Below are 55,530 nucleotides of genomic sequence, written 5' to 3'. Positions count from 1 at the left end.
TAACTGTTTATTAGCTGAGTCCCCAAATCTTTGCATGGTGCAACTTTCTTTTTCCTCTTCCTCTTTCTTTTTAACAAAAAAGAAAATAAATAAGCATTACTAAACTGTGCATATAATTCATTACAAATGTAATAAATTGGTTTGCTCTAAAGGGTTTGTTCACATATTTTCATCTAGAAAACTTACAAAATGTATTACTTGACCAAAGGTGCCAAACATTTATAATGCATATATGCATTTATTTAAAAATTGTTATCTGAGATTTTATCTGAGACTACAGACAGGGTGTTTCTGAAATGGTCATGGAGTAGCCTTTCTTTTATGATGTTCACATGTAATGCCTGTTTACATATTTTTTTGTAGTTTTATTGTCCTATGATTTAAAATTACAATGTAAATATTGTTTTCCCTGTTTTGCCTTAAATTCATTTATCTAATTTGAGATAAGCTTGTTTAACCCAAAATTAATCATGCAATATTCATGTAAATTGGATTCTGTACAGTTTTTTTAAAGAAATTGCAACAGTTGGAGGAGCATGGTTGTATCTGTTGAGTGTAATTATGAACATAAAAACACTTTTCTTCATTTTTCTTGATATGCACCAACACTATATCTCTGCTACTCTCTCATGAGCCAGCAACGTTACTTAATTATTTACAGACAAATACCCCACCCCTCAGACTATAGGCTCTCCAACGCAAAGGATTTGCAGTTAATAATTTTCAGCCTCATCACTGTGTTTACATAATGATTATGATGGAAAAGATAGTTCAGAGTTCATACTTCATAATTCGTCATATCTGTGTTACATACATTTTAAATGAAATAAAACTGTAAAAACTATATCAAGTGTTATCATGTGCAACAAAGAAACTTGGTGTCACATTTCCCCAAATGTTTTCTTGCTGACTCAACTTAAACCTTATAGTTGTTTGAGTCTGATTAAAGGCTTTTTAATCAAGCTACTTTTATATTTTATAATTCATATTTTTTACAAGCACTGAAAGATGATGAATATTTTGATGACATGGAATATTCTACAGTGTCTTGCAAAAGTATTTATACCCCATTAAACTTTTTCACATTTTGGCACCTTACAACCACAAACTTAAATGTATTTTATAGAGATTTTAAGTGATGAACCAACATAAAGTAGCACATAATTATAAAGTGAAATGAAAAATTATTATAATATTATATATATATATATATATATATATATATATATATATATATATATATATATATATAATTATATATATATTTTTTATTTGTATAAAATAAAAATCTGAAAACTGTGATGTGCAAAAGTATTTAGCACCCTTTACTCTGAACCCCCTAAATAAAATCCAATATCCCAATGTTCGCATTTTGCCATTAGGTGGCACACTCTGACAAGAATTAGCTAGAGTTAGGGCACAACTCTCAGGTCTTTTGCACAGTTATAACAATAGACAAATGCCCAACAATAGACAAATGTTTGGGTCTGGAAGTAGACCAAAAACTGTCACACTCATCTGAGAGGGAATTCGTTTGGATGCTCAGGAAGAAGCCAAGAACCTCCAGGACGCAGGGCTGACATAAAAGCTGCCAGCAGCTTGTAGATGGTTACTAAAATCATCTGGTCAGGATGCAATGTGCTGAGGGACATTAAACCAGATATAAAGTACAAGTGCTACAAGTATATTTTGTACCTGTATATGTAATTTAGTTCCACCATGAGTGCATGTAAACTTCCATCCACAATTGTTAGTCTACAAACTAAATGAAATCAGGAGACATTCTATACTATGGAGTGAACAAAAGTTCAGACCTTATAAAATATAAGAATATACATAGAAATGGGTTTAGAAACTGCAGCATCTCATAAAATATCACTGAGTATAAATAGTTTTGTAAGGAGGAATTTAAAGGAGATTCCCACTACCTGCTGTGCAGGATTGATCTTCTGTTACTGGAAATGTTTTTCCTACTCAGGGGGTATAAAGTAACTACTTTTTTGCCTTTAAAGTCAACTTTATGTGAAATTATATAATCTAGCTCAAGGTCAAAATTTTCCAGTGGCACTGTTTACAGAACATGAATCAATAAATAAAGTTAAGTGATGTTAATTAAACTTACGATTGAAACTTTCATTAGAGAAGCATGCCTTCATAAGGGTTTGATCTCAATTAAATAATTCATTAGTGTGGTGGAACTCAAATATTTACACACGCAAGTGTCTGAGAGAGTGTGTGTGATTACAATATATGTGTATGTAGGAATAAAAACACTTTAATACCTCATCTTGCAAGAGTATCAGAATTTGTTTTAATGTTTTTTAAAGTCACTGTCTGTTGGAAATGAATGTTCTCAGATTGCAGCTTTTTCATGTCCATAACTTTAGTTACTCACAAAGAGGAGTTTGTTTCACCTCCTTATCTACCAAGCATTAAGCACTGCCTAAGCTGATGCATATGGTTTGCGTTTCCAAAAAGTGCAGATACACATCTTTTGCAATGGCACTTTTGGGTGAATAAAAGGTGAACAATATAAGAGTGATGCATATAGATGGTTAATAACATATTAAGTTTATAGCTTCCCTTATCAGTAGCTCTAAGGTCTATTAAATATCAACCAGAGAGTACTTTGTAGCTTTTTAAGAAAAAAAGGAGCAAGCGAGTACGTTACACAAGGTGTCTACTGTATAGCCCACTCTGAAAGTTATATAAACACACACAGGCACAGCACACAGTCCCACCAGCAGGATCTTCACAAACTCCAACCATGCTCTTGCAAAACTTACTGGAATACTTTGATTTGACCTCCTGGTTGATATGCATTTTTCTTTTTCTTCTGTTTACTGATATTATCAGGAATATAAATCCACCAAATTTCCCACCAGGTCCCTGGCGTCCACCTTTCGTGGGAAACGTCTTCACTGGAGTTGACTACAAAACCATAGACAAGGTGGGAGGAATACAACTATTTATATATTAAAATCTGGTTTAAATTTAATAAATGACATTCTACTGTAATCACCACAGTTCACATGCTGTTTAGATATGAAAAAAAATATATATATATTAAACACTATCACTGTTGTGTTTCAGCTTTACAAGCAGTATGGGGATGTGTTCAGTGTGAGATGGGGCAGTAGCAAAACTGTGTACATCTGTGGATACAAAATGTTGAAGGAGGCTCTCGTCACTCAGTTGGACAGCTTTATTGAGCGCCCAGTTATTCCTCTGTTTGACAAAATCTATAAGGGGCGTGGTAAGTGCAAATGACATCCAGTCTAGTACCAGTACTAGTTTTGAATTACAAAAATATAAATGAATGACAACACCAACCATTTTGACGTTTTGTACTGGAGAAACTGACATGCCGAGCTGGCTTTCTGAAAAGTCTAAAGTAGTTTCTACTTCAGTAATACATTCTTCAAAAAAGGTGCTACAAAAGTTTTTTGTGCAGTGATAGAGAAAAAGAACTTTCAAATTGTTAAAGAAACTTAACATCAAGTGAAGTTTATTTTTAAATATTTAAAACATGTTATGTCATGCGTTAATTTTACAAACTTAAAGTGGTCCTGCTAAAATCCACATTTTCTTGTTCTTTGTGAAATACAATAGGTTTCTTTGAGTTGTATTTGATACTGCATATGAAACTTCCTCAACCTCTATTGACTGCAGTAGCTAGTAAAAGAAAATCCTCAGAAAAAACAAGTAGATCAGGAAAAGCATCCGTGTCTATTACAACTCGTGAATTAGTATTCATTAGTGACAAGCTTCCTAACCGTAGCAACGAGCTAACTAAAATTCAAATGTTACCGGGGAGAGAACTAAAGCTAGCGACAAGCTAGCTAACCTTAGTGACGCGCTAGCTAAAATACTAAAGTTACCTGGGAGAGAACTAAGCTAGTGAAAATCTAGCTAACCTTAGCAACAAGGCTAAATCACACACTAATGTTACCAGGAAGTAAACTGAAGCTATGAAAGAGCTAGCTAAACTTAGCGATGAGCTAGCTAACCTTAGTGACAAGCTAGCTAAAATACAAATGTTACCGGTGAGTAAACTACCATTAGTGAGGAGCTAGCTAATCTTAGCGATGAGCTAGCAAACACGCTAATGCTACCGGGGAAAGAGAACAACCATTAGTGACAAGCTAGTTAACCTTAGTGATGAGGTTTGAGGGCGAATTGTGATTGTTTTTTACATTTTAGAATAAATATGAATTTGAATTTGTATTTTTAAATCTTAATCTGGTTTTGGTCTTGGACTTGTTCTCAGTTTTTCCCGGTCTACAAATAACACATCAGTTAACAGTTACACTAGTTAAAAGTAAAATTTCTACCCCTTTTTTCCCAACTGCCTGGGCAGCTCTGCTGCGGCTCAGCCAACAAAACCCTGGGTGGATTTTTACATTCTGGACCTGATCTATCCACCTCAGTGTGTTTACAATTTTTTTTATTTAATAGCTCACAGGGCATTTATTCATTCTAGGTACCACAACTAGTCCTTTTAAAATGAATGGAAAAAAAAAAAACGCAGAAATGAGACTTTTAATAGTGGTTCTTCTATGTCATCTTTCAAAGATGCACCTTAGTTTTGTAAAGAGTGTGAAGTCAGCATTGCACAAAAGACTTTCCGATTATACTATCCCTTAGATATTTTTTGGGAACTGAACCTGAAATATGCCTCTATTAACAATGGAATGAAAAACTGCATTTGTTCTATGCCACATAAATTAACTATACACTCTAAACAAAAAGTATGTTGTACTATATGCTTACAGCACTGAGAGTTTCTAAATTAATAATGTTATTGCATTTTCTCTGCTGAACTGAAAAGGTGTGTCTCTCAGTAATGGGTACATGTGGAAGATGCAGAGAAAGTTTATCATCACTCACCTGCGATACTTTGGTGAGGCAAAGAAGACCCTTGAGCTGAGCATCCAACAGGAGAGCGTCTGCCTGTGTGAAGCCTTTAAAGAGGAAAAGCGTGAGTGGTCAGTTTAAGATGTACACACTAAAACATCACATCTCTAACCTGGTTGAGAAAGGTTCTGACACGTTGTTTCCTATATAGGTCCCTTTGATCCCCAGTTTTACCTCAACACTGCTGTTTCAAACATCATCTCAGTTCTAATATTTGGGCATCGCTTTGACTACCATGACGAAAGCTATCTTAAAATTCAGCGTACACTTGTTGAAGCTGTCTCACTGGCAGGCTCTTCTCATGCTAATGTAAGTAACAATGCAACTGGTCTATGGTAATGGTCTATAAAGGCTCATAAGAGTCAGTTTAGAATAAAAATAAGACTTTTTGAATGTTTGTGTCTATTTCAAGATGTATGTATCCTTTATGAATTGTGAACAACAGTGGTTCCCATTTGTCTGTTCTCAATTATTTATCCAGCAACCATTATATTCACTACTTTCTTTGTGCTCTTTTTGGCAGCTCTACAATATCTTCCCTTTCCTTTTTAATTACATTCGTGGGCCACATCAGAAAGTGTTTGCAAACTATTTTGCGATACTTGATTTTGTGAAAGAAGAGGTCAGAAAGCACAAGGAGAATTGGGATCCATCAGACCCACGGGATTACATTGATGCTTATCTGGCGGAGATGGAGAAGGTCAGTTAAAGATATAAAACTGGTGATTTCAGTTCAAATTAGTTTTTATAAGGACTCAAGAAACCCTTAAGTCTTCTGTGTTTAAATTCTTTCAGAGAAAGAGTGACCCTGAAGCTGGTTTTGACCTGGATACATTAGCTTGTGCCACAATGGACATGTTTGAGGCTGGAACAGAAACCTTGGCCACTACCAGGGCCGCTGCTAAGGTTTTGGAGGCCCTAAGCATAACTGGTCAGGGAGGCCAGCCCCCCACCCCCCCCCCCCCCCCCAAAAAAAAAAAAAAAAAAAAAACACACACACACAAACACAAAAGGTTTACGCAAAATTTTACTATTTATTAAAATTACACATGTAACTGTGAATATTTACAACGTTATAAGTAAGGCCAATAACAGTGAAGAACAGCACAAGAGTACTATTTATAATGTATAAATAATAAATGAAACGATGCATGTCTATTTTAAGCAGTGGACACGTCATTTACACAAGCCAGCCTTAAAGGTTATGAAATTATCGTTTATATTCGTGGTGTATTTATATCAGCCTGTCAAAATCTATAGAGCTGTCTGATCCTGCTGTCATACAGACCATTTGGATAGTGCACTGACGGCATTAGTCAATAGGTAGGCTACTCTGTTTATTAATTTTTTATTAAAGTCACTAAAAATCTTCAAACTACACTACTACTATTTGCAAACGTGCCACGTGCCTTGCAATACCCAGATTAGTTTCTAGTTAAGCGTTTAAAGCTACCAAATCAGCAAAGCCAACGTAACTAGCTCAGGCAACACCACTGAACATCAAAACTATTTAAACATTTATCATCGAAGTTACTCACCAGAAAGGGATGCATGGGCCTCATCTTTCTGCTTCTTTTTCTTCTTCTCAGCTCCAGACTCAAACCATCGCTTCATAGTTGAATTACCATTTAGTAGCAACTTCGCGCGGTGAACTTATCTCCTGCCAAACTCAAGTAGCCTTGCTACTTTAGTTAGGACTAAGGTTGCCAGATAAGTTACGATTTTTCATCCTATTTGTTTATTTTATTTTAAGTTTTTAACTTACACAAATATTGCACTGGACAAGTTTTTGTATAGAATGGCCACATACACTTTAAAAATGGTTAAACATGCGCAAGATTTAGCGCCTCCATGCATTTTTTGATTATTTATTTGACTGGAAAATGTCACATCTGGCAACAACCAACAGAGCAAACCGAGCCGTGCCATTTCAGGCAATAGGGGTGGGGGCATTATATTATGCACAAAAATAATAACGTGCCGCTTTTAAGTAGTAGAGTAGGTGCCCCATGCAATGTTTAAAGACAAAAAAGATGAGCGTATCATAAATAATTCACATTGGGTTTTAAATTTAATAATGTCATAATTTCAACACATTTCATTCTCAGTCAATTTGGCTCCCTGCAACTGCAAAATGGTTGAGGCCTAACGCTGGCTGCGTTGTCTGCGTATGCAGAGCGGCGGCCCTGAGAGTAGGTGCCCCATGCAATGTTTAAAGACAAAAAAGATGAGCGTATCATAAATAATTCACATTGGGTTTTAAATTTAATAATGTCATAATTTCAACACATTTCATTCTCAGTCAATTTGGCTCCCTGCAACTGCAAAATGGTTGAGGCCTAACGCTGGCTGCGTTGTCTGCGTATGCAGAGCGGCGGCCCTGGCCACTACAATGCGCTGGGCTCTGCTTTTCCTGATGAAATTTCCTGAGATACAGAGTAAGTATCAAGAACAATAAATAATGCTAAATTATGTTTCCTAATTATGATCAGATGATGAAAACCCATGGATAATTATTAGGAGATGTGGTGTTACATTTACATTAATAGCATGGGTTGACATTTTACTCAGAGCAACTTATATTATATTGTGTTACATAGAAAGGTGGTTGTAAAGTTTCTAATGTAATTGGTATAGTGTGGTGGGCCGACCAGCTGGGAAATTAAACCTGTCTGATGTTTTCCACAAGATAAAATGAGGGTTGTTTCTGTTCAGAAAAGGTGCAGGCAGAGATTGACAGTGTGATTGGACAGTCACGCCAACCCACCTTGGCAGACAGGCCCAACATGCCATACACTGAAGCTGTCATCCACGAGACGCAGAGGATGGGCAACATTCTTCCCTTGGGTTTTCCCAAAAGAGCCTGTAAGGACATAACACTGGGGGGATACTTCATACCAAAGGTTTGACATTAACAAATTATGTTCTTTCAAAGTTTTATTTTAGGTACATTCTTTGGCAAAAACACACACACCAAAAAGGAGTCATTTGACTTTAATTAAATGGTATATGTGTGAGTTACAGTATATATTTAAGTGATTATCATACTACAGTGCAGTGAATATAGTGGGTACCTTCTGCAACCACCCACCCATTCCCCCCACCCTGCCGCCGGCCGGCCAACACATAGATAAATATTACAACTACATATTCTCTGTCTTGACTTAGTTATATTAACTTAATTCACATCAACAGCCCACAAATACAGCTACAAACTACAAAAGTATACAATAGACCCAACAATAAATGCTTAATTTGCCTACAAGTACAACCGGTCAAAAAGATCACTCAATTGTATATCTACAGTTCGCCAGAGCAGCCAAAACATTAAGTACACTCAAAAACTCACTCAGGCCGCCTATTATTGTGAATTAGTTTCACATTGAAGGGCAGCCTTTAAAAAGGCCTTTTAATATAATATTACACAATATCTGTCTCATTTGCAGTCGCAATTCCATGATCGTTCGCTAACTATTGAACTAATCCAGCATGAGCTCCATTTATGACTAAGCAACACGTAACACCTTCACCACAGCGCTGAGAAGGTGTTAGACAGTCATGGCCCCACCCCTGTAGTGAAAATCATGAATCTGATTGGTTAGACTGTCCTGCGACAGATATATTACTACACCCTTCAAAAAATCAGGAGAAGGGTCTACGCAGACACGTGGGGCAGAAGCCATTTAAAAAAAAAAATATTGGTTAAAATCGCTGTCAGTCAGATAAGAGTCCTGTAGCAACTGAAAAACACAGACTAATGCTTTAAATTAGTTGCTGTTTTTTATTTGAGTTAATTTATCAAATAAATTCTTACACTTACAATAGCTATGATATATATATTTCCTGATTAAAAATTATGTAATTATTTACATGCATTCATTGTCACCCCTTCTCTGAAGGGTTAGAAGGGCCTCACTGCACACCACTGCCATATTAGAAAAAAAGGACTTTATTGGGGGAAAATTTAAAGTAAGGGCTACTGCCCTGATGGACAACATCTAGTGTAGATACAGTTATTGTTGGGCATGTAGGCATACAGGTTTCCACTGATGTGCAGCTAGTCCTATAGATTCTTCACACTCATAGCTTGCTGATGCTGGCATTCCAGTTTGTCTCATTATTAATTATTATTATTATTATGTTGAGAAGGCAGCCAAGGGAGTGTTGCAATCTGATAGAGACCTTTCTCGGAAGGTAACAGGGGATGGCCCATGCAAGCCAAGATGTTAAAGTTACAATCTGATTGTTGCAGTTGAACGATGAAACCCTTCTTAAAGTTTGTAAACTGGGCAAAATGTCTGTGTGTACATTGAATAACCAGGTCTAGCAGCCAATGTTGTCTCACCAAGTGGTACACTAACAAACAATTGCCTCTGAAAGCTTGTATAGGGCAGCAGATTGTCATAAAAGACCCAGCTGACCAGGTTTTAGGATCCAAGTGCAGGTTTTAATGATACAAACAGCAAAGAACAAATCGAGGGTAATCCAAAGGCAAAAAACCAAAAACAGTCCAAAAGTTCAGAAACCAAAAATACCAGGGCAATATAAACAAAATCCAGGCTCAGACTTTTGCAAAGGCCTTGCAAAGAGTAACACACAAGCTTGCCCTTATAAAGGCTCAAGGACAAAGACAAAATGGCCGCCTAAAACAGAACCAAACATTCAAAATTCTGGTGAGAGTGACCACTGGTGGCAGGGAGGATATAGCCCTTCTATGGCTTCTTGTGGCAAGATCTAGATTACTAATTTAATGATCTAAAGGCCAGCTATTCAACTGCACAATGTGCAGCTTGATTCATGGCGTGTCAGTGTGTCTGTGTTATTGCAACAAGCAGAAAAGCTCAAAACGTGCAAAATTTATGTACTAATCCTCTAATCCTTAATTATTAATGGGTGTGTTTTGGGCATAAGGTGAAATAAACCAATCAGCGTGTCACTTGCCATTCCCTTTAAGAGAAAATATAGGTCTTTCCTATTTAAACGAGGCAGGAACATCATAACCAAATTGAGCAGAGTGTAAGATAGGGCCCTCAGTGTGTAATCAATGTGGATGGGATTTTAAAGGGAAAGTAAAACATTGACTGTTTGTAATGTACTATATTCCTATATCTGTTATCAGCAAAACACATTATTTTTGTCAATAAGTGAGAAGTGAGAATTTTGTACAAATCCAGCACATTTTATAAAACTGTCTCTCTCATATTTAGGGCACAGCTATGACTACAAACCTGTCATCTGTGCTTACTGACAAAAATGAGTGGGAAACACCAGACATCTTCAACCCTGGACACTTCCTTGATGAGCAAGGTCAATTCCGCAAGAGAGACGCCTTCATGCCTTTTTCAGCAGGTGAAACAAACAGATTCAATCTCACACTTTAAAGAGAAAAAACACCCTGGAGTGTTCAGAAAAAACATGTACTAGTTAAGTGCCATTTTTGTTAAGACATCAAACATCTGTCTCTCTACAACAGAGAGCATAGTTCAAATTATCCACATCACAAAGGGTCTCTATAATCTTCTGGATGACCCTTGGCATTGGATATGGTGTTTCTGGACACATAGTTTATGTTTAGCTATGTTTTTTTTTCATAAAGATATAGTCTCATTTATGTTGTCCTGATGCACTGCTCTCACTGTTCCACAGGTAAGAGAGTGTGTCTAGGTGAGCCTCTGGCACGCATGGAGCTCTTCTTATTTATCACCTCTCTGCTGCAACGCTTCACTTTCTCTCCAGGCTCAGGAGAGGAGCTGAACCTGGAGGGTCAGCTGGGCTTCACGTACACCCCCAGGCCTTACCGCATGTGTGTGATTCCACGCTAAGGAACAGAGAAATAAGATAATACTCTAATACATGAGAATGTGGTACAGAACATTAACAATAAATATGTTTAAACATAGTTGAGCTGCTTAAAATCTAGCATTATGATATTTAATTCAAATGTAAAAAATATTTAAACTCATAATGCAAGACGTCACTGTCCAATGAAAAACACGTATCCATTTTTGTCAATTTTTAGTTTACTGCATAATTTGAAGACACAGATTATGTTACACTGTGTATAACACTGTGTTACAACAGTAGAAATTTGCTAAAGAACCTGAAATCAACTATTTTTACAATGACTTCCATTAAAGGTTAAAAAGGTGTTATTTCTCTCCTGTAAAGTTGCTGATGATACATGTTTTTCATTGGGAGCGACAAAGGAGGTTCTAATCAAGGAATACATGCACAGTGAAGCACTTGTGAGCATTATAAACGATTTGGGTTTTCAGAATGTACTTTTTTTTTATGAATGCATGTTCATGCAAATTTTTAAGTATTAATTTTTAATGACTAGGCAAGCAACATGAGAATAAAGGCTGCAGTATGTTCATATAGTTTACTCTGCATACAAATATGAGTGTGTTTTTTGTGCCATTCATTATTTTATGATCATTATTTTTCTTGTTTTCTCTTCCTGTTACTGATTGCTCTTGTCTTTGACTTCTCCTTTTGCCTGTTACCAACCTTTTTTGTTTATATTACAACACCTTAGCCTGCTCTCTGATTTTTTATATTCTGTGTATGACCCTGGACTGCCTGGCCATTCTCTGGTATGTTGTTTATTTAATTAGGGTGGATTATTTCACAGCATCTACTTTATTTCAAGGGTCTTCTGAGTATAGTAGTCCGAAATTTGCAATCTTGTTCTGTTGCTGGATTTAACAGACAGGGAACTGAGAAACTTTATTTTTTTATTTCCCTCGCCCTTGAACTGAAATGAAAAGGGTCAGAGGTTTTTGGCAGGAGTTCGGTGCTGCTTCACTGAAAAAGCGTGAAGCTGAAGCCCTTCCACAAGAAGAAATACAGAAAAGAGAAAAGGGAGAAGGAAAGAAGTAGGAAGATGGGGAGGAGGTGGGTGCAAAGTTTGTTCGACATGCAGGTAGAGAGGAAGTGAGGGTTTATAGAGGGTGAAGAGTGGGATTACTAAAAGTGTGGATCAGTCTCCCAAAATTAGGTCATATTCATAACTCCACTTAAATATCATACATTATTAGCTAAGCCTGAAGATCTGCTGGTCGGTTTTGGCCGTTTGGATACTGGAACATTATTGTGAGAAACTGCTGACAGATCAGATCATCCCAGCAATATCCCTCCCACCATTTTCTAGCACAACCTTGCACCACCACCAAGGTGTTTGTACTTGATGTGGCCCCCTTTATTTAATTTTTAATCATTTGGATGTCTTTTGGTCCATCAAAGAGGAATAAAAAAGCCTATTTGAGGTGCTACCTCAAATGTATTCATTTTAAGTGAAGCCTGACTGATCAGTAATTTTTCAGCCTCAAGCATTTCAGCACTGGTCCATGACCCTTTTGCCTGGTGCCCCAGGCAAGATTTTGGTTGGTGCCCCTTACATCATTCATCATTCATTGTGTTTCTATATGTTAAGGTCTTCTTCATTTTAGTTTTCAATGCTTGACCTGGCAAGTGGCTCTAACCAGGTGGAGTGTCTGAAAGGACAAAGCGAAAACTGCCTTTTGTACTCCTTTTGGCCTTTTTGAATTTAATCGCTTGCCGTTCGGATTATTTAATACTCCTGCAACTTTTCAGCGTTTGATGGAACGCATGTTTGGTGACCAGCGACATCAGTCTGTTTTGTTGTACTTGGATGATGTAATTATTTTCTCTTCTACCACTGAACAACATTTAGAAAGGCTAGAAGAGGTGTCTTCTCAGTTGCAGCAGCAGGACCTAAAGTTTAAACTTTGTAAGTGTCGGTGAAGTATTTGGGACATGTGGTTTTGTAGGTGTGGCTGCTGATTCAGAAAAGGTAGAAGTGGTACAGGAGACAGATACAATCTAAATGTGTTGCAGTGAAGTATATTAAATAATCATTAGCATTATAATATAAATAAACAAATACCCGTATGTTGGACAGATCAAAAGTTTATCAGTAGCTCTAAGGTCAATTAAATCTCAACCAGTGAATACCCCTGCTCTCTGTTCCAGTCCACTTTTGAATACTTGTTTTACAGATTTTGTTTTTGCTGGACCCCTCAGTGGTCTAGCAAGAACAGTGTATGTCCAGCAAGAACAGTGTACCAAGAACAGTGTAGGTCCTTATCTCTCCCTGTTGCTCTAATGCAAAAAGGAAATTTCATTGTGAACCAGAATGCTTTTTGATGACCTGCAGTATAATTACTGCCATTTGTTTGCTAGGGCTGCAACTGTCACAAAGAACAAAGCAGGCTAGTATTTTAACACTGAATAGAACATTAGACTTGTTGCTATCAAAATGAACACTGTTCTCCACTAATATTTCATACATGAATTAGTTTTTGTGGTTGTTGTAAGGTTTCTACTAAAAAACACAATCTACACTAATCAAAAACATAAAATAATCCTAACATTCTTAAGATAAATACCTCAAAAATGTATTCCTGAAGTTATTAAATGACAATAATAGGTTTTGAAAAAATAATGCAAATTAGATCACAGGACTTAAAAACAGCATTGACAAAGATAGCAAAGGTCTTACAAAGGTCAACACAGATACATATCTTAAAGTTTTCTAGCTGAGCAAGATTATTTTTTTGTATTAGGCCTGTTCCTTTTTCCTTTGTACATGCTCATTTTACATTATTAAATATCATAATTAAAATGTTTTTCCAAAGTTTTCCTTCAATTAAGAAGTACAACATAGTGACATATTGCAGAAAATATCCCAATCTGCACATTTTGCTGTTAGGTGGCACACTCTGGCAAGTAGTAGGAGTTAGGCACAACTCTTGGGTGTTTTGCAGTTATAACAAGAAGACAGATGCCCCTGTCAAGTTCATTCCAGTTTATGTGCTTGGATTTGAAAGAAAGTAGAACAAAATTCAGCACTATGAACAGAACAAGTCAGAGTCCATACCTTATGAAGTATAAGAATAGAAATAGAAATAGTGATAGAAAGACAGAAAGTGCAGCGGCTCCTTAAGTAATACTGAGTCAAAACGGTTGTGTAAGGAGGAATGGGCCAAGATTTCCTCTACCTGCTGTGCAGGATTGATCTTCTATTACTGGAAATGTTTGGTTGAAGTTTTTGCTACTCAGGGAATCAAACTAATTACTGAAATACAAAAATCTACAAAGATATTTAAAGTTAAAACATTTTGCTCAATAACTAAATGAAGTAAGTGCTTTTTTGCCTTTAAAGTCAACTATATGCAAAATTATAAAATCTAGTGCGAGGTCAAAATTTTCCAGTGGCACTGTTTACAGAACATGAATCAATAAATAAAGTTAAGTGATGTTAATTAAACATATGATTGAAACTTTCATGAAGGAAGAAAGTGCATTTAAAAGGGTTTGACCTCAATTGACACTATTCATTAGTGTGGTGGAACTCTGTCAAAGATTTACACAAGCAAGTGTCTGAGATTGTGTGTGTGTGTGTGAGTACAGTAGATCAGAGTATCAGAGTTTGTTTTAATGTTTGTTTAAAGTCACTGTCTGTTGAAAATGAATGTTCTTAGATTGCACCATTTCCAAATCACAAAGAGGAGTTTTTCTAATCTCCTTATCTACCAAGCATTAGGCACTTACACAGCCTAAGCTGATGCATATATGCTTGCATTTCCTAAGATGCACAGATGTTGTAATGGCACTTTTGGGTGAATAAGAATGATGCATGTGTAAGAGTGATGCATATAGATGGTTAATAACATATTAAGTTTATAGCTTCCCTTATCAGTAGCTCTAAGGTTAATTAAATATCAACCAGAGAGTACAGTGTAACATTTTAAGAAAAAAGGAGCAAGCGAGTACGTTACACAAAAACTCCCATTTATAGCCCACTCAGAGTGTTATATAATCACACAAAGACGCAGCACACTCTGACTACCAGGATCTTCACAAACTCCAACCATGCTCTTGCAAAACTTACTGGAATACTTTGATTTGACTTTCTGGCTGATATGCCTTTTTCTTTTTCTTCTGTTTACTGATATTATAAGGAATATGAATCCACCAAATTTCCCACCAGGTCCCTGGCGTCCACCTTTCGTGGGAAACGTCTTTACTGGAGGTGACTACAAAACCATAGACAAGGTGGGAGGAATACAACTATTTATATATTAAAATCTGGTTTAAATTTAATAAATGACATTCTACTGTAATCACCACAGTTCACATGCTGTTTAGATATGAAAAAATATATATATATATTAAACACTATCACTGTTGTGTTTCAGCTTTACAAGCAGTATGGGGATGTGTTCAGTGTGAGATGGGGCAGTAGCAAAACTGTGTACATCTGTGGATACAAAATGTTGAAGGAGGCTCTCGTCACTCAGTTGGACAGCTTTATTGAGCGCCCAGTTATTCCTCTGTTTGACAAAATCTATAACGGGCGTAGTAAGTGCAAATAACATGTACCACTTTTAAATTACAAAAATAGTTAGCGGGGTATAAATGAATGACAACACCAAGCATTTTGATGTTTTATACTGGAGAAACTGACATACTGAACTGGGTTTCTCAAAAGTATCTTCTCAAAAACAAATTGGTACCAAAGGATCTTTGTGCAGTGATAGAGAAAAAGAACTTTGTGAAGACCTTGTAAATTGGTAAAGAAGGTTTTTAGTTATATAAAATGTTATGTTAACAGTCAATCATTTATTTTGCAAACTTAAAAGTGGTTCTTCTATGTCATCTTTCAAAGGACCCTTGTCAGCATTGCACTAAAGAATTTCAGATTATATTATCACTTAAATATTTTTTGGAGACTGGATCCAAAATATGGTTCTATTAACAGTAGAAAGAAATACTGCATTAGTTCTAGTGTCACATTAATTAAATATACTCTCTAAACATGTATGTTGTACTATGTAGTACTTACAGCACTGAGAGTTTCTAAATTAATAATTTTATTGCATTTTCTCTGCTGAACTGAAAAGGTGTGTCTCTCAGTAATGGGTACATGTGGAAGATGCAGAGAAAGTTTATCATCACTCACCTGCGATACGTTGGTGAGGCAAAGAAGACCCTTGAGCTGAGCATCCAGCAGGAGAGCGTCTGCCTGTGTGAGGTCTTTAAAGAGGAAAAGCGTGAGTGGTCAGTTTAAGATGTACACACTAAGAAACATAAGTACAGATTTGTACTTACTAAGCTCGTCACTAGGGTCTGTACGTTATAGTGATCCAAATGTGTCTGGCTTTCAAGTGAAAAATGTATGATTTAAATATATATTGTTTATTAGTACTGTGATACAAAATACTGAATGTACCTTGTGGTTGGTTAAATGGTACAAATCTGTACTTCCTGCTGTTAGGAAAGACTTTGTACTTCAGAGGGAACACATCTGACCCTGTAAAGACCAATATTATACCTTTGAGGGTACAATTATGAAAAGTGTACCTTTAAGTACAAGCAAGTACTTATCTCATACCTCTGTTTTTTAGTGTGTTCATTAAAACATGACATCATCTCTAACCTGGTTCTGACACGTTGTTTCCTATATAGGTCCCTTTGATCCCCAGTTTTACCTCATCACTGCTGTTTCAAACATAATCTCAGCTCTAATGTTTGGGCATCGCTTTGACTACCATGACGAAAGCTATCTTAAAATTCAGCGTACACTTGTTGAAGCTGTCTCACTGGCAGGCTCTTCTCATGCTAATGTAAGTAACAGAATAAAACTGGAGTACAAGGCTCAGTTCAAAATAAACTAAAATAAAACCTTTTGAATATATGTTGGTTTTATAATGTATGTATCCTTTATGAATTGTGAACAACAGTGTTACCCATGTTTTCTGCTCTAGTCATTAATCACAATTATTTATCCAGCAACCATTATATTCACTACATTCTTTGTGCTCTTTTTGGCAGCTCTACAATATCTTCCCTTTCCTTTTTAATTACATTCGTGGGCCACATCAGAAAGTGTTTGCAAACTATTTTGCGATACTTGATTTTGTGAAAGAAGAGGTCAGAAAGCACAAGGAGAATTGGGATCCATCAGACCCACGGGATTACATTGATGCTTATCTGGCGGAGATGGAGAAGGTCAGTTAAAGATATAAAACTGGTGATTTCAGTTCAAATTAGTTTTTATAAGGACTCAAGAAACCCTTAAGTCTTCTGTGTTTAAATTCTTTCAGAAAAAGAGTGACCCTGAAGCTGGTTTTGACCTGGATACATTAGCTTGTGCCACAATGGACATGTTTGAGGCTGGAACAGAAACCTTGGCCACTACAATGCGCTGGGCTCTGCTTTTCCTGATGAAATTTCCTGAGATACAGAGTAAGTATCAAGAACAATAAATAATGCTAATTTATGTTTCCTAATTATGATCAGATGATGAAAACCCATGGATAATTATTAGGAGATGTGGTGTTACATTTACATTTTTTTACATTTACTCAGAGCAACTTTTAATATTTGCATTGTGTTACATAGAAAGGTGGTTGCAAAGTTTCTAATGTAATTGGTATATTGTCTTGGGCTGACTGGCTGAAGAATTAAACCCTTATTCTACCTAATGTTTCTACTTTTGGGTATATGGTTCTAAGATACTTTCTTTTAAACAAAACCTTTAAATTGTTCAATTAATTACTGTTTATGCACGTAACATTCACATTTTAGACAACTATACATTCAATGTTTTTTTTTAAAGGAATAAAATTGTTAAAACTTTGACATCACTTGACAGAAACCTGTCTGATGTTTTCCACAAGATAAAATGAGGGTTGTTTCTGTTCAGAAAAGGTGCAGGCAGAGATTGACAGTGTGATTGGACAGTCACGCCAACCCACCATGGCAGACAGGCCCAACATGCCGTACACTGAAGCTGTCATCCACGAGACGCAGAGGATGGGCAACATTCTTCCCTTGGGTTTTCCTAGAAGAGCCTGTAAGGACATAACACTGGGGGGATACTTCATACCAAAGGTTTGACATTAACAAATTATGTTGTTTCCAATTTTTATTTTAGATACACTCTTTGACAGAAACAAAACACACAAACAGAGGTCCTTTGACTTGAATTTATTGTATACAGTACAGGCCAAAAGTTTGGACACACCTTCTCATTCAATGCGTTTTCTTTATTTTCATGGCTATTTACATTGTAGATTCTCACTGAAGGCATCAAAACTATATACTTAAAAAAATGTAAAATGTAAATAGTAATGAAAATAAAGAAAACACATTGAATGAGAAGGTGTGTCCAAACTTTTGGCCTGTACTAATTCAGTCAGGTAATTTATTACCACCACTAGATTAGCTTCCTTGTGTTTAAATTTTTTTCAAAAATGATTGTTCGCATTCATATCAGTGGTCTGTGTGCAGCTGGGATAACAGAGTAGAGGGTACCTGAAATAGCTAGATATATTAACTAGGTTAGGTAAAGTGAACTGGGCTCTGCTCGCTCAATCAGTCACAATGGAGAAGAAGCTGTCACATCTAATTAATACCTCGGCAGTGATAAGTACTCCAAAATATACGCCAGTAATCGATAGCTAAGCTCTATAGTGACCCAGTTTATCTATGAATGTGATTAATATATTGAGTGATTTGTTACGTCCAAATTGATTAAGGTAAACGTAAACGTTACTCATGGCCATTCATAGTAACTATCTAGCTATTTAGCTGTTAATTCATCTGTCTGTTGTGTAACATATAATATAATCAATATAATGCTAGATATGGGTTTTAGAAGAGTTCAGTATTTCTGTACTTCTCCTCCACTTTCCTCCACTTTACGTTCTCTATAAAATGACTCATGGTTGCTTAACATGGTAGAAGTTACTAAACTTGTCTTGTACTGGATTGTGTGAATTTAGCTTCCTTAACTTGGCAACCCAAGTAAGCTACGCGTCTGGGGAGGGGTGGACAGGGCAGACAACTTTTTTTTTCACTCGCCCTTATTTCCTAAAGAATGTACCTTTAAAGTTACTATTTGCAGCAAAATGTCTGTGTGTACATTGAATAACCAGGTCTAGCAGCCAATGTTACACAACCAAAAAATTTGCCGCTGAAAGCCTGTGGCAAGATCTTAGGTACTAATTTAATGAACTACAGGCCAGCCATCAACTGCACCCCGCACAGCTTGATTTAGGGCATATCAGTGTGTCTGTTATGGGATGGGAAAAGCTCGAAATTTACAAAAGTCATGTAGTAATCCTCTTAATTAATAATGGGTGTGTTTTGGGTGTAACGTGAAGTAAACCAATCAGCGTGTCACTTCCTGTTCCTTTTATGAGAAAATATAGGTGCAGTCTGACTTTGGCTGATAGATGTTGTAACAACGCAGCACTTCTGCGCTTGTCAGCAGAGGAAACTGTCCCACTCATTCACACTGTGAAGGTTAGACATGCATTAGACGACTGCCAACATAGCAATGAACATCTGATGGTTGACTGTTATCAGGGTTTAAGTGGCGAACCTGTGTTTACGTTGCCAAGATAGCAATAGAGTAGAAAATGACCTGAACACACCTCACTTCCAGACCACCATGCCGATCGGAATAAATATTTCCAAGCGATTTTCCTATTTAAATGAGGCAGGAGCATCACGACCACCTTCCGCAGTGTGTAATCAATCATCAAATCAAAACATCAAATCAAAACATTGTCTGTTCGTAATGTCTTATATTTCTACATATGTTATCTACAAAACTTTCAACAAAAAACTTGATTACAAAAAAAAGTGTAATAATTTACATATCTGTCTGAGACAAAACTGCATGACGAGCTTTGCAGTAAAAAAAAATGTTGTCAATAAGTGTAAATTACATGAGAATCAGAATTTTTTTCCTCTAAATTGCATTTTGTACAAATCCAGCACATTTTATAAAACTGTCTCTCTCATATTTAGGGCACACCTATGAATACAAACCTGTCATCTGTGCTTACTGACAAAAATGAGTGGGAAACACCAGACATCTTCAACCCTGGACACTTCCTTGATGAGCAAGGTCAATTCCGCAAGAGAGACGCCTTCATGCCTTTTTCAGCAGGTGAAACAAACAGATTCAATCTCACACTTTAAAGAGAAAAAACACCCTGGAGTGTTGACAAAAAACATGTACTAGTTAAGAGCCATTTTTGTTAAGACACCAAATATCTCTCCTTCTCTCTTTCTGTCATCTTTAAAGTGGAAAAACATGCTGACAACCCAACTTTTCTTTTAAAACTAAGGGCCCTATTTAAGTGATCTATGGCACACTGGTCTGTTGCGCTTTGCATAGATTGATTTAGGGACGTGTCCTGTTTCTTTGGTACAGCAAGGGCAAAAAAAATACGCCTTGCTCAGCTCGGAACACGCAGAAGGCATGTACTAATTCTAATTTTGGGCGTAACGTTAAATAAACCAATCAATGTGCCAGTAGTCATTCCCTTTAAGAGGCAGAAGTGCTCTAACTTTGGCGCGTTTGTATCTTAAGAGGGCTGCACTTTGTGCGTCTCAGCAGAGGAAACTGACCTGCATGTTTATGCAATGAAGGTACTCCAGCAGCTCATTTAAGGAAACAGTAATGTTATTTTTTTTATTTATTTATTTATTTTATTTCTGATTTTTCCCCATTTTCTCCCAATTTGGATATCCAATTGTCCCACCTCTTTGTGCGTCCTCATCACCGGTGACGCCCGTGACCCTTGGAGGATGCGGATGAGCACACGCCTCCTCCGACACGTGTGAAGTCAATCACCCCTTTTTTCGAGCTGCTGCGGATGAATCATTGCCTGAGTAGCCAGCGTGCTCTGAGGAAAACACAGCGGCTAGGTTCCGATTCATCCGCTCACAGATGCCTCGTGCCGCCCAGCGCCACCTTAAGTGTGATGAAGAAAGAGCGCCATCTACCCACCCCAGAGGGAGCAGAGCCAATTTTGCTCCCTCTAAGCACCGGCAGCTGATGGCAAAGCTGCATGAGCTGGTGTTTGAACCTGCGACCTCCCGCTCATAGTGGCAATGCATTAGACCGCTGGACCACTCGGCGCCTAGTAATGTTAATTTATACTTTATTTTGCTTTATTGTTCATGTAAAAGCTGGGATTGCGACACTGACTACCTGACACTTTCAAATCATCGAAAAACCAAAACCTTAACCTATCTTTTATATTTGACAAAATTTTATTAACTTTACAGCTCCTTACTCATCTTAATTTTATTTTACTGAATGGAGTTTTTACTGTAGCCTTCCTCTAAACTCAGTTCCACGCTCTGCAGATATTAATTTAAATAAATATGACCTGGTGATAAGAAATGAACAGTAAAATATAGCTTTATAGATCTGTATATTTCACATTTTGTGAAGTTTTGTATAATTGATGGACAGCGTGAGATATTGGTACTTGGCATTGGATATGTTGTTTGTTTTCTGGACACATAGTTTATGTTTAGCTATGTTTTTTTTTCATAAAGATATAGTCTCATTTATGTTGTCCTGATGCACTGCTCTCACTGTTCCACAGGTAAGAGAGTGTGTCTAGGTGAGCCTCTGGCACGCATGGAGCTCTTCTTATTTATCACCTCTCTGCTGCAACGCTTCACTTTCTCTCCAGGCTCAGGAGAGGAGCTGAACCTGGAGGGTCAGCTGGGCTTCACGTACACCCCCAGGCCTTACCGCATGTGTGTGATTCCACGCTAAGGAACAGAGAAATAAGATAATACTCTAATACATGAGAATGTGGTACAGAATATTAACAATAAATATGTTTAAACATATAGTTGAGCTGCTTAAAATCTAGCATTATGATATTTAATTCAAATGTAAAAAATATTTAAACTCATAATGCAAGACATCACTGTCCAATGAAAAACACGTATCCATTTTTGTCAATTTTTAGTTTACTGCATAATTTGAAGACACAGATTATGTTACACTGTGTATGACACTGTCTTGCAACAGTAGAAATTCGCTAAAGGACCTGAAATCAACTATTTTTACAATGACTTCCATTAAAGGTTAAAAAGGTGTTGTTTCTCTCCTGTAAAGTTGCTAAAGATACATGTTTTTCATTGGGAGCGACAAAGGAGGTTCTAATCAAGGAACACATGCGCAGTGAAGCACTTGTGAGCATTATAAACATTGCAACATGACGATTTGGGTTTTCAGAATGTACTTTTTTTTAATAAATGCACTTTCATGCAAATTTTTAAGTATTTTTTAAGTAATGACTAGGCAAGCAACATGAGAATAAAGGCTGCAGTATGTTCATATAGTTTACTCTGTATACAAATATGAGTGTGTTTTTTGTGCCATTGTGTTCATTATTTTCTAAATATAATATTCAGAAATTTTTCAAAATCGAAATTTTGTGTTCTGTCACTGGATTTAACAGACAGGAAACTGAGAAACTTTATTTTGCTAGTTTTCCGACACCCTTGAACTGGAATGAAAAGGGTCAGAGGTTTTTGGCAGGAGTTCGGTGCTGCTTCACTGAAAAAGCGTGAAGCTGAAGCCCTTCCACAAGAAGAAATACAGAAAAGAGAAAAGGGAGAAGGAAAGAAGTAGGAAGATGGGGAGGAGGTGGGTGCAAAGTTTGTTCGACATGCAGGTAGAGAGGAAGTGAGGGTTTATAGAGGGTGAAGAGTGGGATTACTAAAAGTGTGGATCAGTCTCCCAAAATTAGGTCATATTCATAACCTCACTTAAATATCATACATTATTAGCTAAGCCTGAAGATCTGCTGGTCGGTTTTGGCCTTTTTGATACTGGAAGATTATTGTGGGAAACTGCTGACAGATCAGATCATCCCAGCAATGTCCCTCCCAACATTTTCTAGCACAACCTTGCACCACCACCAAGGTGTTTGTACTTGATGTGGCCCCCTTTATTTAATTTTTAATCATTTGGATGTCTTTTGGTCCATCAAAGAGGAATTAAAAAAAGCTATGTGGTTTTACCTTTTCTACAGGTGCTACCTCAAATGTATTAATTTAAATGAAGCCTGACTTTAAGAACTATATTAAAGAAACAAGTGAAATAAAATGAATACAACACTGTGAACAATAATACAGTGGTATGAAAAGGTTTGGCGTCCCTAATCATTTTCATAATTTTCCTTTATATATCATTGGTTCTTTGAATCAGCTATTTCAGTTAAATATATTAAATAGCAGACAACAACAGTGATATTTTATAAGTGAAATTAAGTTTATAAGATTTTTATAATAATTGTATAATACATTTATAATAAGTTTATAATAATTCTTTAAAACAAAATTAAGCAGGTGCATAAACTTCAACACCCAAACAGAAAAATTACAACATTATTAAGTAGATGCTCCTTTTGCAGAAATAACAGCCTGTAAACTCTTCCTATAGCTTCCAATAAGAGTCTGGCTTCTTATTGAATGTATTTTGGATCATTCTTCTTTACAAAACATCTCCAGTTCAGTCAGGTTTGATAGTTTCTGAGCATGAACAGTCCACTTGAAATCACTTCACAGGTTTATAATAATATTCAGGTCTGGGGACTGAGATGATCCTTCTAGAACGTTGTACTTGTTCCTCTGCATGAATTCCTTAGTGGATTTTGAGTTTAGGGTCATTCTCTTGTTGAAGTCTTTGAAGAAGTGTTAAAAACAAAAGAAATCAATGTATAAGGAAAAAAATAGCAGTATTACAGAATTGAAGCATGTTTGGAAGGAGTGTTTAGACAAAATCCCTCCTATCCACAGTGCAGCATTGATCTCCAGTTATTACTGGAAGCTTTTAGCTTAAAGGACCAATATGTAACTAGTTCTCAGTGGTAAATGATAAAATGATCAGGATGTATCATCAGATATTAAGGAAACATGTTGAGTGAAAGCACTGGCAGCTCTTGTTAGCAGGGATTCAGCAGTACGTTCCTATTTTAAGTGTTCCGTCCCGGGTTTGTGTTTGTTTTGTCCTCTGACTCCTCCTGCTGCTCGTTCCCCAACACTAACTGCACCCAGCGAGGTTGCCAGCCATAACACTACACTACAGCAATCTGTGCTGCAGCAAAGGAGCTTAGCTAGCAGAGCTGGTTCAGTTAAACCTCAGCTGCTATACAGCTTAAAAATCCTCAGCATGTCTCAAAAAAGCTCATTGACCAAAGAAGGAATATAACAAGAGTGAAAACTGGCAGTGAGTTCGAACGGTGGAGACTTAGAGCTCAAATAAACTACAAGATTGACCCAGAGCTGCTACTTTTCTCCTGAACAGGTAAGCTAACTGGCTAGCTAATTCAGTCAGGTACTTTATCACCACCACTAGATGTGGTTACTAGGGAATAGAGCTGTTTCTCATGCAGGGCCTAGCCCCGCCGACTCAGCTGACCGCGGCGCTCCCTGGTGCCTTCTAGCACTGTATACAAAACATCAATTAATAAAGAAAAAAAAAAACGTAAGTGATGTTTATCCACCCTGGTCATTTTTCATTAACTTGCAATACCTTACATGACTCAGTTAAGTGGGGCTAGAAAGTGTATATGAGTCTGAATTGCCATAATTCGGATCAAAGTTCAATTAAATATCAATGAGCAATTAACTGTAAAATATTTATCTGCAGGTGAAGAAACAAATCTCACAATTCTGCACATTCTGCTCTAACACACTGATAAGAGGGAATAGGGAGAATGCGTTTGCAGTGTCCTGCATTTGGTTGAATATTATGGCGAATGGCTTCGTACAACAAACAACTAGTAATTCTACTCTATACAACATTTACCTGGTGCTGAACCAAACCATTTACACCACAAGCAGTTTACAGTACAAGCAGGTTGTTATATTTCAAGGTGTATTGTATTTTTTGTGACACAAATTCAAAATTAATTTTTAAATGCAAATGCTACTTTATTGTTTTTTAGTTCAAACCACGTGAAAACAATGTAATAGTGTTTTTTTTTTGTGTTAGACTTGGACAGCCAGACCAGGTTTTGCTAGTTTGGAACATGACATCAGCATGCCATCAGCATCGGGTTCAAAGTCCACCTCAGCATTAAAGCTGCCTTTTGATAAGGCTATAAATTACTTACTGGTCACAGTGGACCAACGGGGGACTCGTTCTCTGTTGGACACAGTTTGTCTTGCCATTTAGATTAGAACTAAACCTTCTGAGACAGTTAATTAATGAAAACTAAATTAAAGATGAATTGAAACTAAAGTATTAAAGAAAAAACAAATTATATTTGTCTCAAATAGCCTCCTACTGTAGTAAAGCTTACTAGAAGCTGCAGAAAAGGTCTAATTTTTTACAGTTTGAGGAAGATCATCCTCCTTCTCAGGGCAGAGCTAAAGATTTATGCTTCTTGGAAAAAACTCATACAGTGAAGGAAATAATTATTTGATCCCTTGCTGATTTTGTAAGTTTGCCAATTGACATGAATTATACATCTATTATTTTAAGGGAAGATTAATTTTAACAGTGAGAGACAGAATATCAAAAAATCCAGAAAATTACATTGTATAAATTGTATACATTTATTTTGATTTTGCAGCAAGAAAGAAATATTTGATCCATAATTGATTAAATGAATCAGTCAGACTCTAACCTTTACAGCATGGGAAAGACCAGAGCTTTCTAAGGGGTGAGATGGGGACAACTTTTGGTACAATAAGAAAATGGAAGAAATACAAAATGACTGTCAATCGACATTGAACTGGGGCTCCATGGAAAATCTCACCTCATGGTGTATCCTTGATCATGAGGAAGGGGAGACATCAGCCTAAAACTACACGTGGGGACCTTGTTAATGATCACAAGGCAGCTGGGACCACAGTGACAAAGAAAGACCCGTCTGAAGTTTCCCAATGAACACCTGGAATATTCTAAGAGTAATTGGGAGAAGGTTCTGTGGTCAGATGAGACAAAAATTAAGCTCTTTGGCATTAACTCAACTCGTCGTGTTTGGTAGAAGATAACTGACCCGACTATGACCCAAAAAACACAGTCCCCACTGTCAAGAATAGTGTTGGAAACATTATGTTTTGAGAGTGTTTCTCTGCTAGAGGCCAGAGGGATCAAATACTTATTTATCTTTGCAAAAAAACAAATAAATTGTATAATCTATACAATGTGATAGATTATTACATTTTATCATAAGATATTTATATTGCTGCTGTCCAATAAAAAAACATGTATTTCCATTTTTGTCCTTAAATTTTTTTTTTTTTTATTTCCTTAAGAAGTTCTAGTTAAGAAATAAAAATACATTCTGAGCAATGGGTACTGTGTAATTCCAAACAAGAAAACAGATAAAGGGGCACACATGCAAAGAACTGACTAAGAGCACATGGAGATGTAAAGGAGAATCAAAAGCTAAAAATGGCTAATCAACATCAGTATTTCTGAAAGTCATTATTGGGTTCTATATTATAATGCTGATAAACAGATCAGCAAATATGTAAAATATTGTTTATAAAGTTTCTGGTGTTGTGAAGGAAACTGTACAATAAATTAAATACATATACAGATATTTAAAGAAATTCAACACAAATTAAAATGGATATTATAAATATATATTAGATATTATAAAACTGTATGTTTATTGTAATTCTGTAAATGTTCATATGAGTACACATACAAAAATCTTATTTGGTTACAAAGAAAAAGAATATTGAATATAAGGCATACAGCATGTTGTCTTTTTATGTTCCTACAATAAATGTATTTAATCAGCATTTTACTATGACTGATTAAACTCTTCCATTTCAGCCTTTTTTTTAATAGGCAACTGCCTATATACTGCCTAAACCACATACAACTCAGCGCGGAGTCACACACATCATGTAGGGGGTGGGTGCATAGGTGAAGCCCAACTGGCCCTCTAGGCTCATCTTCTCTCCTGGTCCAGGTGATAATCTGAAGCGCTGTAACAGGGTGGCAAAAAACAAGAAGAGCTCCATACGCGCCAGCTGCTCCCCAAGACATGACCTCCTACCTGTGGAACAGTGATTTCAATACATTATTATATTTGTGAAACTAGAAAGTAATACAGGATTACAGATTTGTGCAGATACATTTCAGCTCAGAAATTTGGAATACTGCATGATTACTATAAATGCTATTTCAAAAATAAGATCAGTTTCATTTAAGACTAAGTTAAGTTTCATTTCAGTTTCATTTAAGACTACATTACAGATGTTGAGATAAAGACGTTTGTACTATATTCATACTGATTCGTACTGTCTCTAACATACATTAGCAAACACACTGACACACCCAGATATGAACAACAATTAAGCAACATGATCAAAGATTATAGGCAAATCAAAGTTTATTCTGTACATACAGTTGTATAACCTGTTTATGACTGAATGGCCTCAGTAGCACCAATAATTCTTTATAATGGGGTCATTAGGGGTCATAAGAAGTGACTGATCAACATTGAGAAAACACAAAAATACCCCACAACACATCCTGGGAAGTAAATAACATGATTTATTTTTGAAAAGGCGGCTTACTGTTTCTATGATTTTAATAGTTTTTTGTGTTTATAAACTGGTCAGTTAATTAACCCAGCAATTTTCCTTTTTGCCTGTACTGAGTTGCTTGCTGTTTGTACATGGTGTTTCAAAATATAGGAATGCAAAAAGCTAAGTAAGCATTGCACCCTCTTGCACACTCACAGCACATTATTATCACTGTCAAATAAGTGTTGGACAATAATTTTACAGATATTGGGTGGTTATTGAATTCATAAAACAAAGTACTGTGCCATATATCATGCTTATGGACTCATCCATGAAGGTTATTTATGTGCTGTGCCCACTTATAGGCTTGATATGCAATTGGTAGGAGCTGCAAGTTTTTATGTCTTTCAAGTTTTTTATACAGGTAATGAAAATACTTAAGTTTTATTAGTTATTATACCACAGTTAGTTCTGACCCTGCAATGTGATTGGCTGAGAGGTGTTCTATGAGTGCCATTATCAGCCGGTAATGCACTGTAATCGAAAATCTCCCTGTATTACTCCTTCACATAAAGGTAACCTAGCAACGATGCAGCACTTACAAACCAAACAGCGCAGCTACAAACAGAGCAGCAATGGAACTATTCTAACTTGCAGAGTTTTTATAACCAAACAGATCATATTTTTTCATCCTCTTTTACTCTAAATCTTTCATAAACCGTGATAATGGAACTGTGGTATAATCACAATAATACATTCAAGGTTTGCGCTATAATGTAAAATATTGACATTGCAGCCTCATGCCTACAACCGCAGCACAGCAGTGCCAATATTACACGTTATAACACGAACCTCAAGTGTATTATTGCTTAATTATAATAATTATTCGCTTTACCTGCTGAGAAGGGCAGAAAGGCGTCTCTCTTGCGGAACTGTCCTTGTTTGTCGAGAAAGTGTTCTGGGTTGAAGGTGTTGGGTGTTTCCCACTCATTCTTATCATAAAGCACAGATGACAGGTTTGTGTTCACAGCAGTGCCCTAATGATTACAGAGAAATTTCATTAAGTATGTTTAGTGTGTACAAGCATTTAACATACAAACTTTGCATATAGAAAAGGGTCCTGTAAAAATAACAATGTACAGCTTCACTGGAAAGCGTGAAGCTGAAGCCCCGTCTTCGCAAAGAGAAACATGAGGAGAAAGAAGAAATTAAAGAAGGAGGAAGATGGGGAGGAGGTGGGTGCGAGGTTGTTCAACAAGCAGGTAGACAGGAAATGACGGTTTATATAGGGAAGAAAGTGGGAGGAATAAGGGCGTGGATCAAACTCTTAAACTAAGTTATATACAGTACATAACTCCACTTGCCCTGACAACATTACTATTTTTAAAATAAAACTATTGTCTGAATAATAAAAAAAATTTGGAGTGGATGCGCCGGCGCACAGATGATAGTGCTTGGAATAACGAGGCAATGGCATCTTCATGCAAAGCAAAATGTGCCCCAGCAGACAGAGCTGTCAGCTTTCAAAACTTCCACATCAAACCTGCGAGAGCTTGTGGTAATTTGTTATATGTATATTCTAAATTCACTGGTTAGCTGTGGATTTACTTTACAAAGACCAGTAAAGGACTCCGTTCATATGCAGCTACATTGAGGCGAATATAACCTAAATCCCTTAACTAATGATTATATATTACATAGATCCCTTTTAGACATTAAACAACGCTGAACTAAAGTGGAAACATATCAAACTGCCTAGGTAGCTAATCTTGCTAACAGAGCTGCGCTATGTTACGTGCTTAACCTGCGTCCAAATTATGTGGAATAATAGTAAATTATATTACCGATAATTTATGATTTGTTTTACTTTTTTACATCAAATAATTAAAAGTAACTATATAACTTTTACTTAAAATACCTTTTGAAAATGAGTACTTTTTTACTTTTACTCGAGTAGATTTTTAGATAGGTACTTTTACTTTTACTTGAGTAGAATTTTAGCAAAGTAAAGATACTTTTACTTAATTAGAATTTTTCAGTACTTTTTCCACCTCTATTTAATTGTTTAAGAAACACATCCCAGATTTGTGATGCAATCAGCAACACAACACATAACTGTGTGCTTTTCCCCAAACAAATAATTAACATCCCACCTTTGGTATGAAGTATCCTCCCAGAGTCGTATCTTTACAGGCTGTTTTGGTGGCACCGAGAGGTACAACATTACCCATCCTCTGAATCTCGTGGATGACAGCATCAGTGTAGGGCATGCTGGGTCTGTCATCCATGTTGAGTTGACGTGACTGTCCAATCACCCTGTCGATCTCTGCCTGCACCTTTTCTAAACAAGTAAAAGAAAAACAGGGCTTTAAAAAACACTTCTACATAAAGGAAAACTGAACTTCTCCATGATTCCTGCCACTAACCCTGTATCTCTGGATATTTCATCATGTAGAGAAGACCCCACCATATTGTTGTGGCTGAGGTTTCACTTCCTGCCTCAAACATGTCCAGTGTGGCGGATACTAATGTGTCAATGTTAAATCCGGCCGCAGGGTCACTGGTTTTCTATAACATTCAAGCAGAGAATTGTTATATTTATCATATGAATGCAATTGTCTGTTTTCACACACTTGTGCCCTACAACATTTGCGTTAATCACTACAACATTGAATATACTGTTATTTTTGACCTTAAACTGACCTTTTCTATTTCTAGTAGGAAAGCGTCTATGTAGTCTTTTGGGTCTGTTGGATCCAAGTTTTCCTTGTGCTTTTTGATTTCATCTCTTATAAACTGTAGAATCATCTTGTAGTTTGCGAACATTTTCTGGTGAGGGCCAGGAAGATACTCAAAGAGTCTGGGGTAGGCATTGTATAGCTACAAAGAAAAAACAGAGAACCAAGAAAAGTAGTGAATAAAATGTTTATAATATTACTGATACACCAAATTAAAGATCTATTTCAAAAGACTCTTCAATTTTTTCTGAAACATTGTGCCTACTGACCTGAGTCTGAGTAAGGCCTGATAAAGCAATGGCTTCACTGTCCAAGCGGAGAAGGTTCTGGAAGCGTTCATCATGGTAATCAAAGCGATGCCCAAAAACCAGTGAAGATATGATGTTGGAGACAGCATTGTTCAGTATGAAATGAGGGTCAAACGGTCCTGTAAGATGATAAAAGAGCCAGTGTTAGTTAAATAAAATAAATGGAAAAACACATGGAAATTTAATCTTTATATAAACAAAATGAAGATGAAGGTATTATAATAATTACATACCACTGAAAAAAATGTCTGTAAAATAATTTGTTGAATGTAATGAATAGAAATAAGGCTTTCTAACTAAGTTAGGAAACATTTATTACACATTTATTAATGCTAAAAATCAGTAAAATCAGAGGCGAGAAGGTTATAGACGCGGATAAGTCTGAGAATAGATTTAAGAAAATCTCAGAAATCACCTTTTCTATTGTCTACAAAGTAATTTATAAGTAAAAACAGCCTGAGAAATACGTGAGGCAGTTAGTCATAACTGAAGCTAAAGTGGAGGTGGACCAAAACCCTCTGACTCAAGAAATGTCTTAAAAGAAAGAAATGGAGATTACAGGAATGGACAAAGCCAAACGTCAGATCTTAATTTTGTTGCATTGCTTTGGAACATTTGAAATGAACAAAAATGACTGAAAACATTTCTGAAAGATGATGTTCAAGACTTGTAAATACTTAATGGGGAATTACCAGCTATTAGGGCAAATAGTTAAATTTCTGCAGTAGTATTCATTTATGTATATAACATCATACACATCTCTTATTATTGATCAAATAAAGATATTTATTTAAAATGTATATTCTTTTATTTATATTGTATATTGTATATTCACCCTTTTCAGCTTGAAAGGCTTCACACAGAAAGACACACTCCTGTTGGATACTCAGCTCGAGGCTCCTCTTCCCCTCAGTGAAGCCACGCAGGTGTGTGTTGGCAAATCTTCTCTGCATCTTCCACAGGTACCCATTACTCACAATTAAACCTGCGTTGAGTTTAAAACAACTATTTATTTAAAGCTTTATTTACATGTGATGTATGTGGTCATAAACAAATTCTGTATCGGTAAAGTGCCCTAAAGTGCCCTTCTTTTGGGTAAAAAGTGATTAAATGACAGCTAGGGTGCTCCTTCTTACAGTAAATGATGATGTACCTCTACATCAATAAATGTTAATAATGTATTCCAATGAGTGCCTATCTATCCTTGTCCTTCTGCCCTTTAAGGAGTAAACAGTGACAGTGTCCCAAATGGTTCCTCTTTTCAGTAGAGAAAAAGGAGCATATGTTCATAATTACACGCTCTTATTAGAATAATGTTTATTTTAGCCTGGGTGTTTCATACCAAGTCCACTGAGGATTTTGTCAAACAGGGGAACAGCAGGACGATCAGCAAAACTGTCCAACTGAGTGACGAGGGCTTCCTTCACCATTTTGTATCCGGAGACAAACACTACTTTCTCACTGCCCCATCTCAGACTGAAAACCTCCCCGTACTCCTCAGCAAGCTGAAATAAATTTTTTTACAGATCATAATATATAAATGTTGTTCATAACACTATTACAATGCTTCAATGTCTAGTACAATTAGGTATTTTATATCTCTAAGCAAACTGAGCATTGGTAATTTATTAAACAAGACATAGCATAGGAAACACAAATAAAAAAACATGTACAGTTTTTATCACATTTAAATACATTTTAATGTGCTTTGTTCCAAATGTACAGTTGTATATCATTCTACAAAGGGCCTCAAGAAGCATTTTTTAGGACTTGGGGATTCAGGGAATCAGAGTGAGAGCCATCATATTATTCCAAAGTCTGTGATGGTGGTCAGTTTTCCTAGAAATGAAATTTCCTTTGCATGCTGTGATGACTAATGATTCCAAAAGGAAGGACCAGTAACTTTATGTTCACAAGTCCTAATGTGACATATTCATAGTTATAGTAGTTTTGCAAAAAAAAAAAAAAACAAGCTAAAATTCCTCTATAGCAATGTGAAAGAGTAATAACTGGCTGCAGGAAACATTTGGTTGCAGTTATTGCTCCTAATAAGACACAATAAATAAATGAATAAAAAAAGATAAAAAAAATATATTTATATTTTCCAAACTTGAATTTAGGCTTTTTAAATTATAAATAAATAAAATATAGAATAAAATAGAAGATAATGTTATAATATTTTATTGGATTTTATATATTATATTGAATATTTCCTGAATTTACACAGATAAAAAGATTTTACATTTAATTTTAAACATGCCTACCACATATGAAAAGCCCATATTTAATTGTAAGCGGAAAAAAATAGAATTAGAAACTAGAACTATCTTGACATATGATAATATTAATAAAATTTATAACATTAAGAACACATAATGTTTCATAATGTGCTTCTCCCCAGAACATTCTAGCTTGGATATTGGTTTTCTTGAATTCAGGTTGTCTTAACTTAGTTTCGTAGGAGAATCTATAAAACCATTTAGAGAATGAATGTGCAAAAATATTATACTGTACTGTATATTAGAAGAGCTAACATGAAAAAAAAATTGAAGCACTAACTATAATATTTTATGAAATATATTTTTATTAAAGCATAAAAAAGCATGCATACAAAAGCATGATCAGACTGGCTGTCAACTTGAGCAAGACTGTGTTTTATGTTTAAGCATGGTACAAAATAATTAAAGTTTTCACCTTGTTTATGGTTCTGAAGTCAAGCCCAGTGAAGAGATTTCCCACGAAGGGCAGAGGCCAGGGTCCTGGTGGAAACCGGTCCGGATTTCTATTCCTAATGTTATCAATGAACAACAGGAAAAGGAAAATAACTAGTAGAAAACAAAATAAATTGATGTAGTTAGATAGAAAATGGAGGATCATGGCTGGTCTGGACTCTGGACACTGATTGTTTAAAACTCTGTGCCTGGACTGGAGCAGAGGCGATTATGTAAGCACTCCAGAATAGAAGGAAAAGGGAAGGGCCTCACACACATTCTTTGGACATGTTAATCTCTAGGGACATGTAGTAGTTAAAGTGCTTTTGGTTGAAATTCAATCTCATATCTCTTATTTCGTCCTTTATTTTTTATTTTTTGTCCTTTAAATAAAACTGTAAACCACTTGGTATTGCTATGTAGTTCCATACATCTAGTGTGAGTTAGAAAGTGCCCGAACAAACAGTGTTTATTAAACAGTATTAAATTAAATACTTGGAGCGAACATTTGCACACTGGAATAGTTGTGAAATAACTCTGATCTTCCCAGTCCACAGTACAAATTAGTTTTTTTCTTATGTTGATAAATGATTAATCTCAGATTACAGGGGAGGGGATATGGGGTGCATTAAGGAATTGCATAATCTCATTCTTCCTTTAACTTCAGCCCAGCTGCACATAACAGGCAGACACTTGTGATATACACTCACAGGCAGAAGTTTTCCTTACAAGTCCAGACATGATTTTTCAGTATTTATTGGAACTTAGCTTTTCTAGCTGGTTGATAGGAATTTTTCTGGTTCTGCTGCTTATTGACTTAATCAAAAATAAAAATCCTCCCAGCTTTCCGCCAGGACCGCGACCTCTGCCCTTTGTTGGAAATATCTTCAGTGGCCTTGACTTCCCAACTATAGACAAGGTAAGCAAAAAAAATGCACTCTGTGACCCAACGTGTATTTCCAAAGTGAATTAGGCTTGTTTGATGTTTAACGCTAAAGGTTGTGGTGAGGATGCAGTAAAGTTTCACTTCTATTGAGTTTCCCAAAAAGATCATATTTGTGCACGTATCACTGCACAGTAGAACAGTGCACTCTATAGTCTAAATACAGCATAGCAATCCTACACACAGGTTTGTCTGGCCTTTTTAACTGCGGACTGCTGATTTTTAACTGCTGATTTGTAATTGCATTTCAAACTGAGACCTAAAACTAAAAAAAGCTAGTTTTAATATTAGCATTACCTGTTAAGTTCCTTCTTAAATTTGTGTGAAGTCTTTACAAAGTTCTTAGTTACTACAGAGAGTAACTACTAACCTTTACGTTGTATCTTAAGTCAGTACCGATTGTCGCTTTTACATAAAGAACAAATGTATAACATCAATCAACATCAAACACAGTTGTCCACCAGCACAGATAATTATGAGTATAAATATAAACAGCCTTAACAGCATGTATTATTGGATAATATGTAGGATAATTTATAATGTATAGTATATGAGTGATATATTATTTGCGTGATATATTATTTCATATATATTGCATTATTTTTACCAAAAGTAGCCTGTATCCCAACACCCGGCAGCAAATTTTTTTGTTTAATTACATTACATTACATTACATTTGGCAGACACTTTTGTCCAAAACGACTTACAATAGTGAAGTACAAAAGTAATAGAAGTTAAAAACATCTTTAGATAGGGCCTAAAGGAGGTCAAGGGGAAATAGTGGGATAGATGACTGAAGGAGGGGAAGAAGGAAATGAGGTTAGAAGTAGTTAGTGTGTTAGAGGTGTTAGGAGAGTAAGTTCTCTTTGAAGAGCTCAGTCTTCAGGAGTTTATTAAAGATAGCGAGAGAGTCTCCTGATCTGGTAGTGGAAGGTAGTTTGTTCCACCATTGGGGAACTCTGTATGAGAACAGTCTGGATTTGTGCTTTGTGTGAATGTTTGTTTGGTAAAGCGAGGCGACGTTCATTGGAGGAGCGCAGCGGCGGGAGGTAGCGTAAGCCTTCAGGAGTGAGTGCAGGTAGGAAGGAGCCTTAATACTGCTCAAAGCTCCAAAAAGCCATGTATTGCTTTGTATTGGTTTAGTTACAGCTTGCACTTGCTCAGGGGTAGGTGTAAATATTTAGTAGCTACTTGCTCCCACGTATATATTTGTTTGTATGGTGCAACCCAAAGTTTTGATTTAATAATGCGTAAATCTGAAGTTACGTACAAACTTACGCACTGGTTTAACTGGTTTAACCGGCCCCTGTTCATCGTGTACCCAGTATTCACAGGAATTCTGAACAAGATGGCCAAACCATTGCATGTCACTGTTCATAAAATCAAGAAAAGTATGAAAGCAATAGAAGACAAATTTGTTTTTTAGTGACTATAAAGAACAGTTGCCATTCATATGTAAGAAAATTGAATTTAAACAATTAAACAATTGTTTTTCTGCACGTACTCCTCTTAAACATTTTGCCACATAGGATTGTGTTTATTAATTGTGTGCTACTTTTTGACCTAGCTTGCTGACAAGTATGGAGAGGTTTTCAGTCTGAGATTGGGCTTTGGAAAAACAGTGTTTGTCTCTGGATACAAAAATGTGAAGGAGGCCCTCGTCATGGACACCTTTGTTGATCGTCCTGATGTCCCCTTGTTTTACAAAATCTTCAAGGGACTTAGTAAGTAAAGGCATGACCCACGAGAGCAGTAGACAGTCAGATATATACAGGTATATTTACTGATACTGATCATTTGGAGTGTTTTAAAGGTGTAGGTGTGAGTAATGGGTACCTGTGGAAGATGCAGAGGAAGTTTGCCGTCACTCACCTGCGACATTTTGGTGAGGCGAAGAAGGACCTTGAGCTAAGCATGCAACAGGAGACCACGTTTCTGTGTGATGCTTTCAGAGATGAAAAGGGTAATTGCTCTGTGCAATAATGTATTATTAAGTATTATTAAGGAAACTTGAGAAGTCTGGTGCTTTTGATCGGCCTTTCCGTCTAAAGTTTCACTCCATTGTCAAAAGGTCTGCTAGATGTAGTCCAACATATATCACAGTTTTGGAGGCAAGAAGTTCTGGAGAGCATAGGTTGAACTGCTCTTGTCAATAAGCCTGATGCTAAAAAAAAAGGCATAAGGGTGAGGTGGTGTAAGCAGCAGCTGAATAAGGAAAGTGTCTAGCTACACATTTCTGAGAAAGTGAATGAATAAATGAATAAATAAATAAGGCTTTGCACTCCAGCAGTTGTACATTTATGTGTTATACTAACTTAATTATTGCCAAAATAGTCAAAATAAAGAAGTATCTAAATGATGGTGGTATGTAGTTTGTAATAATTCATAATTCTAAACTTTTGAACAGTTGTTTATGGCATACATTGTACACAGGTCTATCAAATAAGTAGTAATTTTAAGAATGTCTGTAATGTGTTTATGTGACGTTTCCCTCAAACAGGCCCTTTTGACCCTCAGATCTACTTGAACAGCGCAGTATCAAACATCATCTCTGCACTAGTATTCGGACATCGCTTTGAATACCACGATGAGCATTTTTATAATATCTTGCGTTTGGACACTGAAGCCATCTCACTGGCTTTCTCTGCTGGGGCTCAGGTGAGTTTGTAGAATTTTAATAAAATAAAATATGTCTTATTATTAGAGATTAGACTGGATTCAATTATTTAATTGGATCAAATTTAACTTTAAATCAGACATTTGTAATCAAATTGTCTGTATAGTTTTAATGTACTTTGCTGTTTTGCATATATATATATATATATATATATATATATTCTATTTAGTCCAATGCTTCTGTTTTGCTGCATAATGGGCCTAAAGAAACCTCTCATTCCAGTGACAACAAAGAATAGCAATATAACCAACTGACAAAATGCACATATGATATGCACAAATGACTATTTGTGTTGTACCTATTTGCTTTAAAATTGAAAGGAAAAATAATTTTATTTGTAGATTTTGTTACTAAGAGAATGACGATGAGGGTAACACTTTGATTATAGTAGTTCACTATTAACTCCACAATAATTACTGAGACTTACATATCTCCCAGAGAACTACTTAGCTAAGCAAGTGACACCATTTGTAGTAGTGGTAAACTTAATTACCTTATTATCATCAGTTTCTTCCAAATATTAGCAACATATAGTAAAATACTACAGTGTGTATTACTCTGCTTAACCATCATTAAAATATATATATATATATATATATATTAGTTCAGTACTATCTACTGAGTAATTATTCAGTACTCCCTGGTAGTTAATAGAAAATATTTAGGTGTTAATGCAGCACTATTAATTAGTTTCTCATTAGTTCCTACTTAGTTACTTATTAACTATGGAACAGTATTATAAAGTCTTACCAATGCTTTGGCATGTACGCATATACCCTTATATATGCATCTGATCTAAAAATCAAACAATTAGGCTCACTTTTCTATCTAATGTCTCTGCTTTTTTTGTAGCTGTACAATTTCTTCCCAAGCCTCTTTGAGCATCTTCCTGGCACTCACCAGAAAGTGTTCTCCAACTATAATAAGATTACAAGCTTTATAAGTGATGAAGTCAAAAAGCACAAGGAAAAGTTTGATCCTTCAAACCCACGGGACTACATTGATGCTTTCCTACTAGAAATTGAGAAGGTCTGTTTGGGATGAGTCATTCTAGGTCTCTGTGTTTCTTAGTGGATGTTAGAAGTTCCAAATATACATGTAACACTGTTCTATTCTCTGTTTATAAGAACAATGACCCAGATGCCGGCTTTAACATTGAGACATTAATAGTGTCCTCTTTGGAGATGTTTGAGGCGGGGTCAGAAACTACAGCCACTACATTACGATGGGGTTTTCTTTACATGATGAAATACCCTGAGATACAGAGTAAGTACATACAGGGTGCAAATACACAATCATTTACATTACATTGGTTTAATTATGTGTTTCTGACTTTTTCTGTTTGTTTTAATGTAATAAAAAAACTATATAAAAATATAAAGATTTTGGGCTACGCGTGGTCCAGGGGACTAAGGCGCTACCACTATGATCGAGAGGACGTCAGTTTGAATCCCGGTCATGCAGCTTGCCATCAGCTGCCACAGCCCCAAGTGAGCACAATTGGCCCTGCTCTCTCTCTGTGGGTTGATGGTGCTCTCTTCCCTCATCACTCCAAGGCATCTGTGAGCTGATGTATCAGCTGCGCTTTCCTCCGAGTGCGATGTGATGCTACTCGGCAATGCTGCATCAGCAGCAGTTCCTTGGCTGACTTCACATGTATTGGAGGAGGCATGTGCTAGTCTTCACCCTCCTGGTGTTGGGCCATCACTAGTGATAGAGGGATATAGCGCTGAATGGGTGGGACAATCGGCCAGATGAATTTGAAGAGAAACAGGAAAAAAATATAAATAGAAAAATAAAATATAAATATTCCAATAAACAATAAAGAATTCCTGTCCTTAAAATATGTACATAGGCTTTTTATAAAATTCTAATCATAACAAAATATAATTTAGAATAATGTGGAAATAAATAACATTTTAGTGATAATGTCCTCACTTGTTTATATATAATTATTTAGCTAATAATTATAAAATAATTAAACAATATCCCTGTTTAAAGATCAATCCAAACAAGGCATTCCTATTATATTCCTATAGCTCCAAATAACCCAATTGTGGATCCCCAGCTATTCATATTACAAGTGTGATAATAAATCTTTGTAGTAAGTCCTGGTCCTGCTTCTCAATATGTGGGGAATGATAGCTTCCTAAAGCCTTTTCTTTTTTACTCCTCAAAGTGTGATGGAGGGTACGCCCTGGTACCCTACAGAGAAACTGTGGGGCCCTAATTAAGATATTAGGGATCAATATATGTTATAATACCCATATATATAGTATATTATTATGGCTTAAAGCAACATGGTACCTTAAATATAGTGATCATTTTAAAGTAATATAAACACCTGCATTTAAATGCTCCATTACAACAGATTTAGGAGGTAGGTTTATTAATTTGATTACAAATGCTCTCTTCAATAAACTGTACATTACTTTAATTGTAGTTCTCAATGTGCATGATTTGCATGGACAAAATGACCTTTTATAGTTTGCTTCCCACATGAACTTTGGAAGAACAACGAAGACAAAAATCTAGTGAACACATTTGAGTGATTTGAGTAAGCAAATGCAGTTTAAATAACTATACATAGGCTCATGGAATGACTTAAAAACAAACAGTGTTAATAATTGAATTAAAGTGACAGTCTGTGAGATCTGTAAACATGCTAAAAAGTAAAACATGCACTGTGATGCAGTCTTTTCTTAGAATGAATGAATCTGGTGGTTTTAGTGATTACAAGATGATCACTCTTGCTCTCTTTAATCTCGTTAGCTCTTCTTAGTTCTAATTCTGTGTTTCTTTGGTTTCATGACGTGTGATTAAGCAGATAAAGACCGAGTTTGCTGTTCTGGTATCTCCATGTTGGCAGTTGTTCTTGAATCACCAGCATTAGCAACTACATTTTTGCTCAGGTAGCCAGGAAAAACTATTACAGCCAGACTACCAGACACCCTGTTTTAAGCAGAAGCATATTGATTCCATTTATTTTAATATTTTGTCCTCTCCCCAGTCAGAAACACTACTGCTTTCAGTTTAAGGACTGCTACTTTAAGTGCTTCATGAAATCTTACAATAAGTATTTGTATAATGGTTAAAATGTGCAATTAATTCTGAGTATATTGTTATTGCTTATATATTGTTTGTTTCTTCAGTCATATTTGAATCACTTGAAATTTTGTTTGCTTACTACACAAATATAAGGTATAATATGAACTGTTTTTAAACAGAAAAAGTACAGGAGGAGATAGACAGAGTGATCGGACAGTCACGTCAACCCTGCATGGCCGACAAACCCAACATGCCCTACACTGAAGCTGTCGTTCATGAAATACAAAGAGCAGGCAATGTTATTCCTCTGGGTTTCCCCAAAAAAGCCATTAAAGACACAACACTGGGAGGATACTTCATACCAAAGGTCTGATGCAAATTAGTAAAGAAAATGATATCGGTTGTTCCTCAAGTGCATCTTAGCTGATGAATCTTTCTCTCATCATTAGGGCACGTCTATGGTTGCTAACCTGACCTCTGCCCTTAAGGACAAAAACGAGTGGAAAACACCCGACACCTTCGACCCAGAAAACTTTCTGGATGATCAGGGACAATTCCGCAAGAGAGGCGCCTTTTTACCCTTTTCAGCAGGTAAACAAATATGCAACTCTAAGTTGCTAAGTGGAAACAAAAATATTAACATTTTAGCACTTCCTTTTTCTGCTACAACTTCTGAATGCTTTTCTGATACACTGAAACCACTGCCTTTTTAGATTAGTTTAGATTTTTTCTGGTTCTGCAGAAAAAGGAAAATAAATAAATAAATAAGTAAAAAGGAAACTATTAAAAATATGGCTTGAATTTAAACAGGCTAATGCTGTAGCTTATTCTGACCTTTACTTTTTTTACTAGATAATATACAATTTTATGTTATACAATGCAGTGACAATTAAAAAACAGCAACATTGGACATTTCACTAATTTCATGTATAAAAGATCATTCCACTTTGCATACATGATTACCCCCTTGTATATAATTATTTTTATTTCTAACTACATATTGTTAAATTATTGATTATCCACAAAATTTTCCCCCTGATAGATAAACAACTATTTGTTATATTTGTTAAATATACTCGTACTCACGCTTTTTTATAATTGCTGTCTTTATTTCGAAGAAACTCTGAATAAAGTTTGGGATATATGCTCAAAATTGATGTCAGCTATATCACAGAATTATAAAGCATGTAGATTAATAAATCATTTGTTGCCTGGTTTATAACAGTTCATAATAATAAATCTTATAGCTTTTTTCTGTAGTGTGGTAATCAGACCCATATCTTCACACAACATGTCATTAAATAATTATTCAATGATTTTAGTCATTTTTTTAATTACATTACTCAATTTACCTGTTCCACAGGTAAGAGAGTGTGTGTAGGGGAATCTCTGGCCCGCATGCAGCTCTTCTTGTTCTTCACCGCCCTGCTGCAGCGCTTTACGTTGTCCCCAGACCCTGGAGTGAAGCTGAGTCTAGAGGGCCTGATGGGAATTACGTACGCTCCCCATCCCTACCGCATGTGTGTGACTCAACGTTAAATAATGTGGTATAATAAAACGTTTTTTTTTTTTAAGAATGCTTTAATATACACTATATGTACAAATGTTTGTGGACGCTACGTCTAATGCATGTTCTTAGTTACTTTGAGAGTTCCTGACACATATGAGTAAATGTACTGTGGCTTTTCTGGGCACTGAAATAAAAGTGTTGGCAATTTGTACCAAGCCAAGTTCAGGCCACATGGATGTAAACACCCAGGACTGAGCTATGGAGCTAAAGTACTGGTGTAATGGTGGTCCAATGTATGTGCATAAATTCTCAGATATGATCTAATATTAGCACTAAACATTCTCTTTATGTTCACTAAACTTTCTAAACTTTTGCTTGGTGTGTATATTTAATTTATCCTAGCTATTTGGGATAAGTAAGCCAAAACAAGTAAAAAAAACAAAACAAACAAAAAAAAACAATGTACTCATGGAGACAGTAGTTTATTTGAACTTTTAAAATGATCCTTGCATATTTGGGATCAGAAGGACCTAATTGGTCTAAAAACAAAAGTGTAGCTTTCTACACTAAGTACAGTGTGAATCTTAAAATTGGATGATCATTTCTGTCTGGACTGGCTGTAGAAATTTTGAATGGGATTCCGTTTCCCGCAATCTTGTTTTCAATCAGTTGAGTGTAATGTTGTCATGTGACCACTAGATGGTACAGGCAGTGTCTCCATATGAGGACAAGGGGTTAATACCCTTAATTTAAAAAAAAAAGTTTTCGAAATGCAGAAATGTAATGTTTCCAAATGAAGTTTCAAGAGGTTAATACCCTTCATTCAGAAAAAAACAAGCAACAAATGAGCAAGTGTCCCAATACCTTTGTCTATACAGTGTATCAGTGTACAGTGTATGGTGATAGATAGATAGATTTAGGAATATGTTTTAATGCTCATTGGTGGTGAGCATTAAAACATATTTGTTAAAATAATTTGTACTAACACAATTAACAATAAATTAACATTTATTGTTTATACATTGAAATATTTGTGACAAATCACATTAGACAAATTAAACAATAGGGGACATACATTTATGCTACAATTTAACAAATGCATGTATGTAACTCATATGTTTAACAATATAGTAATGACAGAAAAGTGTGGCTTTCATGCAAAAGCTCTGCATCTACAAATCATTATTTTAGGAAAAGACATGTTTTCAACTTATAATTCAAGAAAATGTAAACTTTCTTTAATTGTATTGCTCAAATTATCAAGAAATTTGACAAAATTCAGGGAATGATGATCAGATCAGATTTAAATAATGTCAGAAAGTCAAAACATCTATATGTATATTTGTTTTTTTTTATATGTGCCGATCAATCAACAAGATATGTATGACAGATACAAATGATGTACTGTATATCTGTACAATAAAAAATGCTTACATATATCTACATTCTATAAAAATGTTTTGTTTTTCTTTTTACTTGAACTGAAGTTGGACTTCCTGAAATGATATTCTAGAAATTTGTTTAGTTTTATTGATTGCACATCTCCACATTTAGTATTTTTCCAATGATCAAATGTCTGTACATCAAATAAGGAAAAATAATTAAACTTTTTTTCTGAAATACTCTATAGATGTTTACTTTATCCCAGGTAAAATAAACAATTCACATGTTAAAAGTTACCATTTTAAATCATATGTATTATTAGAAATGCCACACATTTTTGGTAATTTAATTACCGTAAACTAAATATTTAGCAAATGTACAATTAAAACTGTTGCACTGTGTGTGCACTGCATATATACATGCGTCAATTCTGAAACTTCTTCACTGAGTTTGAAGAGTAGAAGTACAGAAGTGTTGGGTGCTCCAATTTTGCAACAGTGTGTAGGGGGTGGGAGGGGAATGGGTTAATGTTTTTTGATTTATGTTCCGCACAGAAAATGCCCAATAAATCTTAGTTTGAATCTTAGTCTGAAATTGATTATATTATATTTATATATATATTTTTAAAACTAAAAACTGAAAACAGGTCCCACAGACCCAAACATCTTATCAGGGTTAAAGGAGGGTAAGACACATGGCGCTATTTTTGTGAAGATGCTGAGTGAGTTAAATCATCAGAAAAAAAAAATCGTAATAATTTATCCTGATATATCATGAACAACTTAAAACATACAATTCAGATTACTTATTGTTTATTTGTTTAAAATGTTCTTTTGCACACATTTTGTGAATTAAAATATCAAAAATTTGAGGTATTGGGGCATATAACTTAATAACTTGTGCACAAGAAGCTTTTTAAATGTCAATGTTTACATTCTATAACGCTAGCTTTCAGCTCCAGGCGCTGCCATCACTGAACTGAATATAACAGACATATATACATAGATTCCACATAGCATAGCAGCCAGCTCAAGGAGGCAGGCTATGAGGAGTCTATATATATATATATATATATATATATATATATATATATATAAATTATGCCCCTTGTCACCCAGTCTGAAGGGTGTTTGGACAAACTGTTAAAATGTCTGGATCTCAGAACCCTGTAGGAGAACGGAGGTGTGCTATTCATCAAAGGTCATCATGATACTTTTTATCAGGTTTTACTACACCAAAGGTCCAAAAAGTCCATTCTACTTTAAAGCCATTTACAATAGCAGGAAAAGGAAGGACCTCACAAACATTGGGGGTTGTGTAAAAGGGAGGGAGAGGGTTGGGGCTGTTTTCTGGGTCCAACTATGCAAATGGCCTTTGACATAACTGGAGCATGAAATAGCTCTTTCTTGCACTGGCTCTTTTTGTAGGGGTAACTGAATAAACAATGTGCCACTACCCCGTGATCATAACAATTGTTAAATAATCCACAACTGAGCTTTTTATCATGTTTGTTATCTGTGTGTATTGACTAATGACAGAATGCAGGGAGTAGGGATATGGTGCACTGCCCATTTTTCCAGGAAACCAGAAGAATTTACATAACCCATTCCCTCAGCTCCAGCCCAGCTGCACACAACTTGCAGATACTTGCACCGCACACTCAGAGGCAGGACTGTGAAAAAACAAGCTTACTAAAAGGATTTTGTTCATCAGTCCAGCCATGATTTTTCAGTATTTATTGGAACTTAACTTTTCTAGCTGGCTGATAGGACTTTTTCTTGTTCTGCTGCTTATTGATATCATCAAAAATAAAAATCCTCCCAGCTTTCCTCCAGGACCCCGACCTCTGCCCTTTGTAGGAAATATCTTTACAGGGCCGGACTTCAGATCTATAGACAAGGTAGGTAAACAAAACGCACTCTATGACCCACACTGTAAATAATAAAACTTAAAATTGTTCTCCTGAATGTGATTTTTAAAGTCAGCTGTGCAAAAAATATTGCACTGGAAACTAAAGAACATGAATTGCCTTAAGTAATATTTTTTAGCAAGTTTTTTGTTAAAAGTTGGTCTAACAAAAAAAAAAAATACAAATTGTAGCTGAACCCTTGTACCTAGATCCTAGTTGAGGCCAACTACTTCACACATGCTCATTTTGACTCACAGTGCAGTGTCACAGTCAGCGCACATCCACACCGCTCCACGAACACACTGTAAATCTAGCTCATCATCAAATTAGGCGACTTTTAGCGACTTTTAGGACAGCTAATAGCTACTTTCCTTACTGAAGAGTTGGCGACACTATTTTGACTCTTCAGTTGAACAGGGTTTACTGAGCAATTATAAAAACATACTCTATTTTTCGCACTATAAGGAGCACTAAAAATCCATTAATTTTTCCAAAAATTGTCAGTGCGTTTTATAATCCGATGCATCTTATGTATGAATTTTACCAGTCAGGTTATAAGGTGTAGTAAAGCCACTCCACTCCATTCACTTGTATGTTACAGTTAATTATTCAATAAACCTTTACAATTTTGAAATATGTTGAGCATTCTTATCCTGTTTATCCATTTTATAGATATTTCCTAGTATATATATATATATATATATATATATATATATATATATAAATATATATATATATATATATATATATATATATATATATATATATATATATAAACTAGGAATAAATATATATATATTTATTTATTTTATAGTGCTAGGCAGCTGCTTAGAGGGGCCAAAGCTTCTATTTTTTGCATCACTCCCAAAGCTAATTCAAAGCTAAACAACTGCATTTACTTAAACCCCTCAAACGTTCTTTTATAACAGAAGGTTGTACATTTGTGAGTTTGGTAATTTAATCATAATTAATAATTATGTTTTGTGACTCAGCTTTCTGAGGAGTACGGGGAGGTTTTCAGTCTGAGATGGGGCAGCGAGAAAGTAGTGTTCATCTCTGGATACAAAATGGTGAAGGAGGCTCTCGTCACTCAGCTGGACAGCTTTATTGATCGTCCTGTTGTTCCCCTTTTTCACAAAGTCTTCAAAGGAATTGGTAAGTAAAGAATGATAGAGACACTTAGTAATATTCAAAGAATTTGCCATTTTGACCTTTATTTACATTACATTTTTTAAAATATTTTACATTTTTTAAATTGGAAATTATTTGGATCAGTACTGTTTTATTTAACAAAAATAGAACAATAACTTGCTTTAGAATGGATTTGGGATCTTTCACAGCATCCAATGTATATTTATGAAATAATGGCCACTTCCTAGTTATGTTTATAATTAATCTTTTTGCTTTTTGTGTGATTTATGGCATTTTCATATATATATATACAAAATACTTTAGGAACTCTATGAATAAATGGGTCTTTAACTTCTGTACACACATAGGCGCTAAACTAGATTTCATGTAAACATGCTTTGTCAAATTTACCAAGTAAGGTAAAAGGTATCGTGTGAAAAAGTATTGTGTGAAAAAAAGCTATAGAGCAAAAAATTACACTGATAATTTGGTGTGTTTTCCAGGTGTGGCCCTCAGTAATGGGTACATGTGGAAGATGCAGAGGAAGTTTGCCAACACTCACCTGCGCCATTTTGGTGAGGCAAAGAAGAACCTTGAGCTGAGCATCCAACAGGAGACCACGTTCCTGTGTGATGCTTTCAGAGATGAAAAGGGTAAGTGGTCTGTCATTTAAACCAGAACTCTGTGGTTCTTTAGCAGTGCAGCTGTCCAACATTTCATTCCACGGTCAAGAAGTCAGCTAGTTTGGATTCCAACAATGTTTGAGGCCGGAAGTGCAGAAGAACACAGCTTGCTCTGATCCTAACATTCAACCCAATGCTAGCTTCAATAATCCAGGCTGATTTCTATCTCACAGAACAGAAACCATAATTTAATGTACCAAGTGCAATGAAATGTCCAGTGAAATGGTGTGAGCACAACAAGAATAGTGGCTGCCTTTTTCATGTTTTGGATGAAACTTAATGAAAGAATGATTCTTTGAACCTGCTTGATTCAAATGTATCAAATGTTTCCACATGAATGTGTCAAATAAACACAATTACTGCCAAAAGAATCAAACTATAGAAGCATGTATAATGCACGGTGGTGCATTATTTGTAATGTTTAATGTCTAATTGTGTTAATTATTGAATAAACATATATAGTCACAGTCACCAAAAAAGACATAATAAAATAGCATCTTTACAGGAGAAGCTTGGAACATTTCTATTGGTCCATTTATACTGGAGTTTGACAAAATCTAAAGAACGGCATTAAATTATAGTTATGTCACAATGTTTCTTGCCTAACACTGACAATACTTATTTTTTTATATGTTATCCTTCCACTAGTGGTTCAGATTTTTAACAGTTTATACCATATTGATTATGCTCAGATCTATTTGAAGTTTTTGAAGTACTTTCCAATACATGTATTTGATGTATTCATGTACCTTTTTCCACACAGGTCCTTTTGACCCTCAGTACTACTTGAACAACGCTGTGTCAAATATCATCTCTGCTCTAGTATTTGGACATCGCTTCGAATACCATGATGAGCGTTTCCTTACTATCTTGCGTTTGGATGCTGAAGCCATCTTATTGGCTGGTTCTGCTCAGTCTCAGGTCAGCTGACAATGATGCTCATGTTTTAAAGCCAATTTTGTTCATTTCTTCAGAGTTTACACATAGTTTAATATCTTGTCATTTTGATGTCATATAATAAAAAAACATAAAGTATTTAATCACATTTAGTATTTTTCAGCCTTAAGCCTGGAACTACTCAGTGGGACTAGAGCAGGGGTGTCAAACTCATTTTGGCCGAGGGCCACATTGGCATATTGGCTGTCCTCCGAGGGCCAGATGTAACTTATAAATATAAGAAAATGTAACCAAATGTAATATATGTAAATGAATGTAATTACTCCTTAATGTTAAATAACTCTCAATATATTATTTATTCAATCAAATATTACAGTTGCATGGAAAAAATGTTTGCTTGTTGCTCTATTAACATAAATCCTGTTATGAAATCCAAAAACTCCATCAATCAAGAACGAAACTATACAAGTGAATAGAAATGACATAAAATACAAGTTATATTAACTTTGATCAAAACGTTTGATACTGAAAAGAGGCTTAATAAATATAAAATCAAAAATTGTGAGCTGTTAAGAACACGTGACAGATTTAGCATTTCCTCATCCAACCACTAGTGGGAGCTGCAGCAGCACAAGCCCACAGTCTTTACTGAGTCAGAGCTACAGCCCGGCCACGGGCTACAGGGCTCAGCTGAGCCAGTCTGGAGCGTTTTTAAAATTTTAAGTTCTTCTGTGTATGAAATAAAATAACCCCACTAACCGGATAATACAGCTCTCTACAGTTCATATTTCAGCCCAAGCAGCTAACAGCAGCAGTTTAGAGCAGCCATCCCGGAGTCACTGCTCGGATTACATTATAAACAGGTCAGTTAGCGCGCTGCTAACCTCAGGATGTTTATAACTACGGAGTTTAGAACACACCACGGCTGCAAGGTTAGACTGTTGAAGGCTACTGGAGACTATTAAAGGCTATTGGAGGTTATTGAAAGGGTTATTGGGGGCAGAAATCAGTAAAGGCTGGTTAGATAAGTGATTCACCTCCTCGTCCTTTGCTGAGGTGAAACTGCGACTAGCGATGTCACAGTGATGTTTATTAACCTCATTAAAACAGATTTTATCAGCTATTGTCTTATAAATATTTACACATAATTTATATCTCTTCTAAAAAGCGTTTATTTTGGTCAGTAACACAAAATGCATACCGGTCTTTCGCCTTGAAGCACAGCCGTCCGTCTGCATCAACTTCTCTTTTTCTGGACATTATGGGATAAACATTTGTATGTCTCAATTCCACCCGCGAAGTTACACCTTCCCTCCGGCAGGGTTTCCACATCAATGACTACACTGCCGTGTAGTGGCAGTAAGCCGTAACTTTGCGGGTAATACAATCGACAAGCATTGTGGGAAATGTATTTTTTGGTCAAAGAACGCTTCTGACCTATTTATTATAGACACTAAGATTTTACAAGCTCTCGCGGGCCACATAAAAAGACGTGGCGGGCCACATTTGGCCCGCGGGCCTTGTGTTTGACACATGTGGACTAGAGGATACTTATAATACAATTGACTTTATTGCAGCTGACATTTAGTTGCACAAAACTCAATTATGTAGGGGAGAGTTGTGCCAGTCACATAGTCAGATTGTAGTGATAAAATGTAAGAATACAATGTACAATTACAAAAAAACATGTTTAAAATATTTATAAGTGGGGGTTAGTTGTGGCACAACTTACAATGTTCAGACACAACAATCAAAACTCCTTTATCATAGAAATTTTACTTTGAACAGCAAAAAACAGTTTTTCGAACTTAAATGTGCTTACCTCTATTCTTTGCAGGATGAGTAAAATGGCTGACTTTAAAAATGTGTGGTCACATGACCAATTTCTTCTGTGGTTCCCTAGAAACAGGGGGTTGCACAACTTCCCCACTGGCACAAATCACCCCACCTTCCCCTACTGCTCTTAATTTAATCTAACCACGTGTTTCCCATCTTGTTGTTTTGTATCCTGTTTGTTACTCTTCTGCATTTATTGCACATTATAGGCATTATCCTTTGTATATATACGCAATTATTTTAAAAAGAACGCAACTGTCCAAATTCAGATTTTAACCATGTAAACAAATAATCATCACCGAAGCATTTCCATTAATTGCTTTTGCATTTTCTCATGTAGCTATACAATGCCTTCCCTGGTCTCTTTGAGTATCTTCCTGGCCCTCACCAGAAGATTTTTGCCAACTACGCGAAGATTGTAGCGTTCCTAAAAGATGAGGTCAGAAAACACCAGGAAGACTTGGATCCTACAGACCCAAGAGATTACATAGATGCCTACCTGCTGGAAATGGAGAAGGTCTGTTTGAGATGAGTCGTTGTTTTGCAGAATGTGTATCAATTAATTTCTCAGTTGATAAATGAATATGAATAGAAAATAACCCTTCTTTGTTTGAAATGTTTAGAAAAACAGTGATCCTGAGGCCGGCTTTAACATTGAGTCTTTAGTAGTGGCCACACTGGACATGTTTGAGGCGGGGACAGAAACTGCAGCCACTACATTACGATGGGGTCTTCTCTATATGATGAAATACCCTGAGATACAGAGTGAGTACAACCAGGTTATACCTTAGATTTGGACTGTAATTTGTTTGCATGTGTCATACAATTGTTGTCCACTTATTAATTTACATTATATTCAATTTACATTACATATTGTACTGATCGATTCATGTTTGTACTTTTGACTTCAAGTGTTTACTTTTAACAAAAAAGCAGATTTCCTTTCTGGAAAATATGAAGAGTAACGTTTTTATCAAACCTGTCCTGCGTTTTATGCTTTTCCTATCCAAACACAAATCTTCTTCTTCCACCTGTTTTTTCCTGATGAAGATCAAAGAGGAATTAGTCAAGGTAGAGCCGTCTAAATAAAGCATTCTTTTTGGAGCAGCTGATTTAATCACCTTTTAGAAGATTTCCTGTCGTTCCCAAGCAATTCGAAATTTCCTTGTTCTGCCTCCATGTTAATCTTCAGAATTGGGAGGAGCAATTCAGCTTGTTCTAGGTTGTTGAGCACCTCACCCTGTCAGTGGCCCGGCACTCTTCAATGAACCCTAATTTCTGCCACTTTATACACCACCTTAAATGCTGAGATTTCATGCAATTTCATGCGTCCTCTAAATCCACAAAATACTTATGAAAGGGACTGTTTTACTCCAACAACCTTTACCCACCATGATGGACTCAAACTGGATATTGCTTTAAAACTAATTTCTAAGGTGCTCTTTCCTCTGCTCAACTATAGTACCAGAATAGGTTCCGTTTCCCATCTCCATCTTATCAGCTCTAAGCTGAAAACATTGTTCAAAAAATATTGTCCAATGCTGTTAATGCTACAGCTACTTTGCTACTCTGAAGGCCTCTTCTTTCAGTGCTTCATTTTTATGCTTCCTCCACTCCCCAGAGTTCACAAACAGATTCCAGACTTTTCACCGTGACAGGCTTCTGGTCACGGTTTTGAGCAGCTGCCTCAATTAAGGACCTGAACATGTTCCCTTCAATGCTTTGGTTGCTGCCCTTGGTGAGCATACTGAAGAAAGACAGTTGGCTTTCTGTCCCAAGTCCTCTAACAGAGAGAGATTTTTAAGCTCTCCAAGGTTCCAAGTTTCACTAAGTTGCTCTGGCTAAAGTCATTGTTACCTATGAATCAAATGCCCAAACACTGAAACAACTTCCCATCAAGTTGTGATCAGCTAATAGCCAGATTCAGAAATTCCATTACTTTTGAAACTACAAGAGGAGTACTGTAAATATGTAATATCATTCATACTCGTGCTGGAAGCACAGATGGAATTTGACCTCTAACTTTACCCCATTTGTGCAGTGAACACACATACACACCAATGAGCACACTCACACAGTGACATGCAGTGAGAACATGTGCCCTGGGTGGTGGACTGTGGTGCCCGGGGACCATCAGGGAGCATTAAGGGCCTTGGTCACATGTTAAAGCTTGCCAAACCCAGATATCAAACCCACAACCTCAATATCAATGGCCAGGTGCTCTACAACCACTGAGCCACCACTGCTTATTGCTGAATATAAAGTATGTAAACCACAGCTTTCCCCACACGGTTTTCATTGCTACTCTTAATTTAAGAGGTCCTACAACAGCCCTCAAAATGTCCTTTTTGTTCTAAACCTGAATGGGATTTGTCGATCTCTGACACCATTCCATTCTCATACCTTTTAATGGGGGTTTAATAGGATCACTTTTATCCTGACCTCTCTTCTCAGTAGTTTCACACAGATGCCAGAAGCACAATATTTCATTTTTTAAACAATTAAATGCACATTAACGAAGGCGTATAGAATTACTGTTGTGTTTTATTTTATGTATGCTAATTCATTTGTCAACGTTATGTTTCTAACATAATCCATAAAACATAAACACATTAAAAATAAAACATACTTATTTCTCAAAGGGCTACATCTTGTGAAGTCTGCTCGCTGAAAGACATGTTCCTGCAGAGTTTTCAGTTTTTCTCACCTGTTACTTTCCAGATTTAGTATATGTGTAAAAGCAAGGAAATCAGAAAGCCATGCTGCACTCTTTGCACACATGCAATGTATGGTTTCAAGCAACATGCCGCAATGATTTTGCTACTGAATTAATATAAAATGTATGAATTTGCACTAATCATTTTGTGGCCAATTATTACCAGCAGGATCATCTGAACTAAGGAACCAAGCAACAGTGCTGTACTCTCTTTTTTCATGGGCTACATTTGATCCTGAATTACTTATTATTAATTTTCTGTTGTTTTGTTGAGCCTGTTTATGAAATTACGTCGGTTAATTCTACTTATGAAGCTCACAGTATTTAGTTAGAAATGCCAAAGCCATCTTTAAAACAGTTTGACACAGAAACCTAAACTGTAGTTTAGACCCTTTTTAACGTTTGCTTTGCACATGAAACCTTTTTCACACTTAATTCCTTCTGGTTATTAATTGTTATTCAAGGCATGTGTGTGCAATTTGTGTAAACATTTATTTTTTCTTAACAAATAAATGAAGCAGTCACTGTCTATCAAAATTAAAACTGTCTGAGATGTCCATTAAATATTATTATAAGAACCAGAATAAGGCCATGCTCTTTAACTTATCATGTACTTTTCTGTTTTTTGAGTAACTATACAACCTTTTGACAAATATGAGGTACAGTTGCAATAAAGAAAAAGTATGTGAAGCCATTGTGATTATTTGGATTTCTGCATATATTGTTCATTAAATGTGTTCTAATCTTCACCTAAGTCACAACAATAGACAAACATAGTCTGCTTAAACTAATACCACACCAAAACATTATATTTTTGCGTGGTTTTAATTGGACACACCATGTTAACATTCACAGTGCAGGATGAAAAATGTATGTGAACCTTTGGATTTAATAACTAGTTGACCCTCCTTTGGCAGTCATAACCTCAAACAAACGTTTCCTGTAGCTGCAGGTCAGACCTGCACAACAGTCAGGAGGAATTTTGGATAATTTCTCTTCACAAAACTGTATTTTTGGCATATCTTGTGTGTGTGTTTTTATAGCAGGGCAGCTTCAACCAACACATCTAATCTCATCACATCCTGGCTCCAATTAGCTCTTAGAAAAGTCATTAGCCTAGGGGTTCACATACTTTTTCCCCCTCACTGTGAATATTAACATGTTATGCTCAGTAAAACCATGCAAACATATACTTTTTTGTATGGCAGACTGTGTTTGTCTATTGTTGTGTGATCAGAACACATTTAATGACCAATTTATGCAGAAATCCAAGTAATCCCAAAGGATCCACATACTTTTTCTTGCAGCTGTATATAAAAGAACTGTTGTACTGTTTCTGTAGAAAAAGTGCAGGAGGAGATCGACAGAGTGATCGGACAGTCACGTCAACCCTGCATGGCCGACAAACCCAACATGCCCTACACTGAAGCTGTCGTCCACGAGATGCAAAGAGTAGGAAATGTTGTTCCACTGGGTTTCCCTAAAAAAGCCATTAAAGATACAACGCTGGGAGGATACTTCATTCCAAAGGTTTGACATGAACGGTAAAGAAAATAAAATCTGTTAAAATGCTTCTTCAAATGTGTCACAGCTGATGAAATTCTCTCTCTCACCTTTAGGGCACTACGGTGAATACTAACCTGTCATCTGTACTTAATGATAAGACCGAGTGGAAAACACCCGACACCTTCAACCCAGAACACTTCCTGGACGATCAGGGACAGTTCCGCAAGAGAGACGCCTTTCTGCCCTTCTCAGCAGGTAAACAAATACTCTGTATTGCTAACAGACTAATGGAAATCAATCAATAACTGTTTATTTTCTACTACATGTGAATATTTCTTCTGATACACTGAAACCCCTGTCCCACAGGTAGGAGAGTGTGTGTAGGGGAATCTCTGGCCCGCATGGAGCTCTTCTTGTTCTTTACCTCCCTGCTGCAAAATTTTACCTTCACCCCAGGCCCAGGAAAGGAGCTGACACTAGAGGGCCAGATGGGCTTCACATATGCGCCCAGTCCCTACAGCATGTGTGTGAATCCACGCTGAGAAAAAAAGTGGTTAAGATTAAGCTGTACAATTATTAACTTCAATATTATATCCATATGTGTGCTTATTTGTTATGGTATTACTTTACTTGAATGGTTCAATATAGATACCTCATAGATGCTCAACAAACTTTCAACAATTTTTTTATTGAATATCTATTAAAAGCATCTGAACTCTCAAATGAATGCAAATGATTCTCATTTAAACCTAACCTTAAACCGTAAACAATAAATATCTATTCCTAACTCTACTATTAGTCTAAATCTTAAAGGTTTAGGTCTAGGGTTAGGGTATAGAGAATAGAGAGAAAAATAGAAAAATTCAATTAAGTTTAATGGACATTTAGTTGAATGTTGGTTAATTATTTATGAGGTATAAACAAAAGACCATCCAGGTACAGAATAAACATTGTTCTTAATTAACTGCTTTAGACTCTTTTTAGGTTATTGCATGCCATCGATTAAATTCATGCCACTATGTAAACAGTATTTTGGCTCATGCTATGCTATGGTCTACAAACACGTTGCACATAAAGACACTGTGATCTATTTAATGAAGAGTAGTTACATTACTGTAGAAGCAAATTTGCATGTACACAGGATATTACATTAAAATGTACTCCTTGCTCTGCTCTGTGTGTGTGTGTATAAAATAATCATATATATTAAAAACACTGTTTCATACTGATATTTGAGCTTGTGTCACATTTATTGCATTTATTTCTTTAAGCCAAAAACATGCTAAAAATATTTTACACGTTATGTAATACTGCACTGCCTTGAGAATCATCTTGATATTAATCCTGGAACAGTCCAGACTACTTTAAATCAGCCATGTTTTATATCATGCAATATATACTAAAACTGAAAGAGAAGGACAGTACATTGAGGGATGTGCATCTGCTCTGAATAAGGGAAGGAAAGTACAGTTCAGGTTTAGGTAAGAAAGTACACCAGTTTTTGCAGCACTGATATTAATTTAATATCAATAAAGCCTAGATGCTGACTGTCACTTAAAATATTATGAGCAGAGATGTGTGTTTATGTTTCTTTGCAGTGTTGTGTTCTTGATTCTGGTTTTATTGGTTCTGTTTTGTTCTCTGTTTCAGCCATTGTGTTGCGTTTTTGTGTTTATTGCTGTGGTTCTGTTTTTGATTTTATATTTCAGCGTTCTTTGTCGTGTTTTCAGTACTTGCTGATGTGCATTTTGTTTATGCCATTGTATTTCAGTTTTTTTTTTCTCTTTTTTGTTGTGTTTTTCTGTTAATGCTGTTCTATTTCCTTTCTTGTTGTCATGCATCCATGGAAATCAGTGATTCGATAAAGGTGCACACTTTTTTTGCAACACCTAAGATATTTTAGTTTAAGTTGTTATTCTTATATTTTGTAAGGAATTGTACAAGAAACGTATATAAAACATAATCACTTAAGAGTTCTTTGTCTGTTATGTGTTTTTAAATGTATGTTCTGTCTATGCTATGTACAGGAACTTGTGGAAACTCTGTCACACTTGGAATGCTTCTGTTTCTTTTCACCAAGAATTCTTGGAAAGCATTTTTCATGTTATGTAACACGGCTGCAAAACACATTCTATCTGACCTTCTGTTCCCCTGAGGACCGTCTTCCTGTTCACTCTGAGAAAACCCTGACTACATTCAGCAAGCAGTATTCAGTTGTGCAACATGTACTCTATTCTATAGTGAGAAAAGACCAAAGTATTTCAATC

General features: G+C 36.0%; 5 protein-coding genes across 5 annotated transcripts; 4 read left to right on the top strand and 1 right to left on the bottom strand.

The window, feature by feature from the left end:
* Positions 1 to 2,712: 2,712 nt before the first annotated feature.
* Positions 2,713 to 22,114, top strand: LOC103041822 (cytochrome P450 2J2). Its single transcript, XM_049481792.1, has 11 exons — positions 2,713 to 2,950; positions 3,094 to 3,256; positions 4,832 to 4,981; positions 5,069 to 5,226; positions 5,441 to 5,617; positions 5,713 to 5,794; positions 7,296 to 7,355; positions 7,633 to 7,820; positions 10,125 to 10,266; positions 10,564 to 11,126; positions 21,925 to 22,114. The coding sequence occupies exons 1-10, from the start codon at positions 2,768 to 2,770 to the stop codon at positions 10,737 to 10,739; spliced, it is 1,479 nt and encodes a 492-aa protein (XP_049337749.1). The 5' UTR covers positions 2,713 to 2,767; the 3' UTR covers positions 10,740 to 11,126; positions 21,925 to 22,114.
* Positions 14,756 to 22,114, top strand: LOC111190912 (cytochrome P450 2J2). Its single transcript, XM_022664626.2, has 9 exons — positions 14,756 to 14,997; positions 15,141 to 15,303; positions 15,846 to 15,995; positions 16,411 to 16,568; positions 16,777 to 16,953; positions 17,049 to 17,190; positions 17,651 to 17,838; positions 19,765 to 19,906; positions 21,360 to 22,114. The coding sequence occupies exons 1-9, from the start codon at positions 14,815 to 14,817 to the stop codon at positions 21,533 to 21,535; spliced, it is 1,479 nt and encodes a 492-aa protein (XP_022520347.2). The 5' UTR covers positions 14,756 to 14,814; the 3' UTR covers positions 21,536 to 22,114.
* A 3,197-nt stretch (positions 22,115 to 25,311) lies between these two features.
* Positions 25,312 to 33,255, bottom strand: LOC103035690 (cytochrome P450 2J2). Its single transcript, XM_015608426.3, has 9 exons — positions 33,008 to 33,255; positions 31,656 to 31,818; positions 31,149 to 31,298; positions 30,275 to 30,432; positions 29,971 to 30,147; positions 29,694 to 29,835; positions 29,421 to 29,608; positions 28,163 to 28,304; positions 25,312 to 26,795 (listed from the first exon to the last, which is right to left on the bottom strand). The coding sequence occupies exons 1-9, from the start codon at positions 33,188 to 33,190 to the stop codon at positions 26,620 to 26,622; spliced, it is 1,479 nt and encodes a 492-aa protein (XP_015463912.3). The 5' UTR covers positions 33,191 to 33,255; the 3' UTR covers positions 25,312 to 26,619.
* Positions 33,256 to 33,677: 422 nt separating this feature from the next.
* LOC103041527 (cytochrome P450 2J2) lies at positions 33,678 to 42,645 on the top strand. Its single transcript, XM_015608428.3, has 9 exons — positions 33,678 to 33,943; positions 35,535 to 35,691; positions 35,781 to 35,930; positions 36,468 to 36,625; positions 37,497 to 37,673; positions 37,772 to 37,910; positions 39,872 to 40,059; positions 40,142 to 40,283; positions 41,056 to 42,645. The coding sequence occupies exons 1-9, from the start codon at positions 33,764 to 33,766 to the stop codon at positions 41,229 to 41,231; spliced, it is 1,467 nt and encodes a 488-aa protein (XP_015463914.2). The 5' UTR covers positions 33,678 to 33,763; the 3' UTR covers positions 41,232 to 42,645.
* Positions 42,646 to 44,201: 1,556 nt separating this feature from the next.
* Positions 44,202 to 54,492, top strand: LOC103036008 (cytochrome P450 2J2). The gene is made up of 9 exons (XM_007259506.4): positions 44,202 to 44,485; positions 45,487 to 45,649; positions 46,129 to 46,278; positions 47,072 to 47,229; positions 49,382 to 49,558; positions 49,665 to 49,806; positions 53,100 to 53,287; positions 53,377 to 53,518; positions 53,630 to 54,492. Exons 1-9 carry the CDS (start codon positions 44,306 to 44,308, stop codon positions 53,803 to 53,805), a joined length of 1,476 nt encoding a protein of 491 aa, XP_007259568.1. The 5' UTR covers positions 44,202 to 44,305; the 3' UTR covers positions 53,806 to 54,492.
* The last annotated feature ends 1,038 nt before the right edge of the window (positions 54,493 to 55,530 follow it).

The sequence above is a fragment of the Astyanax mexicanus genome, chromosome 1 (genome assembly GCF_023375975.1).
Source record: "Astyanax mexicanus isolate ESR-SI-001 chromosome 1, AstMex3_surface, whole genome shotgun sequence".
NCBI lineage: Eukaryota > Metazoa > Chordata > Actinopteri > Characiformes > Acestrorhamphidae > Astyanax > Astyanax mexicanus.
The sequence above is the reverse complement of the archived record's forward strand: the minus strand, read 5'-3'. Positions and strand labels throughout refer to the sequence as shown.

Bases quoted from the DNA above. Each gene is read 5' to 3' on its own strand.
- LOC103041822 (XM_049481792.1), top strand. From the start codon at position 2,768: ATGCTCTTGCAAAACTTACTGGAATACTTTGATTTGACCTCCTGGTTG. The intron at 2,951-3,093 runs GTGGGAGGAATA...GTTGTGTTTCAG, and splicing joins ACTACAAAACCATAGACAAG to CTTTACAAGCAGTATGGGGA. The intron at 5,618-5,712 runs GTCAGTTAAAGA...AAATTCTTTCAG, and splicing joins ATCTGGCGGAGATGGAGAAG to AGAAAGAGTGACCCTGAAGC.
- LOC111190912 (XM_022664626.2), top strand. From the start codon at position 14,815: ATGCTCTTGCAAAACTTACTGGAATACTTTGATTTGACTTTCTGGCTG. The intron at 17,839-19,764 runs GTTTGACATTAA...TCTCATATTTAG, and splicing joins GGGGATACTTCATACCAAAG to GGCACACCTATGAATACAAA. The intron at 19,907-21,359 runs GTGAAACAAACA...ACTGTTCCACAG, and splicing joins CTTCATGCCTTTTTCAGCAG to GTAAGAGAGTGTGTCTAGGT.
- LOC103035690 (XM_015608426.3), bottom strand. From the start codon at position 33,190: ATGATCCTCCATTTTCTATCTAACTACATCAATTTATTTTGTTTTCTA. The intron at 31,299-31,655 runs GTATGAAACACC...AACTCAACGCAG, and splicing joins CAAAATCCTCAGTGGACTTG to GTTTAATTGTGAGTAATGGG. The intron at 29,836-29,970 runs GTCAGTTTAAGG...TGAATGTTATAG, and splicing joins TCCTACTAGAAATAGAAAAG to AAAACCAGTGACCCTGCGGC.
- LOC103041527 (XM_015608428.3), top strand. From the start codon at position 33,764: ATGATTTTTCAGTATTTATTGGAACTTAGCTTTTCTAGCTGGTTGATA. The intron at 36,626-37,496 runs GTGAGTTTGTAG...CTTTTTTTGTAG, and splicing joins CTTTCTCTGCTGGGGCTCAG to CTGTACAATTTCTTCCCAAG. The intron at 40,060-40,141 runs GTCTGATGCAAA...TCTCATCATTAG, and splicing joins GAGGATACTTCATACCAAAG to GGCACGTCTATGGTTGCTAA.
- LOC103036008 (XM_007259506.4), top strand. From the start codon at position 44,306: ATGATTTTTCAGTATTTATTGGAACTTAACTTTTCTAGCTGGCTGATA. The intron at 45,650-46,128 runs GTAAGTAAAGAA...TGTGTTTTCCAG, and splicing joins CAAAGTCTTCAAAGGAATTG to GTGTGGCCCTCAGTAATGGG. The intron at 53,288-53,376 runs GTTTGACATGAA...TCTCACCTTTAG, and splicing joins GAGGATACTTCATTCCAAAG to GGCACTACGGTGAATACTAA.